Consider the following 72,089-nt stretch of genomic DNA (forward strand, 5'->3'; position numbering starts at 1 on the left):
AACACGAGTCCATCCTATGTATTTGCCACATTTTGTTTGTGTATCCACCCACCGGTGAATACTTGTATTGCTTCCACATTATGCCATTGGTGAAAAACGCTGCTATGTACATCCATCTGCAAATATCTCTTACGGTTACAGCTGAACACGGGGTGATTATATACACAAACAGGTTAGTACTGGACCATACAGTAAATATTTTTAATTTGAGGGAAACCGCCAAAGTATTTCTGTCGTGGCTGTTCCATTTTACATTCCCATCAATAGGACAAGAATGTTCCAAATTCTCTGGTTCCCAGGAAACACGTGAACTTTTTCATTTTAGAGCAACCATCATAAGAGTTGTGGAGTGTTATGTCATTGGTTTTGATCTTCATTTTGCTAATGTGCAATGTTTCGTGTGTGTGTGTGTGTACACAAATGTATATGCTTGGTGCAGCATAAAGAATTTTCAGGGCCGGACATTACATCTGAGTCACAGCTGCAACCCATGCCACAGCTGTGGCAGCACCAGATCAATTTGAATGTACTCTCTTTTGCCTGTTTTTCCCAGATGGGAGCTGTGCTTTTCCTTCTCTCTCTCTCTCTCTCTCTCTCTCTCTCTCTCTCTCTCTCTCTCTCTCTCTCTCTCTCTCTCTCATTTATTCTTCCATTTTCCCTTGAGTTTTCAAAACTTACAAAACAGAAAGAGACTCAAAGATTTTAAAACCAAACTTACGTTTACCCAGGGGGAAAGCTGGGGTGGGGCGGGCAAGGTTCGGGGTCGGTATTGATAGATGCACACTATTACAGTCTAGAATACAAAGGTTATGGGGACCTGCTGCACAGCACGGGAAAATTTCCTCAGTACTGTGTTGTAACTTCTGGGGAAAGAATGTGAGAAGGAGTGTATATATGAATAAGAATAACTGACTGACTTTGCTGTACACCTGAAATGAGCACAACTTGATACGTCGATTATACTCCAATAAAATGTTTAAAAAAGAAACAATAAGGAAGGATTAAAACTACAATTTGGTACTGAAATTGAAGGTGTTTATTCTAGACTTACCACATTGCCCTTGCCTCCACCTGCTGAGAGCCAGCACTTCACTAGCTGCCTCCATGGATGTCACTGCTTCAGATGCCTCTTGCAAGTAAAACGTACAGTACTTGCCATTTTGGGTCTGGTTACATCGCTCAGCACAACGTCCTCAAGGTTCACCCACGTCACACTCCATGACGGTAGTTCCGTCGTTTTAAAAGGTGAATACGATTCCATCCTATGTACTTGCCACATTTTGTCGACCGCTCCACCAACGGGGATTTGGATCGCTTCTACCGTATGCCATTGGTGAGTATCGCTGCCACGTATGCACATGGGCAAATGTCTCTTATTGTTTCAGCTCTGAATTCTGGAAGAATATACATCCAAGCATGTGACTGCTGGCTCATGTAGTGAAAATTTGAGAGGAACCTCCAAAGTATTTCTGCAGTGGCTGTGCCATTTCACCTTCCCATCAACAGGACGAGAATGCTCCAGTTTCCCTCCTTCCTAGGAAACATGTGAACCTTTCCATGTTAGAGTAGCCGTCCGAATAGTTGTGGAGTATTAGATCATTGGTTTTGATCTTCACTCCACTAATGCACAATTATGTACATATATGTATTTATATATCTCCAAATATGTCCAAATATATCCAGATATATATAGTTGCTGCAGCATAAGGAATTTTCCGGGCCAGAGATAAATCTGAGCCACAGCTGCACCCTATGCCACAGCTGGGGCAACACCAGGTCCTTAAGCCACTGCGCTGGGCCAGGGATCAAACCTGCACCTGAGTAGGGACCTGAGGCACGGCAGAGACCACACCAAGTCCTCCATCCTCTGCATTATGGTCGGAAATCTGCAATTCCCCGTATGTTTGCTAACATGTGGATCATGTTTGGAAGAAATAATGTATTTACGTTCTTTGAAAATTTTCCATGGAGTGTTTGGTTCTTTTTTTTTTTTTTTTTGGTAGAAGTGAGATAAGGTTTTACATTTTGGGTTTTTTTTATTTTTTTATGTTTTTATCATTTATTTATAGATATATTTTTTCTACTGTACAGCATGGTGACTCAGTTACACTTACATGTATACATTCTTTTTTCTCACATTCTGTCTAGTTACTTATGATGGAACATGTAATGTTTGGTTCTTAATTGTGGAAAATCTTGTTGCACTCTGGTATCACATATGAGATTTGGAAATATTTTCTCCTCTCATAGGTTGCTTTTCACTCTCCTTAAGTCTTATAATGAAACCGATTTTTAATGTGAATGTAGTCTCTTTTGTCTAATTTTACTCGTGACTTCCATGAATTGGGGGGTCATATTCAGGATACCAATCCAACAAGAAGATATAGCAATTATAAATATGCACACACTCAATACAGGAACAGCTAAAACAAAGCAACTATTAACAAACATAAGGGGGAAATTAACATCATACAGTAGTAATAGGGGATGTTAACCTCCAATTTCCATTAACGGAAAGATCATCCAGACAGGAAATCAAAAAGGAAACACTGACCCAAATGATACCTTGAGACAGATGGAAGTCATTGATTGCTACAGAATATTTTATCCAAAAACAGAGAAGCACACATTTTTTTTCAAGAGCACATGGGACGTTCTGCAGGAGAGATCACATACTAGGCCACTGAGCAAGTCTGAACAACTTCAAGGTAATTAAACTCTAATGAAGAAGTTTTTCTTACCCCAACAGTGTGAAACAGGAAAGCAACTACAAGGAAAAAACCAACAAAAACCCTAGCAAATAGGCTCTACACATGTTTCTAAATGACTACTTGGTCACGGAAGGACCCAAAGAGGAAATCAAAAACTAACTTGAACGTGAAGGGGTATTGCAGACATTGCCAGGTGAGAGCAAACTTCCTGTGTCAGGCACAAGGGCTACCATAGCTAATTAACACGAAGTTGGTGACTCATAACAACAGCAGAGTATACTCTCAGAGATCTGGAGCATAGATGTCCCAAATCAAGTTGTCAGAAGCGCAGCTGCCCGTGAAAGCTCTAGACAAACGTTATTCCTTGTTTCCTCCTGGCTTCTGGAGGCTCCCGGCAATCTGAGCATTTCTTTTCCTGTTGCTGCATCACTCCAACCTCAGCCCAGGCTTTCCATGCCCTTCATTCTTGTGGCTTTATTTCTCCGCGCACTTTTCTCCTTTTGTAGGGAACACTAGTCCACTGAACCTGGTATGGACTCATGCTAACTAAGTCACTTAGGAAGACCCTATTTCCAAAGAAGGTCACCTTCTGAGTTTCTGGGTAGACATGTTTTGGAGGGAGACACTGTTCACCTTACTCCAGGGATGTTCCATGTGCTTGCTCAGAGGGGATTTATGTTCAGTGGTTGCTGAGTGACCACAGTATTTCACCTGTGCCAAGGGGGTCCGTGCAGTACACATTTTGATTCAATTCTAAGAGAAGACCACAATGTTCACTTTTTTACAATCAGTCACCAAGAGGAGCATGGTAAAATATCAACCATGATTTGGATGTTTGCACTTCATTTGCATTATTTCAATTTGTAAATTACGTATTTTAAACTTTTATTTTTGCATACACCTTTACATTTTTTACATCATCCAGTTGAAGTAAACATTTTCATTATGAAGTGTCCCTTTACAAGCAAATTTGTCTCCAGAAATCTATTTTCTCTGATGATTATTGAGCCACAAGAGCCTTGTTTGACTTGGGATGTTCATGATACAAATTTCTCAACCTGTTTAATCGTGTACCTCCTGTATTTTAATATTAAACATAAATCAACCCTATACTCCGATTCTGAATGTTTTCAAGGATTACATTTTTTGTATGAGCTCTATTTCCTAGTCTGCATTGAGGGAAGGGCCACATTAGGGCTGAGACAGGGCCGGGCTGCTTCCCCAAGCACAGACGCCTGCACATCACTCTGTCACTCAACCGCAGGGACAGATGAAGAAGAGGAGGAGGAGGGACTGGGGGGCCAATTGGTCACAGGTATGGGACTGCAAGGTTCTTTCCAGGGATGGGCACTGGGTCTCTCCACATGGTCTGTTTTCTATCCCGTTGAACCTCAAGGCTTGCAGAGGGATTTCAGGTTTCTGGCCTCCCTTGACTTGGGCTGACATGTATCAGAGGAAGATTGGTCACAGGACTTATCTTCTTGGATCCCAGGGAGTTGGGCATCCCAGTGCACTCAGAAGCACAGATCTCTCCTAATTGGTCATTTGAGGGTTTGAGTCCCAGCTGTGCCGGGTGGAGTGAATCTTCCCAGCAGAGTGAACCAAAGGTGCAGATCCCAGGAACTCCAGCCATAAGAGAGGACACACAATAGTGGGCACCCCCCTTACCCTCCTCTGCCTCCACCCCACTCCCCTTCGCTAGAAAGGAAGCCAGAGCTGAGCAAAGAGTGGGAGGTTGTGCTTGCTGTCTCCTCATTTTCATCAGCACTGAATGCTCAGGAGCCCTGTCCGCCCAGGAGCACAGGGTCTTGAGTCAGTCACAACCCTCCTGACATCACAGGAGCAGTACAGACATCGCTCAACAGAATACTGTTCCCTAGTCACTGACAGGTGAGTCCTGGGAGCCTGGAGCATGAACTACACTAACCCCACCTCCCCATGCCACTGGGCAGGGTCAGTGAGGGAAGCAGGTGGACTTTCATGAGAGTAGAATGAATGGAGGGGGGGAGGGGTCTCGTGTTATGGTGGGCCTAGAGTCAGTGGTCTGAAACTCTGCACTTCAGACAGTCACCAGGCAATGCTTGTGCTATAGCGCCTCAGACCACACCTGAGTAACAAGAGGATATGACGAAGGACTCAGACGCAGGCATTACAGGGAGAGGCTCACAGACAGCCTGCATGCTTCCACTTCACCTGGCAAGTGATTTCTCAGGCTCAACTCAAATGCAAGCTCCCTGAAGCTGCCACCAAATCCCATAGACAATCTCAGCAAGACAAGGGAATGTGTCAGGTTGCTTTTTCAAAAACCGAGCAAGAACCTAGCTTCACAGTGGAAAAGGCCAATCTCTCCTCCAGTGCTCCCCTAGGCTTCTTTGGGGTCACTGTTGTGATGACATGAGGCCCCCGAGGTGGATGACTTGTCCTGAGAAACCATCGCAAATATGAACCTGGGTAAACCAGGGGACTTTGAAGCCATGGGAGCCAAGCTGGGAGTGTTGGATGAAAAATGGTCACTAGGTTGTAGTGGCTCCAGGTGTGTATGAGCAGGAGGGTGGGGAGAGATGCCTGGCAAGGTTGTGGCCATCATGAATGTGAGTGTCTGTGCAGAGGATGGGGCTATGGGTACAGCGGTGGGGGCTACAGGTACAGGGGTGGGAGCCAAAGTGCACAGGATGGGGATGTGGGTAAGGCCTCCTCCATCTCCATCCTTAGCACCACCAACAACCCTGAATTCCAAGAAACTCTCCCTGGGCATCGGAGGTGAAGGTGTCTCCTTCTGCTCTCCTGTGAGTTGGCATCAAGTCCGCCAGGAGAGGAAATCTGGACAACCCACACCTTCTCAGACTTGCTCTTTGGTTGGAAGGTTGGAACTGCCACAGACCACCTTCTAAGGGAACTTCAAGCTGAGAGGGAACCGCAGGGCCACCACTCCCCCACAGACAACACTGACCCAACAGCCTCTGCCTGCACACCCCCACTCCTGCTCCACTCACTCCCTCAAAGACAACCAGCTCCCTGATGCTACAGAACTGACCTCCAGAAAATGTGGAATCTCAAACTCCACTGCCCGGGAGGCACACTGGCTCAGTGTCCAGCTTCCTTCCCCACTCCTCCCTCTTTAGGCTGGGTCTCCTATGCCCATTCCTCGGATCAGCACACAGCTGGTCACATGTCCCCTGTGAGTGTGTGGTCAGACATGTAGCAGACAAGTAAGCCTGGGCTGGGATAGGGACAGGTGCCGGCACCCAACAGGAAGACTGAGCCACTGAAATCGATGGGACAGTGTGTGTGGCTCCCTTTTCTGGAAGCCATCAACCCCACAGGTGTTCTGAGAAGCCAGGGACATAGAAGCAAGAACAGGGCAGGACAGCTCACATTCTGAATGTGTCTCAGAAACTGTCCTGCTACTTCTCAGACCATGGAGATGGACTTTCCACTCTCTATGAATTGTCCAATATCTGGACATTGTCAAAAAGAGCCCTGAGATTCTCAAGGATGAAGAGAGCTCTGCTGGTGGTTGCCACCACGGCCCAATACTAGAGACAACGAAGCAGAGATAGGTCTTACAGTCTTCAGGAGGGACAGAGAGAGCATCCACCTTAGCCTGCCAGGGGCTGGTGCCTGATCTGCACCTAGGCTTGAAGAGCCTACAAACACTGGGTTAAGTCGTGACGACATGAGGTGCTTCACGATTTCTGTACTTGAAGAATAGGAAAAATCATACCTGCAAAATGCAAGATTAAGTACTGTAGCAAGGAGCAGACATGGCACAGCTCAGAAATATCCCACAGGGAGGGAAAGCATTGTCCTTCGTGGATGATGAGATGTAAGATAACCTTACACTGTAGGCTCTCAGCTCTGCAGAACCTGGAACCAAGCCATAGCAGCAGCTCAGAGTCTCGCACAGAGGGAGTGCTCCAAGCATACCTAGGAATTCCTGAATCAGAGGAAAGGTATGCCATTTGAGGAGTGTCTGAGCTCATTTGGAATAAGACTGCACAGCTGATGGTCACTTGATCAGTGTGCAATGAGGGCCTGACAGTTTTCGTGCTCCAGGGAAGGATGACCTTGTGACTTTGACCTGCTCTCTCTTCCTGTCTCCCACCTGTTCTTAGCCCTGTCGCCCAAATCAGGGCCATGTCACCCCATGGAAGTGGAAACCTTTCGGTGGTGCCTCTGCAGGAGTTTGTGCTGGATGGATTTCAGGGTGGGCGGCAGACCCAGGCCCTGCTCTGTGCCCTCTTCCTGGCCCTGTACTTGGCGGCCGTCCTGGGGAACCTCACCATGATCGTGGTCATCACCCTGGATGCCCGTCTGCACTCCCCGATGTACTTCTTCCTCAAGAACCTCTCCTTCCTGGACCTGTGCTACACATCTGTCATCTACCCCAAGGCCCTGGCCAACTCCCTGTCCTCGTCCAAGGTCATCTCCTTTGGAGGCTGTGCCACCCAGTTCTTCTTCTTCTCCATGATGGGCACGACTGAGACTCTTCTCCTGGCCATGATGGCCTATGACCGCTTCCTGGCCATCTGCACCCCCCTACACTATCCCATCACCATGTGCCCCACAGCCTGTGCCCGCCTGGTCCTGGGCTGCTACGGTGGAGGCTGCCTCAACTCTGGGGTGCAGGCTATCCTGACTTTCCGCCTCCCCTTCTGCAGCTCCAACCACATCGACCACTTCTTCTGTGATGTGGTCCCCCTGCTGCAGCTCACTTGTACTGACACAGCCATCAACAAGCTGGTCATGTTTGGCCTCTGTGGCCTCATCGTCGTGGGCACCACACTCGGGGTCCTCATCTCCTATGCCTACATCACCGTGACCATCCTGAGGATGCGCTCAGGCGCAGGCAGACACAAGCTCTTCTCCACCTGTGGCTCCCACATGACGGCCGTGTCCCTCTTTTATGGGACCCTTTTTGTCATGTACGCCCAGCCGGGCGCGGTGGAGTCCATGGAGCAGGGCAAGGTGGTCTCTGTCTTCTACACCCTGGTCATCCCCGTGCTCAACCCCCTCATCTACAGCCTGCGGAACACGGAGGTGAAGGAGGCCCTGCGGAGACTGGGCCACAAGCTCACAGCCCCATGATGGACGGTGACCTGGGAGACAGAGCGTCCTCAGGGAAGGAATTTGTTCCTCTTTCTTCCAATTCATTCATTCATCCAACATTTCATTCAATTCTGCATTGAAGCACATCATGGACCATGCAGGCATGAGTGAGATGCCAAGACAATGAGGCAGACAATTAATGGTCCATGATGGATGGAGACCCTAAACGTGAAGTTTCTATGACGCAGTGGGAATAGGCATGAACACAGGGTCTCTGAACCAGGGGACAGGTCGCAATTCAACACCTTCAGTGAAGGTCTGTGGGCCAGACAAATGCTCTGGCCTTTTCCCTTCACTTCATGGCTGAATCTCAGGTAAACCTGTGCTCAGCAATCTCCCCTGGACCACCCAGAAGGGGGATTTAGGACGCTCAGCCCTGCCCTTCCTTGGGGATACCCTGGGGTCAGCGTAGCCTCTTAGGGGAGGGGGGAGGATGGTGCTTCCCCTCCGTTTGGCATCTGGATGTTCCCCTCCCCCTCCCCTTCTGTTCACGAATCCTACCACCTCCAACAGGAAGCAGAGTGACCTATGCTCCTGCTGCAGGGGCTCCTGGTCACCCTGCCCCTGGTTTCTCCCCTGAGATAGCAACTCAGAGTCCCGGGAAGCCAACATAAATGCCCAATGTCCAATGTTGCCCTAGCCCCGTCCACCCAGCCTGGCCAGTGACAACATCCTCACTACGTGTCACCTGACAAGTGATGCTTTGACAGGGCAGACATCTCTGAATGAGGATGAGTTCCTGGTGGCTGTAGCAGACAGCACGGATGGAAAGGCAGGTGCACTGTCTTGGCAGAGCGCACGGCTCCCTGGCCTCTGTCCCACACTCCCTGGAGCCTGGACCCCCTGTCCTGACCTGCCCACTCGGAGCTCCATCCTCATGCTCAGGGGACCCCACACAGAGCCTGGGCTCACAGCCCGCTGGCCTCCTTATCTTGACTCTCTGTAGTGGAGTCATTCACGCCCATGGTCACCAGAAGGTTGTGCTCGGGACATGGGGGTGATCTGCTTGCTCCTGGGCCCTAGGGACCTGACCTGCTTCTGTGATCCCAGCTCTCACGGAACCTCTCTCCCTGCTCAGGCAAACTCAAGATCTGCTGCTCCCAATTCCTCACCTAAAACATTCTCGAAGTCTCTCATGGAACTTTGTCACCACTGCCTCATCCTTGCACCTCCCAAATGACATCTCACCCTTCCACAGGTACTGCAGTCACCTGCTACCAAATTCCCGCTTGCAGAATCCCCCAGATTTTCTGCTACACAAACGACAGACCTGTCTCTCCCTCTTGCCTTTCTTTCCTGTCATTCCAAGGAGTTTTAGAGACATGTTCTCGTGTCATCTAATCGATCCAGATTTGGAGAGGGGAGAGTACATGTTCCCTCCGCGTGTGCATGTATCTTCCTTCTGATGCATTTTGCATTACCAACAGGAAGACACCCCTTAAGGGTCCACGGTAACAGAGCGTTTGTCCTGAATTAAGGGTAAGTAAGACTGGGCCTTAGATGCAAATGCTCAGCAGTCTGAAGAAGAAGGGAAAAAAAAGGAATAACAGTTACAGAGTGTTGTGACCTCTAAATTGCCCACACTTCAGACTGTTGTGACGACCACGGTACCGTGTTAAGTGTGATGGTTTCGCTATGTTGATCCCCTACGGGCTTTGCAGACGGCCCCTCAGGAGGTTCTCAGCCAAAATCTACCACGACTGTGATTGATTTCAATGTATTCTTTTTTGTTTTTGTTTCTTTGTTTGTTTGTCTGTTTAATTTTCCCACTGTACAGCAAGGGGATCAAGTTATCCTTACATGTGTACATCACAATGACATTTTTTCCCCACCCTTTGTTCTGTTGCAACATGAGTGTCTGGACATAGTTCTCAGTGCTATTCAGCAGGATCTGCTTGTAAATCTATTGTAAGTTGTGTCTGATAAGCCCAAGCTCCCGATCCCTCCCGCTTCCTCCCCCTCCCATCAGGCAGCCACAAGTCTTTTCTCCAAGTCTATGATTTTCTTTTCTGAGGAAATGTTCTCTGAGTTCATTGTTAACCAGTCATTCCTCCCCAAAATGTACCCGGCATACCACTATACTTAGATTAAAGACGTTATGTCAAGTTAAACGCCTTAAAATTCAAGGAATACATTTGATTCTAAGCCTATACACACTTTTTAAAAATTTTAAACTTTATCTTGGAGATATATATATATATACCAGTATAAATAATTTATTTTTCATTTACTTTAAGTTTTATTAAAGCAGAGTTGCTGTACACTGTTTCTTCAATTTCTGAATTTTCAGTGGAGGCATCAGCAGCGTCTGGCACACTCACATGGTTTTGAGTCACATCTTCACAGCTTTTTCCTCTTGCAAGCCTCGAAGTCCACGCCCCTTAAACAGAGGCTCCCCAGTTCCCCTTTCCCTCCAGCCTCTGTCAACCACCGTTCTACTTCCTCTCTCGAGGAACCTGACCACCTGGGAACCGCATCTTCGTGGAATCACACAGTGCTTGTCCTGCTGGGTCTGGCTTGTTTCACTAGCATCAGGGCCTTGATGATTGTCTGGGTTGCAGCGCGTGACAGGACTTCCACCCCTTTCCAGGCTGAATCCTCTGCCGTCATAAGTACACGCCTCATTTCCTTTGTCATTTCAGCACCATTGAACGCTAGGGTTGCTTCCACCTTGCGGCCATCGTGGAGAAGGCTGCTCTGTTCTTGGATGTGCAAGCATCCCTTGGAGATCCTGCTGTCAGTTATTGCGGAGACGTACTCAAACGAGAACCATAGAGGAATTCTTTTCTAGCTCTTGAGGAAACCCCGCATCGTTTCTCATAAGGGCTGCATTATTTCACTCTCCGCCCACCGTGCATAAGGCTTCCAATTCATCCACATCCTTTCCAACACTGGGTGTTTTCTGGAGCTTGTTCCTGTGTTTTTGTTTCGAATGGATGTCAGCGGGATCTCCGTGTGGTTTCAGCTTGTGTTTCCCCAGAGATCAGTGAGGTTGGGGATCTTCTCATGTGCTTGCGTCCGTTTGCAGATGATCTTTGGAGAAATAACTGCCCTGGTACTTGGCTCGTTTTCAGTGGGACTGTTTGTTTGTTTGGAAGCTGTAGGGATAGGCCATGTACTCTGGATATTGTCCCATATCAGACATCACATTAGGTCTTTCTACACAGAACTCCAAATCATGCACTTGGAGACTAGACTTGTGGTTGCCAAGGGGGAGGCGGAGGGAGCGGGATGGACGGGGAACTTGGGGATAGCAGATGCAGATTCTTGCCTTTGGGATGGAGCAGCCATGAGTCCTGCTGTGTAGCACTGGGAACTATATCGAGTCGCTTATGATGGAGCATGGTGATGGGAGAAAAAGAATCTACACATGTATGTGTAACTGGCTCACCATGCTGTGCAGGAGAAAATTCACAGAACCCTCTAAACCAGCTATGTTGAAACATAAAAGAAACTCCTCATGCACAGGAGTCCACTTGCAGAAACACACATTAGAGGGAAATGTTCATTGCAGAATACACATTACTGACAATTTAAAATAAAAAGGACGTTGAGCGTGGTTTCAAGGGCTTGTTGACCTTCTGTTTATCGTCCTTGGAGAAATGTCTATTCAGGTCTTTTGCCCATTTTTCAACTTGCATGTTGGCGTTTTTGCTCTTGACTTGTCTAAGTTGTTTGTCTATTTTAGAGATTAAGCCCTTGTCAGTTGCATCATTTGAAACTATTTGCTCCCATTCTCTAAGCTGCCTTTTTGGGTTCTCGTGGGTTTCCTTTGCTGTGCAAAAGCTTGTCAGTTTGATTAGGTCCCAGGGTTTATCTGTGCTTTTCTTTCTGTTGCCTTGGGAGACTGACCTGAGGAAACATTAGTAAGGCTGATGTCAGAGGATGTTTTGCCTCTGTTCTCTCCCAGGAGTTGGATGCTGTCTTGTCTTACATTTAAGTCTTTGGGCCATTTTGAGTTTATGTTGGTACATGGTGTGAGGGTGTGTTCTAGTTTCATTGACTGCATGTAGCTGTCCAGGTTTCCCAGCAATGCCTACTGAAAAGACTGTCTTTTTCCCACTTTATGTTCTTGCCTCCTCCGTCAAAGAGGAATTGACCATAGGTGTCGGGGTTTCTTTCTCGGTTCTCTATTCATTTCCATTGGTCTGTCTGTCTGTCTCCTTTGGTACCACTACCACACCGTCTTGATGACTGGGGCTTTGTAATATGGCCTGAAGTCTGGAAGAGTTATGTATCCTGCTTGGTTTTTGTTCTTCAGAATTGCTTTGGCCATTCTGGGTCTTTTGTGGTTCCACATAAATTTTTGGAGTATTTGTTCTAGTTCTGTGCAAAATGTCATGGGTAATTTGAAAGGGATTGCACTGAAGCTGTAGATTGCTTTGGGTAGTACGGCCATTTTGACCATATTAATTTTTCCAACCCAGGAGCATGGAATATCTTTCCATTTCTTTGCATCTTCCCTCCTGCACTGTTGGTTGGAATGGTGGCTGCTACAACCACTATGGAGAACAGTATGCAGGTACCTTAGAAAACTATACATAGAACTACCATAGGACCCAGCCATCCCACTCTTGGGCACATATCCAGACAAATCTCCCCTTAAATGTTCATTGCAGCTCCCTTCCCAATAGCCAAGACATGGAATCAACCCAAATGTCCATCGACAGACAATTGGATTAGGAAGCGGTCGTGTATATATACACAATGGAATACTACTCAGCCATAAAAAAGAACAAAGCAATGCCATTTGCAGCAACATGGGTGGAACTAGACTCTCATCCTGAGTGAAGTAAGTCAGCTAGAGAAAGACAAATACCATATGATACCACTTATCTCTGCAATTGAATATACGGCACAAAGGAAACTTTGCACAGAAAAGAAAATCTTGGACTTGGAGAGTAGACTTGTGGTTGCCAAGAGGGTAGGGGAGGGACTGGGAGGGACTGGGAGCTTGGGGGTAAATAGATGCAGAATGCTGCCTTTGGGGTGGATGAGCAATGGGATCCTGCCTTGTAGCCCTGGGAACTCTGTCTAGTCACTTAAGATAGAACTTTTAATGTGAGAAAAAAGAATGTATACATGTAAGTGTAACTGAGTCACCATACTGCACAGTAGAAAAAATATACACATAAATAAAAGATAAAAAATAATAAAATAAAATAAAATGAAAAGGAAGTAACATAAACGTCTCTCTAGAGAAGATTCCACAAGTAAACTGGGGCTTGTCTTCATGTTTAAAACTATTGAAATGAAATGAATGAACGAGACCATGGAAGGACCGGGAAGGGAGGTCAGCATCCTGCACAGCACATTGTGAATTAGGGCTGGAGAGCTGGCAACACCCCTGAGCCAGGAGAGTCTAAGCGCCCCACTGACCTTGCCAGGTGAAAGCGCACTGCCTCAGCACCCTCCAGCGTGAGTCACTAGGGCCGCCAGAACTAATTAACACAAGGCCGGGGACTCAGAGCAGCAGGAGTTTCCACTCTCACACGTCTCGAGTACAGACGTCCAAAACCCGGAGGTCAGCAGGGCCAGCTGCCCGTGACGGCTCTGGGAGGACCTTCTTCCCCGCCTCTTCCTGGCCTCTGGAGGCTCCTGCTGTCCTTGGCCTTCTGTTCCCTCTTGCTCCATCCCGGCAGTCTCTGCCCAGTCTCCCCAGGACCTTGCTCCTTGTGTCTTTGGGTGTCCGTGTCTCTGAGGCCTCTCCTCTTCTCATCAGGACACCAGCCATGGGACTTAGGGCCCACCCCGCCCAGCAAGATGGCATCCTGACCAGTTCACTTAGGAAGACCCTATTTCCAAAGAAGCTCACATCCTGAGCTTCTGGGTAGACATGTCTTGCAGGGACACACTGGTCACCTCAGTACCGTGATCTCCCATGTGCTCCAAGGGGACTGTGGTTCTGCGGCTGCCGAGAGCAGTGTTCCATCTGTGCCAAGGGGGTCCCCGTGGGGGATATTTTAAGTCTGTTCTCACATATGACTCTATCGTGCATCTGCGTGATTTATCAGCTGCAGAGAGACGTATGGAAATTACCAACCAGGATTTGGATGTATGCATTTGTGTTTAATTCTACCAGTTTTTACTTTACACATTTAAAGTTTCTATCAGTTGTATACAAATGTTAAAGTTGCCCATGATCCAGTTGAATGGAAAAGTTTCATTTTAAAATGTCCCATTATGAATAAAGGTTTTCTCCTGAACGTTACTTTGTCTTATTGAGTGATGCCTGCCTTCTTTCTCTTAGCGTGTTTGCAATACAGCCTTTACAATTTTTATTTACATACCCTCTATATTTTTGTATTAAACATATATAGGCTTTGTACTTTGCTCTTTGATTTCTAACTCAGATTAAGTAGTTTTAAATAGACGCATTTACTCTATCTGGATTGAGTGCAGGACTCCTTGAAGCACAGAAACATTTGCTGGTGCCCCAGAGAAATATTCCCTGCATATCAGCCCTCCTTACGCCATCCTGCACACGTGGGGAGGAGGGGCAAGGCCTGTGGACCGGGAGGTCACACCTGCTGCCTGGGGAGACCTTTCCAGGAAGCGGCTCTGGGTCCCTCTACGTTGTCTGTGTTTGTCTCCTCTTGGTTCCCCCAGGTTCCCTGATGGCCTTTAGGCTTCATGGCTCCCTGTCTTGGGTTGGGAGGTGGGTCAGGGGAAGACTGGCCACAGCATAGCAGCTTCCTGGGACCCAGAGAGTTGGGAGTCCCACTGCACTAGGAAGCCCAAGTGCCCTAATTGGCCATTTGTGACCTTGGCTCCCAGCTGTGCCAGGTGAAAAGCACCTTCCCCAGCAGAGTGGCCCCGTGGTGCAGGCACCTGAGCTGCCTCACAGATAATGGGACAGGACTTGGAGGGCAGCTGAGCTGAGCTCATCCCCTCCATTGCTTGCCCCACGGCCCAGGAGATCCCTGCCACAAACACCTGGCCAGACTCTCACTGGAATCCCTGGTGCCCTCTTTCTCCCCATTCTCACTCTCACCTCATGCACAGGGGGCCAGATGGGAAAGAGGCAGGGGTCCTTGGTGCCCACCGATTTTCAGGAGCTTAGGAGGCTCTGGGAGACCAGGTCCTGGCTGTGTGACCCAGATGAGGGATGACCCTCACCTGAAAAAGGTAAGGTCAAGGTAGCCACCCATCAGGGCTGCCAGGAGTTGAAGGAGACCGGTATGTGAGGGAGGCAGCGGGGTTCTGTCTGCAGGGAGCACTCAGTGCTTGTGCCCAGCACCCGGAATTACGTCCACTGTCTTGCCTTGGGAACCCTGACCTCAGCTTCAAGGTGGTTGAAAGCAGTGCCTCTTCAAATTAACCGGTAGACGAGTCCTCTGGGCAACTTGTTCAAGAGCAAGTTTGTTTTTTGGGTTTGTTTCTTTTGAGGGCTGCACCTGTGGCATATGGAATTTCTGAGGCTAGGGGCTGAATTGGAGCCACAGCAGCAGCCACATCAGCGTGCGATCTGAGCCATGTCTACGACCTGCACCACAACTCACGGTAATGCCAGATCCTTAACCCACTGAGCGAGGCCAGGGATCCAACTGGCATCTTCATGGATACAAGTCGGGTTGACCACCGGCTAAACCATAACTGGAACTTCCAATAGCACATTATGAGAGAGAAGGTGGGGTGGGGTTAGAGCTTCTGCATTTCTAACCAGCCACATTCTGACCACTAGTGAAGCTCCTGGTTCCTGGACCTCACTGTCAGTAAGGAGGATTAGCAATGAGTGTTAGAACAGGGGAAGCTCCACTGCAGAGGGTCACAACTGCCCAGCTGGCATCCATCCCCTTGAGCCCATTCCTTAGGATTGGATCAAAGGTCTGTGCATGTCATCGACGACCGGGGATGCCTGGTAATCTCAGCAGGCTGGAGATCCCTGCTTGTTGGTTGTTGAAAAAAGAAACAAAGAAGGTGGCTTCAGGGATGGAAATATCTATTTATGCTCCGCTTTTTTCACAAGGAGAACCTATGCAGGTGCTCCTTTATCAAGTTAAGGGATTTCCAGGAGAGATGGTTAGGTAATACAAACTCAAAACCTCAGTTCACCACAGAAAAATCTTCCTAGGCTGTGGGGGTGAACAGCTGGGCCACGCTGCCCCCACTGCGGGTGAATGAGCCCCGGGGCAGCCAGAATCCACTGGGGTACTACTAGGGGGATACAGAGCAGACCCCGTTCACCGCTCCACCCATGCTCCAGTCAGCACAGCCCCTTCAAAATCATCCTGGTTTATAACCGACTTCTATCTGAGGCAGAGCCATGCTCTGACCTTCTGAATGGTCTCTGCTGTGACAAACGCAGGGAGCAGAAAAGGCTAAGAGAATTCCAGAAGGAACAAGACCGAATCCCAGATCTCTCTACTTTCAAGTGGAAAAGGAGCATCCTGCCCAAAGGATGCAGCCCTGGAGGGAGGTGCAGTGTTTGGGGGGCAGGTCGCCAGTGACAACAATGGAGAGGACACTCCCGTCTCCTGAACGTGTCACAGCCCCCGTCCTACTTCTTCTCAGACTGCGGAGCTGGGCTCTCCCTTCCCATAATTTGGCAAAAGAGGCTGATCATTGGCAGGAAGCTCCTGAGAACCTCCAAGCTGCAGAGATCTCTGCTGACAGAAAGCCACCGTGGCCCAAGTGCAGGGGCAGTGATGCTGAGAGAGGGCTCGGGGTCTGCAGGGGACACAGGTAGCAAAGACCCACGTGTGCTCGTGAGGGCTTCCCTTTGCTCTCCTTCCAGACCGGGCTGGGGATGGAGGCATCATCAGGTCAAGACCTTGGGAGCAGGAGGTGCTCGACTACCATTTCTGAGATTGATGAATGAGTTCATAAGGCAGAGAGAGGGCAGGGTTAGATACCTAGGCAAAGAGTGGGCACAGCACAATTCAGCAGCACCCTCGAGGGGCAGGAGATCCCTTCTCTCAAAGGACACAGGTGGCTTCAACACCATTCAACACCGGAGGCTCTCAGCTCCGCAACCCTCCTCCACCCTGAGAGTGTGGGGTTTTCCCATTTGAAAAATCTGAGCTAAGCGCAGAGTCTCCCACTGAGTGCTGTGTGCATATTTATGAAGTAGGGAATCCAGGCAATGTTCTCCATTTCAGGCCAGTCTGAGCTCATCTGGAAGGAGGACTCGGCAGCTGGTGGTGTCTTGGTCAGGGTGCAATGGACACTGAGGCTCCCACTTCCCCAAGGGAAGGACAACCTGTGAGCTTGACCTGCTCCCTCGCACTGCCTCCCTCCTGCTCTCTGCACCTGTCGCCAGCTCAGGGCCATGACACCCCACCCAAATGGAACCCCCTCGGGGATGCCTCTGCAGGAGTTTGTGCTGGAGGGGTTTCAGGGTGGGCGGCAGACCCAGGCCCTGCTCTGTGCCCTCTTCCTGGCCCTGCACTTGGCGGGCGTCCTGGGGAACCTCACCATGATCATGGTCATCACCCTGGATGCCCGTCTGCACTCCCCGATGTACTTCTTCCTCAAGAACCTCTCCTTCCTGGACCCGTGCTACTCATCTGTCATCTACCCCAAGGCCCTGGCCAACTTCCTGTCCTCGTCCAAGGTCATCTCCTTTGGGGGCTGTGCCACCCAATTCTTCTTCTTCTCTGCGATGGGCACAACTGAGACTTTCCTCTTGGCCGTGATGGCCTATGACCGCTTCCTGGCCATCTGCAGCCCCCTGCAGTACCCTATCACCATGTGCCCATCTGCCTGTGTCTGCCTGGTGCTGGGCTGTACTGTGGAGGCTGCCTCAACTCTGGAATGCAGGCAGTCCTGACTTTCCTTCTGCCCTTCTGCAGCTCCAACCACATCGACCACTTCTTCTGCGATGTGCCCCCGCTGCTCCTGCTCGCCTGTGCTGACACAGCCATCAATGAGCTGGTCTTGTTTGGCATCTGTGGCCTCATCATCGTGGGCACCACACTCGGGGTCCTCATCTCCTGTGCCTACATCACCGTGACCATCCTGAGGATGCGCTCAGGCGCAGGCAGACACAAGCTCTTCTCCACCTGTGGCTCCCACATGACGGCCGTGTCCCTCTTTTATGGGACCGTCTTTGTCATGTACGCCCAGCCGGGCGCGGTGGAGTCCATGGAGCAGGGCAAGGTGGTCTCTGTCTTCTACACCCTGGTCATCCCCGTGCTCAACCCCCTCATCTACAGCCTGCGGAACAAGGAGGTGAAGGAGGCCCTGTGGATGCTGGGCCACAAGCTCACAGCCAAGTGATGGGGGCTCCTCCCCAAGTAGCAGGGCTTCTCCTCCTCTCAGGCTCTTATCTTCTTCTATCTCAAACCTTCTCTCCCCTTGTCCTCCTCCCTGTCCTTGTGCCCTTCCTCTTCCCCCTCCTCTTCCTTCTTTGTCTTCTGTCTCTCTCATTTACTCTTCCGTTATCCCATGAGTCTCCATAAGTATATTTTTGGACTTATACCATCCTAATCCAAATTTGAATGGAAAAAACACAGTCATTTTTTCTTGCACCTCTCGAAAATTATTACCATTATGAAAATTTTCATTGTACACTCAGGAATTGGTAGTACCTAGCAGAAGAGCCTTAACTCTCACCTGGATTTAATCAGAAAAACATGGCAGGTATGATATGGAATAGATATTCTGCAATACTATGAAAAAATGACTTTTCAAAACTCCACAGATTATAACATGTCTATGTTCCTTATATATCAGATTTGGGTGAAGGCGACTGGGCAATGATAGAACTGGTCTCTTGGTCCCATACACGCTTTGCATGCTGCTGCCACATAGAAGGTTCTCAGTACACATGTACTGTTGATTGTAATTTGAGGTCACTGGTAACCACTTATTCAATTCCACTATAGCCCTGGCATTGCTTTAGGTATGTTCATTATTTAGTGTAGAACAAACACCTTAAATGTGAAGACCATATTGTAGTTTGAATTCTGATGACTTGTTGAATTTCCCAAATGTGTAAAAATTTTAAATTGTTTTCTAAAATACTGCTTTTGTCGGAACTACTTTAAAGGTATATTTCAGCCGTGCAGTGTACATTCACCTTGTTGTGTAATAGATCTCCAGACCTGAAGTTTCACCGTTTTCTAAAATTGAACTGCACACCCTTCAACAACCCCCTCTTTCCCCTCAGTTCCACCTCCTGAGAACCAACACCTTACTAGCTGCCTCCATGAAAGTCCCTACTTCAGATACCTCCGATACGTAAAACATATAGGATTTGTCTTTTTGTGTCTGGTTATAGCGCTTGGCATAGTGTCCTCAGGATTCATCCATGTTACCCTCAAATGACGGTAGTTTCATCTTTTTACAAGTTGAGCACAATTCCATCCTATGTATTTTCCACAGTTTGTCTATTCATCCATCGATGACTATTTGGATGGCTCCTACCTTTTGCCATTGGTGAGTAATGCTGCTATGTATGTGCATATGCAATTATCTCTTATAGTTGCAGCTCCAAATTTTGGGTGATTATACACACAAACCTGTGACAACTGGATAGTGTAGTAAACACTTTTTAAGTTGAAGGGAACCTCCAAAGCACTTCCATAGTGTCTGTACCTAAATTGTGCATTCCCATCAACAGGGCAAGAATGCTCCAACTTCTCCAACTCCTAGTAAACATAGGAACTTTTTTTTTTTTAAAAAAGGATCCATCCTAATAATTGTGGAGGATTATGTCATTGGTTTTGAGTTTCATTTCGCAAATGAGAAATTATTCTTATGTATATATCCAAATACATATATTTGGTGCAGCATAAGGAAGTTTCAGGCCCAGGGATCAAATCTGAGCCTATGCAACCGCTGTGGCAGCACTAGATCCTTAACCCACGGACTGGGCCTCAGTCAAATCTGTACATCAGTAGCCACCCGAGGCTCTGCAGGGACAACGGCAAGTCCTTATCCCTCTGCATCATGGTCAGAACTCTGCATTTCCCCATGTATTCGTTGGCCACATGGAGATCATATTTAGAAAAATATGTGTGTATGTTCTTGGCAAAATTTCCATTGCATTATTGGTTTTTGATTGTAGGAGATCTTTTTATACTCTGATGTCAGGTATGAGATTTGGAAATATTTTCTCCAATCTCAGAGGTTGCTTTTTCACTCTTCTGAGGTCCCATAATGCCACGGACTTTTAATTGTAATGAGGTCACGGTTGAATATTTTTCATTTGACTTCTGTGCATCTGGGGTCATATTCAGGACATCGATCCAACAAGAACACATAACATTTCCAAAGATGCACACAGTCCATATAGAAGCAGCGAAACCAAAGCAAATATTAACAAATATGAAGGGATAAATGAACAACAATACAATAATAATAGGGGACATTAACCTCCACCTTTCATTAAGGGAAAGATCATCCAGATAGAAAATCAGTAAGGAAACCCTGCACTAAAGGATATACTGGGACAGATGGAATTCATTGATTTTTCACAGAATATTTTATCCAAAAACAGAAAAACGCACTATTTTGTCAGGTGCATAAGGAACATGCTCCAGGAGAGATCACATACTAGGCCACTAAACAATTCTCAATATCTTCAACAGAATCAAACTTTCATTAAGACGTTTTTCCTTGGAGTTCCCGTCGTGGTGCAGCAGAAATGAATCTGACTGGGAAACATGAGGTTGTGGGTTAGATCCCTGGCCTCAGTCAGTGGGTTAAGCACCTGGCATTGCTGTGGCTGTGATGTAGGCTGGGAGCTGTAGCTCCGATTTCACTCCTAGCCTGGGAACCTCCATATGCCATCAGCATGGCCCTAAAAAGCAAAAGAAAAGAAAATAGTGTGGAACTAGGACTCAAAAAAAGAAAAAAATCACCAAAAACACTAACAAAGAGACTCTACACCAGTTTCTCAACAGCTAATTGGTCCCCGAAGGAATCAAAGCGGCAATCAAAAAATACCTTGAAAGTGAAGGTGGATTGCTGACATCACCAGGGGAAAGCAAGCTGCCTCACCACCTTCCTGTGTCAGGCACAAGGGCTACCATAGCTAATTAACACAAAGTTGGGGACTCATAACAACAGGAAATGACACTCTCAGAGGTCTGGAGCATCGACATCCAAAATCAAGTTGTCAGCAGGTCTGCTGCCCATGAAAGCTCTAGGGAAAAAAAAAGGTGTATTCCTTGCTTCTTCCTGGCTTTTGGAGCCTCCTGGCAATCTGAGATTTTTTTTTTTTTGCTTTTCTTTTTTCTTTTTAGGGCCACACCTGTGGCATGTGGAAGTTCCCAGGCTAGGGGACAAATGAGCGCTGCAGCTGCCAGCCTACACCACAGCTCACAGCAATGCCAGATCCTTAACCCACTGGGCGAGGCCAGGGATTGAACCTGCATCCTCATGGATCCTAGTCAGGTGCATTAACTGCTGAGCCATGAAGGCAACTCCCCGAGCATTTCTTTCCTGTTGCTGCATCACTCCAACCTCAGCCCAGGCTTTCCATGCCCTTCCTTCTTGTGGCTTTATCTCTCTGTGCACAGCCCACTGGCCTCTTTAGCTTGACTGTCTGTAGTGGAGTCATTCACGCCCATGGTCACCAGCAGATGGTTGTGTTCTGGACATGGTTGTTGATCTGCTCCCTGTGGGGCCAGTAGGGACCTGACCTGCCTCTCTGATCCCAGCTCTCAAGGTCCCTCTCTCCCTGCTCAGGTGAACTTGGGGAGGGGCTAACAGTCAAGTCCTGGGGCTGCTGCTCTACCTTTGGTCCCTTAGAAATGCTCCCAGTCTCTCTAGATTTTTGTACCCCCTTTCTCATCTTTGGGCTCTCCAAATATTTCTAGCTTTGCCATACCTTACTGTATTCATCTCATACAATTTCTACTTTCAGGAGTCCCCAGGCTTCCACTCCAAAATGACATGCCTTCTCATCATTTCCAGCCATAACGCTGTCATCTCCCATTCTCATTTTCACCTCTCTTATTTGCCACCCTCCCTCTTCGTCCTCATTTCCTCTTCTTCCTTCCTCCCTCCCTCCTTCCTCCCCTCTCCCTCTCTCTTTTTATTTTCCCTCAGTACCAGGGTTTTCAGAAGAATTACCTTGTGTCTTCTACTGTCTTCATTTACATTTCTAAAGGAATTGGAAAAACACAATCTGTATCTATACAAGGGTAAATACATGATCATTTGGTGAAATTGCTTGGTGTAAAGAGTGAGGAGTCAGTGGCTCTTTGTAGAAGAGCATTAGTTCTGACTTTGAATAAGTCAGATAAACTCCTCCAAGAGTAGGTGGGTAATTGCTCCAACAATCTTAAAGAAAATGATTTTTAATGCTCTCTAGGTTACCTTTGTGTCTGTGCTACGTACATTCCAGGTTGTAGTGAGGACCACTGCTCAGGGCTACAAGTGCTTTATTTGCTCTGTTCATCTCGTATGATGCTTTGCATGCTACAGCCACCCAGTAGGGTCTCAGGTCACATGGCCTGGCTGGATATGGAAATCTTAGTTACACATGTCGTACCTCTAGTTTATTGTGTTTAAGTGGAGAATAAACACCTTGACTTTCAAGACCATATTGCAATTTTGATGCTGATTCTGGTCTAATGTTTAAAACTTTCGACATTTTTCCTGTGTGAAAAAATTGCTTTTTCTGTTCTGACTAATTTCGAGTGTACACTTCAGTAGCTTGTAGAGCATTCACGTTGTTGTGTCTCAGATCTCCAGAACTTTCTCATCTTGCAAAACTGGAACTCCATGTGTCTTAAACAGCAGCTTCCTAGTTCCCTGTTACATCCACCACCGGCAACCACTGTTCAGCTTTCTGTCCCGATGAATGTGACTGCGTTAGAACCCCAGAGAAGTCACACAGACCGTACGTGTCTTTTTGCTTCTGGTCGTTTCACTCAGCACTATGCCTCCAAAGCTCATCCATGTTGCAGGATGTGACAGGAGTCCCATCCTTTTTCATGGCTGGATAATATTCCATCATGTCTATGTGCAGGTTTTGTTTACCTTACGCCCACCAGTGAACACTTGCGTTGCCTCCACCTTTTGACTGTATTGAAAAATTCTGCTAAGAACATGGGAGTTCACTTACCTCTTGCTTCCTATTTCATTTTTCCTTGTTTTTTTTTTGGGGGGGGTACACAGTCAAACATGTGATTACTGGACTACACACTAATTCTTTTCCATTTTGAGGGGTATGCTATATCATGTTCCAGAATGGCTGACCATTTTATATACCTCCCAATGGTGCAATACCATTCCACTTTCTCCAAGTCGATCAACATATGTTCCTTTCCTTTTGATGGTGGCCATCATAATGATTGTGAAGTAGTATCTCTTTCTTGGTTTCTCGTCCCTAACGATTAGTGACTTTGAGCATCTTCTGATGTGTTTGCTGGCAATTTGTAGAGCATCTTTAGAGCATCTTTAGAGACACAACTTCAAGAAATCTGGGAGTTCCCGTCGTGGCACAGTGGTTAACGAATCCGACTAGGAACCATGAGGTTGCGGGTTCGGTCCCTGGCCTTGCTCAGTGGGTTAACGATCCGGCGTTGCCGTGAGCTCTGGTGTAGGTTGCAGATGCGGCTCGGATCCCGCATTGCTGTGGCTCTGGCGTAGGCTGGCAGCTACAGCTCCGATTCGACCCCTAGCCTGGGAACCTCCCTATGCTGCAGGAGCAGCCCAAGAAATAGCAACAACAACAACAACAACAACAAAAAAGACAAAAAAAAAAGAAATCTGAAGATCGTTAATTGTATTATTGGTCTATTTAATCGTAGAGATTCTTTATATATCCTGAATTTCATTGCCCTCCTATCAGATGTAAGATATGCAAACACTCCTTCCACCTCAGAAGTTGCTTTCTCACACTGTTATTTAAGTCCTTTTCTGCACTGATTTCTCACTGCTGATGGCACTTCCTGTTAGTGGTTTCCTCAGAGCATTCCACACCGGTTTTTAATCGTTTCTGGGAATACACTATCTATTACGGATATGACCCCCATCAGACATAGCAGTTACAGATGTGTTCTCCCATGCCACAGGCTGGCTTTCCACGTGGCTATTTACATCTCGAATGCACAGAGTTTTAAGTCTGTTAGAGTCCCATGCGTCTCTTTCCACTTTTGTGTCCCATGCTTTTGGAGTCACAGCCAAGCAATCACTGCCAAATCCAAGGTCATGGAGTTTTTCTCCTGTTTTCTTCTAGGAGTTGGAGAGATTTAGGTCATGCATTGATGTTTCAAATCCGCTTTGAGTTCACTTGTTCACAATGCATGGTAAGGGACCAACATTATACTTCTGCATATGAGCAGCCACTTTCCCAGTGCCATTTGTCGAGGGCTGCCTATTCCCAGTGAGGTGTCTTGGCACGCATGTTGAAGCTCATTTGACTATATCTATGAAGGTTCCTTTCCGAGCTCTCTACTGGCTCCACTGCTTTATAAGTATGTCTTTGTCCCACTACCACCCTGTCTGGATTAGTGGAGCTTTGTAATATTTTGAAACCATAAAGTGGAATTCTCTGTGGCACTTCTGGGTTAAGGACTGGAATTGACCCTGCAGGGGCTCTGGTCCCTGCTGTGGTGCAGGGTCAGTCCCTGGCCCAGAAATGTCCACATTTTGCAGGCACAGCCACAAACAAAGGAAAGGGAAAGAAAAACAGAAGAAAGAAATCAAGAAGTCTGAGGCCTGCACTTTGGCTCTTCATTTTCTTTTCTTTGTTTTCTTTTTCCTTCTTTTTTCTTTTTTCCTTTTCTTTTCTTTTCTTTTCTTGGTCTTTATGTGGCTGCATCCATGTCATATGGAATTTTCCAGGCTAGATGCCGAATTAGAGCTACAGCTGCCGGCGGCACCACAGCTACCACAACTCGGGATCTGAGCGGGGTTGGCAACCTAAACCACAGCTGGCCAGCAATGCCTAATCCTCACCAAGTGAGCGAGGTCAGGGACTGAATCTGAGTCTTCACGGATGCTACTTGGCTTGTTACTGCTGAACCACAACAGGGACTCCTGTTCTTCTTTTTCCACGTTGTTTTAGCTCTTTGTGATCCCCGGAGGCTCCATACGAATTTGAAAATGAACTTTTCATTTTCTGCAGAAAAATGAGACTGTGGGTTGTGATGAGGCTTACACTGCATCTTCGGTCACATTGGGAAGTGCCGGCATCTTCCCAATCAGGCACGAGGGATGGTTTTCCTTCATGAAGGTTCCCTGTAATTTCGCTCAGCTGTGTTTTTACTTTTACATCTATTGAGCTTTTTTCACCCTTGGTTAAGTTGGGTTTTTTGGTTTTTTTTTTGTCATTTTTCCATTTCTTGGGCCACTTCGGTGTCATATGGAGGTTCCTAGGCTAGGGGTCGAATCGGAGCTGTAGCTGCCAGCCTACGCCAGAGCCACAGCAACGCAGGATCCAAGCCACATCTGCAACCTACACCACAGTTCACGGCAATGCCGGATCATCAACCCACTGAGCAAGGGCAGGGATCGAACCTGCAACCTCATGGTTCCTAGTTGGATTCCTTAACCACTGTGCCACGTTGTATTGTATTCTTTTTGATGTCTTTGTAAATGGAGCTGCTGTATTAATTTCCTTTTGATATTATTCATTGATAGTACATAGCAATGGTCTCAGTTTTGATGTATTGATTTTGTATATGACACTTTGCTAATTTTATGATTTCTTAGACTTTTCACAAGCCTTAAGGTTTTCTGTGTAGCAAGTCATCTGTAAACACGATATTTTTACTTCTTTTAGACTTTGGACCTCCCTTTTTTAGAGCATGCATAGTTACTCTTGCCAGGACCCCAGTATTATGCTGAGAAGAGTAGAGAGCAGGTATTCTTACGTTGTCCTGAGAACTAAAGGAAGATCTTTCTCTTACTAGTGAACATGATCTTAGCTGAGGGCTTTCATGTATGGACTCCATTAAGGGGACGGACTTTCTTCCATTTGCACTGTGCCCTTGGTATATTTTGTAATGACAGAGTGCTGAAGTTTTCTGAATTTGATCTGCATTCGTTGAGATGATCATGGCTTTCCCCCATTATTCCCTTAATGTGCTGGATGCTGAATTGACTGATTTCCGAAACATCACCTGTTCTAATGGTAATTACTCCATACTAGGCAGTAATGCTAGTTAGTCTCTCTCCTCCACTTATGTATGTATAGGAGGCATATAATGATTGACTGTCTTCAAAAATGTCTTGAGCTGTAGGAGAGAAAATAAATGGCTTTCTCTATCACCTTGACTCAAATGTCACAGAAAGAAATCCCTCACACTTTCACATACTCTTAACCTTCGCTCCTGGCTCCACCCACATGTGGGCTCCTGTCAAACCCCAACTCCCCACCCTCCACCCCCCAGCCCCCATCCCCCATCCCCCACCTCCAGGCGGTGAGATACATTGATGGACAGGGCCCCGCTTCCACTTTGCCTCTTGTCAGCCCACCTTCAACACAATCACCAAGACATTTGTTTAAAATAAGCATTAAAATCCGTGGTCAGACACTCCCCTAGTGACTCTGACGTCAGCAGGAATGCCCTTGGCTCAAGCAGCTCAGGCCAGACAAGCAGTGCCTCTCAGACAGGAGCCAGGTCCGTGGTCTGAGGCCAATGCGGTGGTTCCACCTGGCACCGATGTTCCTGGGGGCCCTGCTCCATCACACCAGAGGCAGGGATGATGTTGTCACTGCGACAGGACACAGACCCCCAGCCCCAGCCACCACCTTTCTCCCCTCGCAGTGGAAGACAGGAAGTATGAACGTTTACACTAATCCTACGCATTCATAGATACAGGACAAGACACTAAAATAAAACCAGCTCCTGGAACTCACCGCCACCCAGACCACGAGAAAGAAACTGACTCAATCCCAATTCCCGCCTTCCAAAAGGAAACATTACCATCACTCTAAAATCAACACGATTAATTCTTCATAGGATTTCTATACAGTGGAACAAACAGACTCTAGCATTGGAAGCACCGTCTCAACGAATATGCAGAGGAACTCTGAAATAGAAGAAAGAGCAAAGGAGATATCTCCTGACAAAAACTCAAGATTCCTTTTAGGCTACACAATTGAAACTGTACATTGGTCAAATAGCTAATAGAATAATAAGCAACAAGGCTCACAAGGCAGAAAATGCTTTGAAAAGTTAATAGAAGTCGCTGGCAACTCGGAAATGCAAATAAGAATTAGACAGCTTAGAGGGCAAACAGGCACATGACAAAATGCTCAACATCGCTAATTATTAGAGAAATGCAAATCAAAACTACTCGGAGGTACCACCTCACACCTGTTCAAACGGCCATCAGTAGCAAGTCAACAAATAACAAATGCTGGAGAGGGTGTGGAGAAAGGGGGTACCCTCCTACACCGTTGGTGGGAATGTAAATGGTACTGCCACTATGGAAAACAGTATCCAGGTACCTCAGAAAACTCTATATGGAACTACCATATGACCCAGAAATCCTACTCTTGGGCTTATAGCTGGTGAAAACGTCCCTTGAAAAAGATGCATGCACCTGTATGTTCATTGCAGCACTAGTCACAAGAGCCAAGACATAGGAACAAGCTAAATGTCCATCGACAGATGAATGGGTTAAGAAGATGTGCTACATATACACAATGGAACACTACGCAGCCATAAAAAAGAACAAAATGATGCCACTTGCAGCAACGTGGATGGAACTAGAGACTCTCAAACTAAGTGAACTAAGTCAGCAAGAGAAAGACAAATACCATATGCTATCGCTTATATCTGGAATGTAACACATGGCACAAAAGAAATTTTCTACAGAAGAGAAACTCAAGGACTTGGAGAACATGACTTGTGGTTGCCAAGAGGGAGGGGAAGGGAGTGGGATGGACCAGGAGCCTGGGGTTAATAAATACAAATCATTCCACTTGAAGTGGATAAGTGGTGAGATCCTGCTCTATAGCACAGGGAACTATATCTAGACACTTTTGATTGAGCATGACAAAGGATAATATGAGAAAAAGAATGTGTATATGGCAATATGTAGGTATGACTGGGTCACTTTGCTGAATACTAGAAAATAGATCACTGTAAACAACCTCTAATGGGAAAAATAAAAATCATTTAAGAAACAGGAAAAAAAATTAGAAAAGTACGAATTTAACCTACCTATAAAAATGGGAAAGAGGGAAATAAGGGGGAAAACAAAGACTCCTACACGGCTGGTGGTATTTCATCGGCACAATCATTTTGAGAGAAAATTGCCCAGAGAAGTGCACACATGAGGAAGAATTTTCCATGATGAAGTTGCTCAGCAAAACCAGCGAAATGCCTGAAGGACTTAGAGCAAGAAGAAATCAGCCAGCTGTGGCTCTGGAAGTTACAGGTGTAGACACCCCTGTAGTAGCTTCTAGAGCCATGGGAAGGGAATGGAGGGATTGCCATGGGACCGTCTGTGCCCACCATGGTCACTGGAGCAGCTTAGAGTTGCTGCAGGACCTCATAGCCACGACTTTTGAAAGGAGAAGGATTTGCATTTACACTTGAGCAGAGTAATCGAATGGCAAGAATGAAGAAAGATGGAATGTGAAAGGAGACTCCACGACATCAGATTTATATGAAAATTAATGAAGTTGAGGGAAAATTAGTGGATTCCTCAGGAATCCACTTCTAGATGCACACTTTAGAGAGGAGAAATTTTCCATTACATAATATTCATTATTCAAAAAAATAATAATAAACCTGAATTAACCGAAATGTCTCCCTCAAGAAGATTCCACCAGTAAGTGGGTATGTTTTCATGTTGAAAACCAGTGAAATGAAATGAATGCACTGGACAGCGGAAGGACAGGGAAAGGCGGTCAGGATCCTGCACAGTATATTTTGACCTAATGCCACAGAGGTGATCCAGCCCTGAGACAGGAGAGGGAAGGTGCGCTGCTGACCCTGCCAGGTGAAAGCACACTGCCTCACCGCCCTGCAGTGTGAGTCACTATGGCCGCCACCGTCAAGTCACACAAAGTGGATGATTCATGGCAAAAGGAATTCACATTCTCACAAGGCTGGAAGGTCGACGTCCAAATTCAGGTGGCCAGCAGGGCCAGCTGCCCATGACAGCTCTAGGAAAACCTTCTTCCTTGCCTCTTTCTGGCCTCTGGAGGCTCCTGGTGTCCTTGGCCTTCATTTTCCTGTTGCAAAATCACTGCTAACCCCACCCAGTCTCTCCATGCCCTTCTTCCTTGTGTCTTTGAGTCTCTGTGTCTCAGTGACCTTTCCTCTTCTGATCAGGACACAAGCCATTGGAGTTATGGTTCAGCTAATTCAGCAAGCCTAATGCTCACCAATTGGTTGGGAAAGACACTATTTCTAAAGAAGGTCACATTCTGAGTTTCTTGGTAGACAGGTTTTGGAGGGAGACCCTGGTCTCCTTACTACCATGAGGTTCCATGTGCTCCAAGGGGATTTATGTTCCGTGGCTGCTGCGTGTAGCATTCCATCTGTGCCAAGGAGGTCTGTGCAGTTCATATTTTGAACCAACTCTAACAGAAGACCACAATATTTCCATTTGTTTTTTCAATTACAGAGAGAAGTATATTGTAAAATATCAACCATGATTTGGATGTTTGCACTTCATTTGCATTCTTTCCGTTTTTAATTTACAAATTTTAAATCTTTGTTATTGTGTACACCTCTACTTTTTTAACTTTTATTTCTTTTTCTGCTCTACAGCATGGTGACCCAGCTACACATACATGTATACATTCCTTTTTCTCACATTACATATTCCATCATAAGTAACTAGACATACTTCCCAGTGCTACACAGCAGGATCCCATTGCTAATCCACTCCAAAGGCAATAGTCTGCACCTATTAACCCCAAGTTCCCAGTCCATCCCACTCCCTCCCCTACCCTCTTGGCAACCACAAGTCTATTCTCCAAGTCCATGAGTTTCTTTTCGGTACATAGGTTCCTTTGTGCCACAAATTAGATTCCAGATATAAGTGGTATCATATGGTAATTGTCTTTCTCTTGCTGACTTACTTCATTCAGGATGAGAGTCTCATCATTCATTTTGCCATAAATGCCATCATTTTATTCTTTTTTATGGCTGAGTAATATTCCATTGTGTATATATACCACATCTTCCTTATCCAATCAACTGTTGATGGACCTTTGCGTTGTTCCCATGTCTTGGCTCTTGTGAATAGTGCTGCAATGAACATACACGTGCATGTGCCTTCTTAAAGGAAATCTTCATCCAGCTATATGCCCAAGAGTGGGATGGCTGGGTCATATGCTAGTTCTATGTACAGATTTCTAAGAGGTACCTGCATATCGTTTTCCATAGTGGTTTTACCAGCTACATTCCCACCAACAGTGCAGGAGGGTTCCCTTTTCTCCACACCCTCTGCAGCAATTGTTATTTGTGGACTTATTAATGAACTAGAAAATATAAGGAGGGGCCAAGAAAAACTAGAAAATTCATTTGCAGTGATACAAACTGAGCCAAAGGCAACAAAGACCAGAATGTATAATGCTGAGCAATGAATTAGTGACATGGAAGATAGAATAGTGGAAATCACCCACTCAGGACTGCTGACAGAAAAGCAAATAAAAAACCATGAAAGCAATATCTGAAACCCATGGGATAATATAAAGTGGGCCAAACTACGTATAATAGTTATTCCAGTAGGTGAAGAAAATGCAAAGGGGATTGAAAATATATTTGAAGAATTTATGGCTGAAAACTTTCCACATCTAAAGGATGCTGATATCAAGATACAGGAAGCACAGAGGGCCCCAAACAAGTTGAACCCAAATAGAACCACACCAAGATATATCATACCAAAAATGGCAACAGTTAAAGATAAAGAGAGGATTCTAAAGGCAGCAAGAGAAAAGCAAACTGTTAATTACAAGGGAACCCCAATAAGCCTATCAGCTCATTTCTCTACAGAAACCCTACAGGCCAGGAGGGAGAGGAAAGGTATATTTAAAGTACTGAAAGGACAAAATCTGCAACCTACAATACCCTATCCAGCAAGAATATCGTTTAAAATTGAAGGGGAAATAAAGAAATTCTCCAACAAACAAAAGCTAAAAGAGTACAGCAATCTGAAACCCACTCCAAAAGAAATACTGAAAGGGCTTCTCTAACTTTAAAAATAAAAAAGGAAGAACTAGGATGGAGGAAACCACACTTGGAAAGCAGTCACTTAATGAAGCCAGCATACAGATCTAAACACAAAGATGTTAAAAAAAAAAACAGACATCAAAATCATACAATGTGGACAAGGGAAGACAGAAAGAATAGATTCTTTTTTATTTTAATGATGTGCTTGAGCCTATATGAGTATCAGGCTAAAGCAAGCAGATACAGGAAGGGGTTAACCTACTTTAAAAACAGGACAACCACAAATCAAAACCAAACATTACATTCACAAAAACTGAAAAGAAAAGTCCTCAAGCGTAAAATAAATGGAAACCATCCAAACAAAAAAAGAAAAGAGGAAAAGAGAAACACAGAATCAACTGGAAAACAAGGTTGAAAGTGGCAATAAATACATATCTATCAGTAATCACCTTAGATGGTCAATGGACTGAATGCTCCAATCAAAAGACACAGACTGGCAGATTGGATAACAAAGCAAAAACCGTCAATCTGCTGCCTACAAGAAACTCACCTTAGGGCAAAGGACACATATACATTGAAAGTGAGGGGAGGGGAAAAGATGTTTCAGGCCAAAGGACAAGACAGGAAAGCTGGAGTTGCAATACTCATCTCAGACAATATAGACTTAAAACGAAGGCCATAAAGAAAGACAAAGGATGGACACTATTTAATGGCTAAAGGATCCATTCAAGAAGAGATATTACAATCATCAATATATATGCCCCCAATATAGGAACACCCAGATACCTGCAACAAACACCAGCAGGCATAAAAGGAGAAATTGATGGGAATACAATCATAGCAGGAGACTTTAACACCACACTCACATCAGTGGACAGATCCTCTAGACAGAAAATCAATAAAGCCACAGAGACCCTAAATGCCATGACAGAAAAGTTAGACTTAATCGACATTTTCAGGACATTACATCCAAAAAATCAGAATACACATTCGTCTCAAGTGCACATGGAACATTCTAAGAACGGATCACGTACTGGGGCACAAAGCTAACCTCAACAAATTTAAGAGTATAGACATTATTTCAGCTATCTTCTCTGACCACAATGGCATGAAACTAGAAGTCAACCACAGGAAAAGAATGAGAAAAAACCTACGACATGGAGACTAAACAACAGGCTACTGAAATAACCACTGGGTCAATGAGGAAATCAAGAAGGAAATTAAAAAATACCTCGAGACAAGTGATAAGGAAGACACAACCACTCAAAATCTATGGGATGCTGCAAAAGCAGTGCTCAGAGGGACGTGCATAGCAATACAGGCCTTCCTCAAAAAAGAAGAAGACTCTCAAATCAACAACTTAACTCACCACCTAAATGAAGCAGAAAAAGGACAACAAAAAAACCCCTAAAGTCAGCAGAAAGATGGAAACCATAGAGATCAAAGAGGAAATCAATGAAATAGAGATTCAAAAAACAATAGACAAACTCAATCAATCAAGAGCTGGTTCTTGGAAAAGGTAAATGAAAATGGCAAACCTCTGGCTACACTCACCAAGAAGACGAGAGCAAAAAACCCAAATAACCAAAATAAGAAATGAAAAAGGAGAAGTCACAATGGACACTACAGAAATACAAAGAACCATGAGAGAATACTATCAACAATTATATGCCAACAAATTGGACAACCTAGAAGAAATGGACAGCTTGCTAGAGACTTACACCTGCCAAAACTGAATCAAGAAGAAATAGATCCACGGAACAGACCGATCACTAGAAATGAAATTGAATGTGTCATAAAAACATTCCTTTCAAAGAAAAGCCCAGGACCAGATGGCTTCACAGGCAAATTCTACCAAACATACAAAGAGGAACTTATACCCATCCTTAAACTTTTTCAAAAGGTTGAAGAAGAAGGAACACTCCCAAAGACATTCTATGATGCCACCATCACCCTAACTCCAAAACCAGACAAAGATGCCACCAAAAAAGAAAACCATAGGCCAATATCTTTGATGAATATGGACATGAAAATTCTCAACAAAATTTTAGCCAACCGAATCCAACAACATATCAAAAAGATCATGCACCACGACCAGGTGGGATTCATCCCAGGTACACAAGGATGGTTCAACATATGCAAATCAATCAACACCATACACCACATTAGCAAAAGAAAAGTCAGAAACCACAAGATCATCTCAATACATGCCAAAAAAGCATTTGACAAAGCCCGACATCCATTCATGATAAACACTCTCACCAAAGTGGCTATAGAGGAAACTTTCCTTAACATAAAGCCATTTATGACAAACCCACAGCAAATGTGATACTCAAAGGAGAAAAGCTGAAAGCCTTCCCACTGAAATCTGGAACAAGACAAGGACGCCCACTCTCACCACTCTTGCTCAACATAGTACTGGCAGTCCCAGCCACAGCAATCAGACAAACAAACAAACAAACAAAAAGGCATCCAAATAGGAAGAGAAGAGGTAAAACTGTCACTGTATGCAGATGATGTGATACTAGATATAGAAAAGCCTAAGGACTCAACCCCAAATTGACTTGAACGGATCAACAAATTCAGCAAAGTAGCAGGATAGAAGATTAACATTCAGAAGTCAGCCGCATTTCTCTATACTAACAATGACATATTAGAAAAGGAATACAAAAATACACTACCTTTTAAAACTGCATCCCAAAATGTCAAATACCTGGGCATACACCTGACCAAGGAGGTGAAAGACGCATATGCCGAGAACTATAAAACATTAATCAAAGAAGTTAAAGAAGATGTAAAGAAATGGAAAGATGTTCCATGCTCCTGGGTTGGAAAAATTAATATGGTCAAAATGGCCATACTACCCAAAGCAATCTACAGAGTCAATGCAATCCCTGTCAAACGACCCGTGACATTTCTCACAGAACTACAACAAGCAATCCAAAAATTTATATGGAACCACCAAAGACCCAGAATTGCCAAAGCACTTCTGAGGAACAAGTTCCAAGCCAGAGGCATAACTCTCCCAGACTTTAGACAATATTACAAAGCCAGTCATCAAGACAGTGTGGTACTGGTCCCAAAACAGACATGCAGACCAATGGAACAGAATAGGGGACCCAGAAATAAACCCTGACACCTATGGTCAATTCCTCTTTGACAAAGGAGGCAAGAACATAAAATGGGGAAAAGACAGTCTTTTCTGCAAGCCTTGCTGGGAAACCTGGACAGCAGCATGCAAGTCAGTGAAACTAGAACACACCCTCACACCATGCACCAAAATAAACTCAAAATGGCTCAAAGACTTAAACATAAGACAAGACAAACTCCTGGAAGAGAACATGGGCAAAACATTCTCTACACCTATATTTTTATCATCACTCCATTGGTTTACACATTGTCATGACGAAATGTCCCTTTATAAGCAAACGTTTTCTCCTGAAATCTATTTTGCCTAATGATTGTTGAGCTACAACAGCCTTGTTTTGCTTATGATGTCTGTGATACAAGTATCTCTAGCTGTTTCCTTACCTACTTCCCACATTTTAATATTAAACTTAATAAATCCACTTTATATTTTGATTTTGGATTTCTGTCCAGGATTAGAACTTTTTCTTTATGAGGTATATTTACTCTGTCTGCACTGAGGGAAGGGCCACATTAGGGCTGAGTAAGGGCTGTGCTGCTTCCCCAGGCACAGACTCTTGCATGTCACTCTTTCTCACAACCACAGGGACAGACGACGCAGAGGAGCAGGAACTGGGGCCAATTTTGCTCACAGCTGCTGCACAGGGAGTGCCTTTGCCAGGATGGGCCCTGGGTCCCTCGGAGTGGTCTTGCTTCCCTCCTGTTGGACCTCCGTGCTTGCCGCGGGATTTCAGGCTCCCTGCCTTCCTTGTCTCAGCCTGAGAGGTGTGAGAGTACGTTTGGTCACAGGACCTCAACTTCCTGGCACCCAGGGATTTGGGAGTCCCAGCACACTCAGAAGCCACCGTCTCAACTAATTGGCCATTTGAGGATTTGAGTCCCAGCTGTGACAATTGGAGAGAATATTCAAAGTGGGGTGAACCAACGGTGCAGGTCCCAGGAACACTAGCCAGCCCGGAGGACATGACATAGAGGGGCAGGTGAGTTGAGCAAAATCCATCCCCTGCTGTACCAGCCTCTGGTAGCAAGGCCTTGGGGCACACGAACCAATTCCCACTGGCCCCTCAGGTAACCCCCTCTCCCCATCCCCACTCTTGCTCCCCTACAATGGAAGCCAGAGCTAGGCAGGGTGAGTGTGGGGTTCCTTGGGCCAGTGAGGAGACAGGGCTGGGTGGACAATATGGGCAGCCAAGGGTGGGCAAGGCAGACCAATAATCCACCCTTAGCACCAGCTCCACACACACGTGCCAGGGGACCTTGGGCATCTGAGGTCAGACTGTCCCCTTCTCTCCTCTGGGGGGTGGAGTCAAGTCACACAGCAGAGGTACACTTTAACCTACACTCTGCCCCCCCTCCTTGGCTTGGGAAGTACGACACTCAAGGCCAAGCATGATGGTGGTGGTGATTTCTACCCCAAAGGTGCCCCTACCATCCAGCCTCTGCCGGCACACCCCCACCCCCAGCCACCCTCTCGCTCAAAGACAGCCAGCTCCCTCATGCTGCAGGTCTCACCCCCGGAAAATGGAGAATCTGCTCTGGAGTCGGTGACTCCCCCTCCCCTCCCTGGGAGGCAGGCAGGCGCAGGGTCCCCCTTCCTTCCACACGCCTCCCTCTGTAGGCTGCGTCTCCTCCAACCATTTCCTGAGCAGGACAAAACCAGTTCCATTTTCCACATGAGGGTGTGGCCAGCCCTGCTCAGGCCAGAGAAGTGGGTCTGGACTGGGTCAGGGACAGGAGGCAGCACCCACCAGGAAGACTCAGAGTCTGAAACAGATAAGACTGTGTGCGTTGCTCCCATGGCTGGAAGCCTTCAACCCCACAGGTGTGTGCAGCATCCAGGGGCATGGACGCAAGAACAGCTAAGAACACACGTAAGTTCTACATATATCCCAGCCCCTGCCCTGATGCTTCTGAGAACATGGAGAGGGACTATGCCCTTCCTATGATGTGTCCAACGTCTTGCTATTTCAGGAAAGGGCTCAGGGATTGTCAAGGTTGCAGAGAGCTCTGCTGATGGTTGCCGCCATGGTCCAATCTTAGAGGCAAAGAAGCAGAGATAGGTCTCAGGGTCGACAGCAGTCATAGACACAACACCCACATGAGCCTCGGGAATCAGCTCCCAGCCTAGCCTGGAGCTCTGGCAGTCACTGGGTTAAGTCCTGATGACCTGAGGTGCTTCCTGATTTCCGTAATTAAAGAGCAGGTAAAATCATGCTTGCAAAGTGCATGATTAGGTACTCCGACAAACTGTACAAGGGGCACAGCTCAGAAAGCATCCCATGCGGAGGGAAAGCATGTCCTTCATGAACGCCAGGAGACGTCAGGCATCCTCACACTGGAGGCTCCCAGCTCTGCAGAAGCTGGAACCACCCATAGCAGCTGCTCAGAGACTCCCACAGTGGGAGTGCTCCAAGCATACCTAGGAATTGGTGAATCAGAGGGAACGTTTCCCATTTCAGGTCTGCCTGAGCTCTTTGGGAGTAAGATTGGGCAGCTGGTGGTCTCTTGGTTGGTGTGCAATGGACACTGAGGCTCCCATTGCTCCAAAGGAATGATGACCTTGTGACCTTGACCTGCTCCCTCTCGCTGTGTCCTCACTTGCTCTCTGCACCTGTCCCCAGCTCAGGGCCATGACACCCCATGGAAATTGGAATTTGTCAGTGGTTCCTGTGCAGGAGTTTTTGCTGGAGGGGTTTCAGGGTGGGCTGCAGACCCAGGCCCTGCTCTGTGCCCTCTTCCTGGCCCTGTACTTGGCGTCCGTCCTGGGGAACCTCACCATGATCGTGGTCATCACCCTGGATGCCCGTCTGCACTCCCCGATGTACTTCTTCCTCAAGAACCTCTCCTTCCTGGACCTGTGCTACTCATCTCTCATCTACCCCAAGGCCCTGGCCAACTTCCTGTCCTCAGACAAGGCCATTTCTTTTGAAGGCTGTGCCACCCAGTTCTTCTTCTTCTCTGCGATAGGCACGACTGAGGGATTCCTCTTGGCCGTGATGGCCTATGACCACTTCCTGGCCATCTGCAGCCCCCTACACTATCCCATCACCATGTGCCCCACGGCCTGTGCCCGCCTGGTGCGGGGCTGCTATGGTGGAGGCTGCCTCAATGCCATCCTGCAGACCAGCTTCACATTCAGCCTCCCCTTCTGCAGCTCCAGCCACATCGACCACTTCTTCTGCGATGTGCCCCCGCTGCTCCTGCTCGCCTGTGCTGACACAGCCATCAATGAGCTGGTCTTGTTTGGCCTCTGCGGGCTCATCGTCGTGGGCACCACACTTGGGGTCCTCATCTCCTGTGCCTACATCACCGTGACCATCCTGAGGATGTGCTCAGGCGCAGGCAGACACAAGCTCTTCTCCACCTGTGGCTCCCACATGACGGCCGTGTCCCTCTTTTATGGGACCCTTTTTGTCATGTACGCCCAGCCGGGCGCGGTGGAGTCCATGGAGCAGGGCAAGGTGGTCTCTGTCTTCTACACCCTGGTCATCCCCGTGCTCAACCCCCTCATCTACAGCCTGCGGAACAAGGAGGTGAAGGAGGCCCTGTGGATGCTGGGCCACAAGCTCACAGCCAAGTGATGGGGGCTCCTCCCCAAGTAGCAGGGCTTCTCCTCCTCTCAGGCTCTTATCTTCTTCTATCTCAAACCTTCTCTCCCCTTGTCCTCCTCCCTGTCCTTGTGCCCTTCCTCTCCCCCCCTCCTCTTCCTGCTCTTCTTTCTCTCTCACTCTCTCTCTGATTTATCCTTCTGTTATCCCATGACTTTTCAAAAGAATATTCTTGGTCTTTTACTACATTCATCCACATTTGGAATGGAAAAAATATACAATATTTTTTCCTACACATCTGTACTATTATCAGCCTTCTGTGAAATTAAATTTGCAGTCAGCAATTAGTACTTCTTAGCAGAAGAGCCTTAATTCTGACCTTTGAATAAACCAGGACAGCTCGTCAGGTGTGAAATGGAATAGTAATTCTTCAATACTCTTAAGAAATGATTTGTGAAACTCTACAAATTATAGTATGTCTGTGTTACTTATGTGTCGGATTTTGGTGAAGATCCCTGGGCAATGGTAGGTTTGGTTTATTTGTTTTGTCCATCCCTTAAATGCTTTGCATGCTCCTGCCGCAGAGCAGGTTCTCAGTACGAACCACTTCTTGATTTTAATGTGAGTTCAGTGTTATTTAAGTACTCGTTGAACTCCAAAATATGTCTGGCATAGGTTTAGTTAATGTGATAAGTGTAGAATAAGCACTTTAAATCTGAAGACCATATTGTAGTTTTAATTCTGGTTCCTTGTGAAATATAACAAAAGTTTAAAATTTTAAATTGTATTTTAACAGATTTTGTTGGAACTACTTTAATGTACATTCGAGTCGTGCAATGCATATTCACCTTCTTGTGGAATAGATCTCCAGAACTTTTTCAACGTGTGGTAAACCTTGAACAACCCCCGTTTCCCCTTGGCCCCACCTACTAAGGGCCAGCATTTTCCTAGCTGCCTCCACGATAGTGGCTACTTTAGATATCTCTGGTAAGTAAAACATACAGGGTTTGTCTTTTTGTGTCTGGTTATATCACTTAGGACAACGTCCTCAAGATTCATCCACGTTACACTCATAGACCGTGTTTTCATCTTTTTAAACGTTGAACACGAGTCCGTCCTATGTATTTGCCACATTTTGTTTGTGTATCCACCCACCGGTGAATACTTGTATTGCTTCCACATTATGCCTTTGGTGAAAAACGCTGCTATGTACATCCATCTGCAAATATCTCTTACGGTTACAGCTCAACACGGGGTGATTATATACACAAACAGGTTAGTACTGGACCATACAGTAAATATTTTTAATTTGAGGGAAACCGCCAAAGTATTTCTGTCGTGGCTGTTCCATTTTACATTCCCATCAATAGGACAAGAATGTTCCAAATTCTCTGGTTCCCAGGAAACACGTGAACTTTTTCATTTTAGAGCAACCATCATAAGAGTTGTGGAGTGTTATGTCATTGGTTTTGATCTTCATTTTGCTAATGTGCAATGTTTCGTGTGTGTGTGTGTGTGTGTGTGTGTGTGTGTGTACACAAATGTATATGCTTGGTGCAGCATAAAGAATTTTCAGGGCCGGACATTACATCTGAGTCACAGCTGCAACCCATGCCACAGCTGTGGCAGCACCAGATCAATTTGAATGTACTCTCTTTTGCCTGTTTTTCCCAGATGGGAGCTGTGCTTTTCCTTCTCTCTCTCTCTCTCTCTCTCTCTCTCTCTCTCTCTCTCTCTCTCTCATTTATTCTTCCATTATCCCTTGAGTTTTCAAAACTTACAAAACAGAAAGAGACTCAAAGATTTTAAAACCAAACTTACGTTTACCCAGGGGGAAAGCTAGGGTGGGGGCGGGCAAGGTTCGGGGTCGGTATTGATAGATGCACACTATTACAGTCTAGAATACAAAGGTTATGGGGACCTGCTGCACAGCACGGGAAAATTTCCTCAGTACTGTGTTGTAACTTCTGGGGAAAGAATGTGAGAAGGAGTGTATATATGAATAAGAATAACTGACTGACTTTGCTGTACACCTGAAATGAGCACAACTTGATACGTCGATTATACTCCAATAAAATGTTTAAAAAAGAAACAATAAGGAAGGATTAAAACTACAATTTGGTACTGAAATTGAAGGTGTTTATTCTAGACTTACCACATTGCCCTTGCCTCCACCTGCTGAGAGCCAGCACTTCACTAGCTGCCTCCATGGATGTCACTGCTTCAGATGCCTCTTGCAAGTAAAACGTACAGTACTTGCCATTTTGGGTCTGGTTACATCGCTCAGCACAACGTCCTCAAGGTTCACCCACGTCACACTCCATGACGGTAGTTCCGTCGTTTTAAAAGGTGAATACGATTCCATCCTATGTACTTGCCACATTTTGTCGACCGCTCCACCAACGGGGATTTGGATCGCTTCTACCGTATGCCATTGGTGAGTATCGCTGCCACGTATGCACATGGGCAAATGTCTCTTATTGTTTCAGCTCTGAATTCTGGATGAATATACATCCAAGCATGTGACTGCTGGCTCATGTAGTAAAAATTTGAGAGGAACCTCCAAAGTATTTCTGCAGTGGCTGTGCCATTTCACCTTCCCATCAACAGGACGAGAATGCTCCAGTTTCCCTCCTTCCTAGGAAACATGTGAACCTTTCCATGTTAGAGTAGCCGTCCGAATAGTTGTGGAGTATTAGATCATTGGTTTTGATCTTCACTCCACTAATGCACAATTATGTACATATATGTATTTATATATCTCCAAATATGTCCAAATATATCCAGATATATATAGTTGCTGCAGCATAAGGAATTTTCCGGGCCAGAGATAAATCTGAGCCACAGCTGCACCCTATGCCACAGCTGGGGCAACACCAGGTCCTTAAGCCACTGCGCTGGGCCAGGGATCAAACCTGCACCTGAGTAGGGACCTGAGGCACGGCAGAGACCACACCAAGTCCTCCATCCTCTGCATTAGGGTCGGAAATCTGCAATTCCCCGTATGTTTGCTAACATGTGGATCATGTTTGGAAGAAATAATGCATTTACGTTCTTTGAAAATTTTCCATGGAGTGTTTGGTTCTTTTTTTTTTTTTTTTTTTGGTAGAAGTGAGATAAGGTTATACATTTTGGGTTTTTTTTTATTATTCTATGTTTTTATCATTTATTTATAGATATATTTTTTCCTACTGTACAGCATGGTGACTCAGTTACACTTACATGTATACATTCTTTTTTCTCACATTCTGTCTAGTTACTTATGATGGAACATGTAATGTTTGGTTCTTAATTGTGGAAAATCTTGTTATACTCTGGTATCACATATGAGATTTGGAAATATTTTCTCCTCTCATAGGTTGCTTTTCACTCTCCTTAAGTCTTATAATGAAACCGATTTTTAATCTGAATGTAGTCCCTCTTGTCTAATTTTACTTGTGACTTCCATGAATTGGGGGGTCATATTCAGGATACCAATCCAACAAGAAGATATAGCAATTATAAATATGCACACACTCAATACAGGAACAGCTAAAACAAAGCAAACATAAGGGGGAAATTAACAATCATACAGTAGTAATAGGGGGTGTTAACCTCCAATTTCCATTAACAGAAAGATCATCCAGACAGGAAATCAAAAAGGAAACACTGACCCAAATGATACCTTGAGACAGATGGAAGTCATTGATTGCTACAGAATATTTTATCCAAAAACAGAGAAGCACACATTTTTTTTCAAGAGCACATGGGACGTTCTGCAGGAGAGATCACATACTAGGCCACTGAGCAAGTCTGAACAACTTCAAGGTAATTAAACTCTAATGAAGAAGTTTTTCTTACCCCAACAGTGTGAAACAGGAAAGCAACTACAAGGAAAAAACCAACAAAAACCCTAGCAAATAGGCTCTACACATGTTTCTAAATGACTAATTGGTCACGGAAGGACTCAAAGAGGAAATCAAAAACTAACTTGAACGTGAAGGGGTATTGCAGACATTGCCAGGTGAGAGCAAACTTCCTGTGTCAGGCACAAGGGCTACCATAGCTAATTAACACGAAGTTGGTGACTCATAACAACAGCAGAGTATACTCTCAGAGATCTGGAGCATAGACGTCCCAAATCAAGTTGTCAGCAGGGCAGCTGCCCATGAAAGCTCTAGACAAACGTTATTCCTTGTTTCCTCCTGGCTTCTGGAGGCTCCCGGCAATCTGAGCATTTCTTTTCCTGTTGCTGCATCACTCCAACCTCAGCCCAGGCTTTCCATGCCCTTCATTCTTGTGGCTTTATTTCTCCGCGCACTTTTCTCCTTTTGTAGGGAACACTAGTCCACTGAACCTGGTATGGACTCATGCTAACTAAGTCACTTAGGAAGACCCTATTTCCAAAGAAGGTCACCTTCTGAGTTTCTGGGTAGACATGTTTTGGAGGGAGACACTGTTCACCTTACTCCAGGGATGTTCCATGTGCTTGCTCAGAGGGGATTTATGTTCAGTGGTTGCTGAGTGACCACAGTATTTCATCTGTGCCAAGGGGGTCCGTGCAGTACACATTTTGATTCAATTCTAAGAGAAGACCACAATGTTCACTTTTTTACAATCAGTCACCAAGAGGAGCATGGTAAAATATCAACCATGATTTGGATGTTTGCACTTCATTTGCATTATTTCAATTTTTAAATTACATATTTTAAACTTTTATTTTTGCATACACCTTTACATTTTTTACATCATCCAGTTGAAGTAAACATTTTCATTATGAAGTGTCCCTTTACAAGCAAATTTGTCTCCAGAAATCTATTTTCTCTGATGATTATTGAGCCACAAGAGCCTTGTTTGACTTGGGATGTTCATGATACAAATTTCTCAACCTGTTTAATCGTGTACCTCCTGTATTTTAATATTAAACATAAATCAACCCTATACTCTGATTCTGAATGTTTTCAAGGATTACATTTTTTGTATGAGCTCTATTTCCTAGTCTGCATTGAGGGAAGGGCCACATTAGGGCTGAGACAGGGCCGGGCTGCTTCCCCAAGCACAGACGCCTGCACATCACTCTGTCACTCAACCGCAGGGACAGATGAAGAAGAGGAGGAGGAGGGACTGGGGGGCCAATTGGTCACAGGTATGGGACTGCAAGGTTCTTTCCAGGGATGGGCACTGGGTCTCTCCACGTGGTCTGTTTTCTATCCCGTTGAACCTCAAGGCTTGCAGAGGGATTTCAGGTTTCTGGCCTCCCTTGACTTGGGCTGACATGTATCAGAGGAAGATTGGTCACAGGACTTATCTTCTTGGATCCCAGGGAGTTGGGCATCCCAGTGCACTCAGAAGCACAGATCTCTCCTAATTGGTCATTTGAGGGTTTGAGTCCCAGCTGTGCCGGGTGGAGTGAATCTTCCCAGCAGAGTGAACCAAAGGTGCAGATCCCAGGAACTCCAGCCATAAGAGAGGACACACAATAGTGGGCACCCCCCTTACCCTCCTCTGCCTCCACCCCACTCCCCTTCGCTAGAAAGGAAGCCAGAGCTGAGCAAAGAGTGGGAGGTTGTGCTTGCTGTCTCCTCATTTTCATCAGCACTGAATGCTCAGGAGCCCTGTCCGCCCAGGAGCACAGGATCTTGAGTCAGTCACAACCCTCCTGACATCACAGGGGCAGTACAGACATTGCTCAACAGAATACTGTTCCCTAGTCACTGACAGGTGAGTCCTGGGAGCCTGGAGCATGAACTACACTAACCCCACCTCCCCATGCCACTGGGCAGGGTCAGTGAGGGAAGCAGGTGGACTTTCATGAGAGTAGAATGAATGGAGGGGGGGGAGGGGTCTCGTGTTATGGTGGGCCTAAAGTCAGTGGTCTGAAACTCTGCACTTCAGACAGTCTCCAGGCAATGCTGGTGCTATAGCGCCTCAGACCACACCTGAGTAACAAGAGGATATGACGAAGGACTCAGACGCAGGCATTACAGGGAGAGGCTCACAGACAGCCTGCATGCTTCCACTTCACCTGGCAAGTGATTTCTCAGGCTCAACTCAAATGCAAGCTCCCTGAAGCTGCCACCAAATCCCACAGACAATCTCAGCAAGACGAGGGAATGTGTCAGGTTGCTTTTTCAAAAACCGAGCAAGAACCTAGCTTCACAGAGGAAAAGGCCAATCTTTCCTCCAGTGCTCCCCTAGGCTTCTTTGGGGTCACTGTTGTGATGACACGAGGCCCCCGAGGTGGATGACTTGTCCTGAGAAACCATCGCAAATATGAACCTGGGTAAACCAGGGGACTTTGAAGCCATGGGAGCCAAGCTGGGAGTGTTGGATGAAAAATGGTCACTAGGTTGTAGTGGCTCCAGGTGTGTATGAGCAGGAGGGTGGGGAGAGATGCCTGGCAAGGTTGTGGCCATCATGAATGTGAGTGTCTGTGCAGAGGATGGGGCTATGGGTACAGCGGTGGGGGCTACAGGTACAGGGGTGGGAGCCAAAGTGCACAGGATGGGGATGTGGGTAAGGCCTCCTCCATCTCCATCCTTAGCACCACCAACAACCCTGAATTCCAAGAAACTCTCCCTGGGCATCGGAGGTGAAGGTGTCTCCTTCTGCTCTCCTGTGAGTTGGCATCAAGTCCGCCAGGAGAGGAAATCTGGACAACCCACACCTTCTCAGACTTGCTCTTTGGTTGGAAGGTTGGAACTGTCACAGACCACCTTCTAAGGGAACTTCAAGCTGAGAGGGAACCGCAGGGCCACCACTCCCCCACAGACAACACTGACCCAACAGCCTCTGCCTGCACACCCCCACTCCTGCTCCACTCACTCCCTCAAAGACAACCAGCTCCCTGATGCTACAGAACTGACCTCCAGAAAATGTGGAATCTCAAACTCCACTGCCCGGGAGGCACACTGACCTCCAGAAAATGTGGAATCTCAAAATCCACTGCCCGGGAGGCACACTGGCTCAGTGTCCAGCTTCCTTCCCCACTCCTCCCTCTTTAGGCTGGGTCTCCTATGCCCATTCCTCGGATCAGCACACAGCTGGTCACATGTCCCCTGTGAGTGTGTGGTCAGACATGTAGCAGACAAGTAAGCCTGGGCTGGGATAGGGACAGGTGCCGGCACCCAACAGGAAGACTGAGCCACTGAAATCGATGGGACAGTGTGTGTGGCTCCCTTTTCTGGAAGCCATCAACCCCACAGGTGTTCTGAGAAGCCAGGGACATAGAAGCAAGAACAGGGCAGGACAGCTCACATTCTGAATGTGTCTCAGAAACTGTCCTGCTACTTCTCAGACCATGGAGATGGACTTTCCACTCTCTATGAATTGTCCAATATCTGGACATTGTCAAAAAGAGCCCTGAGATTCTCAAGGATGAAGAGAGCTCTGCTGGTGGTTGCCACCACGGCCCAATACTAGAGACAACAAAGCAGAGATAGGTCTTACAGTCTTCAGGAGGGACAGAGAGAGCATCCACCTTAGCCTGCCAGGGGCTGGTGCCTGATCTGCACCTAGGCTTGAAGAGCCTACAAACACTGGGTTAAGTCGTGACGACATGAGGTGCTTCACGATTTCTGTACTTGAAGAATAGGAAAAATCATACCTGCAAAATGCAAGATTAAGTACTGTAGCAAGGAGCAGACATGGCACAGCTCAGAAATATCCCACAGGGAGGGAAAGCATTGTCCTTCGTGGATGATGAGATGTAAGATAACCTTACACTGTAGGCTCTCAGCTCTGCAGAACCTGGAACCAAGCCATAGCAGCAGCTCAGAGTCTCGCACAGAGGGAGTGCTCCAAGCATACCTAGGAATTCCTGAATCAGAGGAAAGGTATGCCATTTGAGGAGTGTCTGAGCTCATTTGGAATAAGACTGCACAGCTGATGGTCACTTGATCAGTGTGCAATGAGGGCCTGACAGTTTTCGTGCTCCAGGGAAGGATGACCTTGTGACCTTGACCTGCTCTCTCTTCCTGTCTCCCACCTGTTCTTAGCCCTGTCGCCCAAATCAGGGCCATGTCACCCCATGGAAGTGGAAACCTTTCGGTGGTGCCTCTGCAGGAGTTTGTGCTGGATGGATTTCAGGGTGGGCGGCAGACCCAGGCCCTGCTCTGTGCCCTCTTCCTGGCCCTGTACTTGGCGGCCGTCCTGGGGAACCTCACCATGATCGTGGTCATCACCCTGGATGCCCGTCTGCACTCCCCGATGTACTTCTTCCTCAAGAACCTCTCCTTCCTGGACCTGTGCTACACATCTGTCATCTACCCCAAGGCCCTGGCCAACTTCCTGTCCTCGTCCAAGGTCATCTCCTTTGGGGGCTGTGCCACCCAGTTCTTCTTCTTCTCCATGATGGGCACGACTGAGACTCTTCTCCTGGCCATGATGGCCTATGACCGCTTCCTGGCCATCTGCACCCCCCTACACTATCCCATCACCATGTGCCCCACAGCCTGTGCCCGCCTGGTCCTGGGCTGCTACGGTGGAGGCTGCCTCAACTCTGGGGTGCAGGCTATCCTGACTTTCCGCCTCCCCTTCTGCAGCTCCAACCACATCGACCACTTCTTCTGTGATGTGGTCCCCCTGCTGCAGCTCACTTGTACTGACACAGCCATCAACAAGCTGGTCATGTTTGGCATCTGCGGGCTCATCATCGTGGGCACCACACTTGGGGTCCTCATCTCCTATGCCTACATCACCGTGACCATCCTGAGGATGCGCTCAGGCGCAGGCAGACACAAGCTCTTCTCCACCTGTGGCTCCCACATGACGGCCGTGTCCCTCTTTTATGGGACCGTCTTTGTCATGTACGCCCAGCCGGGCGCGGTGGAGTCCATGGAGCAGGGCAAGGTGGTCTCTGTCTTCTACACCCTGGTCATCCCCGTGCTCAACCCCCTCATCTACAGCCTGCGGAACACGGAGGTGAAGGAGGCCCTGCGGAGACTGGGCCACAAGCTCACAGCCCCATGATGGACGGTGACCTGGGAGACAGAGCGTCCTCAGGGAAGGAATTTGTTCCTCTTTCTTCCAATTCATTCATTCATCCAACATTTCATTCAATTCTGCATTGAAGCACATCATGGACCATGCAGGCATGAGTGAGATGCCAAGACAATGAGGCAGACAATTAATGGTCCATGATGGATGGAGACCCTAAACGTGAAGTTTCTATGACGCAGTGGGAATAGGCATGAACACAGGGTCTCTGAACCAGGGGACAGGTCGCAATTCAACACCTTCAGTGAAGGTCTGTGGGCCAGACAAATGCTCTGGCCTTTTCCCTTCACTTCATGGCTGAATCTCAGGTAAACCTGTGCTCAGCAATCTCCCCTGGACCACCCAGAAGGGGGATTTAGGACGCTCAGCCCTGCCCTTCCTTGGGGATACCCTGGGGTCAGCGTAGCCTCTTAGGGGAGGGGGGAGGATGGTGCTTCCCCTCCGTTTGGCATCTGGATGTTCCCCTCCCCCTCCCCTTCTGTTCACGAATCCTACCACCTCCAACAGGAAGCAGAGTGACCTGTGCTCCTGCTGCAGGGGCTCCTGGTCACCCTGCCCCTGGTTTCTCCCCTGAGATAGCAACTCAGAGTCCCAGGAAGCCAACATAAATGCCCAATGTCCAATGTTGCCCTAGCCCCGTCCACCCAGCCTGGCCAGTGACAACATCCTCACTACGTGTCACCTGACAAGTGATGCTTTGACAGGGCAGACATCTCTGAATGAGGATGAGTTCCTGGTGGCTGCAGCAGACAGCACGGGTGGAAAGGCAGGTGCACTGTCTTGGCAGAGCGCACGGCTCCCTGGCCTCTGTCCCACACTCCCTGGAGCCTGGACCCCCTGTCCTGACCTGCCCACTCGGAGCTCCATCCTCATGCTCAGGGGACCCCACACAGAGCCTGGGCTCACAGCCCGCTGGCCTCCTCATCTTGACTCTCTGTAGTGGAGTCATTCACGCCCATGGTCACCAGAAGGTTGTGCTCGGGACATGGGGGTGATCTGCTTGCTCCTGGGCCCTAGGGACCTGACCTGCTTCTGTGATCCCAGCTCTCACGGAACCTCTCTCCCTGCTCAGGCAAACTCAAGATCTGCTGCTCCCAATTCCTCACCTAAAACATTCTCGAAGTCTCTCATGGAACTTTGTCACCACTGCCTCATCCTTGCACCTCCCAAATGACATCTCACCCTTCCACAGGTACTGCAGTCACCTGCTACCAAATTCCCGCTTGCAGAATCCCCCAGATTTTCTGCTACACAAACGACAGACCTGTCTCTCCCTCTTGCCTTTCTTTCCTGTCATTCCAAGGAGTTTTAGAGACATGTTCTCGTGTCATCTAATCGATCCAGATTTGGAGAGGGGAGAGTACATGTTCCCTCCGCGTGTGCATGTATCTTCCTTCTGATGCATTTTGCATTACCAACAGGAAGACACCCCTTAAGGGTCCACGGTAACAGAGCGTTTGTCCTGAATTAAGGGTAAGTAAGACTGGGCCTTAGATGCAAATGCTCAGCAGTCTGAAGAAGAAGGGAAAAAAAGGAATAAAAGTTACAGAGTGTTGTGACCTCTAAATTACCCACACTTCAGACTGTTGTGACGACCACGGTACCGTGTTAAGTGTGATGGTTTCGCTATGTTGATCCCCTACGGGCTTTGCAGACGGCCCCTTAGGAGGTTCTCAGCCAAAATCTACCACGACTGTGATTGATTTCAATGTATTCTTTTTTGTTTTTGTTTCTTTGTTTGTTTGTCTGTTTAATTTTCCCACTGTACAGCAAGGGGATCAAGTTATCCTTACATGTGTACATCACAATGACATTTTTTCCCCACCCTTTGTTCTGTTGCAACATGAGTGTCTGGACATAGTTCCCAATGCTATTCAGCAGGATCTGCTTGTAAATCTATTGTAAGTTGTGTCTGATAAGCCCAAGCTCCCGATCCCTCCCGCTTCCTCCCCCTCCCATCAGGCAGCCACAAGTCTTTTCTCCAAGTCTATGATTTTCTTTTCTGAGGAAATGTTCTCTGAGTTCATTGTTAACCAGTCATTCCTCCCCAAAATGTACCCGGCATACCACTATACTTAGATTAAAGATGTTATGTCAAGTTAAACGCCTTAAAATTCAAGGAATACATTTGATTCTAAGCCTATACACACTTTTTAAAATTTTTAAACTTTATCTTGGAGATATATATATATATCAGTATAAATAATTTATTTTTCATTTACTTTAAGTTTTATTAAAACTTGCTGTACACTGTTTCTTCAATTTCTGAATTTTCAGTGGAGGCATCAGCAGCGTCTGGCACACTCACATGGTTTTGAGTCACATCTTCACAGCTTTTTCCTCTTGCAAGCCTCGAAGTCCACGCCCCTTAAACAGAGGCTCCCCAGTTCCCCTTTCCCTCCAGCCTCTGTCAACCACCGTTCTACTTCCTCTCTCGAGGAACCTGACCACCTGGGAACCGCATCTTCGTGGAATCACACAGTGCTTGTCCTGCTGGGTCTGGCTTGTTTCACTAGCATCAGGGCCTTGATGATTGTCTGGGTTGCAGCGCGTGACAGGACTTCCACCCCTTTCCAGGCTGAATCCTCTGCCGTCATAAGTACACGCCTCATTTCCTTTGTCATTTCAGCACCATTGAACGCTAGGGTTGCTTCCACCTTGCGGCCATCGTGGAGAAGGCTGCTCTGTTCTTGGATGTGCAAGCATCCCTTGGAGATCCTGCTGTCAGTTATTGCGGAGACGTACTCAAACGAGAACCATAGAGGAATTCTTTTCTAGCTCTTGAGGAAACCCCGCATCGTTTCTCATAAGGGCTGCATTATTTCACTCTCCGCCCACCGTGCATAAGGCTTCCAATTCATCCACATCCTTTCCAACACTGGGTGTTTTCTGGAGCTTGTTCCTGTGTTTTTGTTTCGAATGGATGTCAGCGGGATCTCCGTGTGGTTTCAGCTTGTGTTTCCCCAGAGATCAGTGAGGTTGGGGATCTTCTCATGTGCTTGCGTCCGTTTGCAGATGATCTTTGGAGAAATAACTGCCCAGGTCCTTGGACCATTTTTCAGTGGGACTGTTTGTTTGTTTGGAAGCTGTAGGGATAGGCCATGTACTCTGGATATTGTCCCATATCAGACATCACATTAGGTCTTTCTACACAGAACTCCAAATCATGCACTTGGAGACTAGACTTGTGGTTGCCAAGGGGGAGGCGGAGGGAGCGGGATGGACGGGGAACTTGGGGATAGCAGATGCAGATTCTTGCCTTTGGGATGGAGCAGCCATGAGTCCTGCTGTGTGGCACTGGGAACTATATCGAGTCGCTTATGATGGAGCATGGTGATGGGAGAAAAAGAATCTACACATGTATGTGTAACTGGCTCACCATGCTGTGCAGGAGAAAATTCACAGAACCCTCTAAACCAGCTATGTTGAAACATAAAAGAAACTCCTCATGCACAGGAGTCCACTTGCAGAAACACACATTAGAGCGAAATGTTCATTGCAGAATACACATTACTGACAATTTAAAATAAAAAGGACGTTGAGCGTGGTTTCAAGGGCTTGTTGACCTTCTGTTTATCTTCCTTGGAGAAATGTCTATTCAGGTCTTTTGCCCATTTCTCAATTGGGTTGTTGGCGTTTTTGCTCTTGACTTGTCTAAGTTGTTTGTCTATTTTAGAGATTAAGCCCTTGTCAGTTGCATCATTTGAAACTATTTGCTCCCATTCTCTAAGCTGCCTTTTTGGGTTCTCGTGGGTTTCCTTTGCTGTGCAAAAGCTTGTCAGTTTGATTAGGTCCCAGGGTTTATCTGTGCTTTTCTTTCTGTTGCCTTGGGAGACTGACCTGAGGAAACATTAGTAAGGCTGATGTCAGAGGATGTTTTGCCTCTGTTCTCTCCCAGGAGTTGGATGCTGTCTTGTCTTACATTTAAGTCTTTGGGCCATTTTGAGTTTATGTTGGTACATGGTGTGAGGGTGTGTTCTAGTTTCATTGACTGCATGTAGCTGTCCAGGTTTCCCAGCAATGCCTGCTGAAAAGACTGTCTTTTTCCCACTTTATGTTCTTGCCTCCTCTGTCAAAGATGAATTGACCATAGGTGTCGGGGTTTCTTTCTCGGTTCTCTATTCATTTCCATTGGTCTGTCTGTCTGTCTCCTTTGGTACCAGTACCACACCGTCTTGATGACTGGGGCTTTGTAATATGGCCTGAGGTCTGGAAGAGTTATGTATCCTGCTTGGTTTTTGTTCTTCAGAATTGCTTTGGCAATTCTGGGTCATTGGGGTTCCACATAAATTTTTGGAGTATTTGTTCTAGTTCTGTGCAAAATGTCATGGGTAATTTGAAAGGGATTGCACTGAAGCTGTAGATTGCTTTGGGTAGTACGGCCATTTTGACCATATTAATTTTTCCAACCCAGGAGCATGGAATATCTTTCCATTTCTTTACAACTTCCCTCCTACAGTGTTGGTGGGAATGTTGGCTGGTACAACCACTATGGAGAATAGTATGCAGGTATCTTAGAAAACTACACATAGAACTACCATAGGACCCAGCCATCCCACTCTTGGGCACATATCCAGACAAAACTCCCCTTAGAAAAGACACATGCACCTGCATGTTCATGGCAGCTCTCTTCCCAATAGCCAAGACATGGAATCAACCCAAATGTCCATCGACAGACAATTGGATTAGGAAGCGGTCGTGTATATATACATAATGGAATACTACTCAGCCATAAAAAAGAACAAAGCAATGCCATTTGCAGCAACATGGATGTAACTAGAGACACTCATCCTGAGAGAAGTAAGTCAGCTAGAGAAAGACAAATACCATATGATATCACTTATCTCTGGAATCTAATATACAGCACAAAGGAAACTTTGCACAGAAAAGAAAATCTTGGACTTGGAGAGTAGACTTGTGGTTGCCAAGAGGGTAGGGGAGGGACTGGGAGGGACTGGGAGCTTGGGGGTAAATAGATGCAGAATGCTGCCTTTGGGGTGGATGAGCAATGGGATCCTGCCTTGTAGCCCTGGGAACTCTGTCTAGTCACTTAAGATAGAACTTGTAATGGGAGAAGAAAGAATGTATACATGTAAGTGTAACTGAGTCACCATACTGCACAGTAGAAAAAATATACACATAAATAAAAGATAAAAAATAATATAATAAAAAAATAAAATAAAAAGGAAGTAACATAAATGTCTCTCTAGAGAAGATTCCACAAGTAAACTGGGGCTTGTCTTCATGTTTAAAACTATTGAAATGAAATGAATGAACGAGACCATGGAAGGACTGGGAAGGGAGGTCAGCATCCTGCACAGCACATTGTGAATTAGGGCTGGAGAGCTGGCAACACCCCTGAGCCAGGAGAGTCTAAGCGCCCCACTGACCTTGCCAGGTGAAAGCGCACTGCCTCAGCACCCTCCAGCGTGAGTCACTAGGGCCGCCAGAACTAATTAACACAAGGCCGGGGACTCAGAGCAGCAGGAGTTTACACTCTCACACGTCTCGAGTACAGACGTCCAAAATCCGGAGGTCAGCCGGGCCAGCTGCCCGTGACGGCTCTGGGAGGACCTTCTTCCCCGCCTCTTCCTGGCCTCTGGAGGCTCCTGCTGTCCTTGGCCTTCTGTTCCCTCTTGCTCCATCCCGGCAGTCTCTGCCCAGTCTCCCCAGGACCTTCCTCCTTGTGTCTTTGGGTGTCCGTGTCTCTGAGGCCTCTCCTCTTCTCATCAGGACACCAGCCATGGGACTTAGGGTCCACCCCGCCCAGCAAGATGGCATCCTGACCAGTTCACTTAGGAAGACCCTATTTCCAAAGAAGCTCACATCCTGAGCTTCTGGGTAGACATGTCTTGCAGGGACACACTGGTCACCTCAGTACCGTGATCTCCCATGTGCTCCAAGGGGACTGTGGTTCTGTGGCTGCCGAGAGCAGTGTTCCATCTGTGCCAAGGGGGTCCCCGTGGGGGATATTTTAAGTCTGTTCTCACATATGACTCTATCGTGCATCTGCGTGATTTATCAGCTGCAGAGAGACGTATGGAAATTACCAACCAGGATTTGGATGTATGCATTTGTGATTAATTCTACCAGTTTTTACTTTACACATTTAAAGTTTCTATCAGTTGTATACAAATGTTAAAGTTGCCCATGATCCAGGTGAATGGAAAAGTTTCATTTTAAAATGTCCCATTATGAATAAAGGTTTTCTCCTGAACGTTACTTTGTCTTATTGAGTGATGCCTGCCTTCTTTCTCTTAGCGTGTTTGCAATACAGCCTTTACAATTTTTATTTACATACCCTCTATATTTTTGTATTAAACATATATAGGCTTTGTACTTTGCTCTTTGATTTCTAACTCAGATTAAGTAGTTTTAAATAGACGCATTTACTCTATCTGGATTGAGTGCAGGACTCCTTGAAGCACAGAAACATTTGCTGGTGCCCCAGAGAAATATTCCCTGCATATCAGCCCTCCTTACGCCATCCTGCACACGTGGGGAGGAGGGGCAAGGCCTGTGGACCGGGAGGTCACACCTGCTGCCTGGGGAGACCTTTCCAGGAAGCGGCTCTGGGTCCCTCTACGTTGTCTGTGTTTGTCTCCTCTTGGTTCCCCCAGGTTCCCTGATGGCCTTTAGGCTTCATGGCTCCCTGTCCTGGGTTGGGAGGCGGGTCAGGGGAAGACTGGCCACAGCATAGCAGCTTCCTGGGACCCAGAGAGTTGGGAGTCCCACTGCACTAGGAAGCCCAAGTGCCCTAATTGGCCATTTGTGACCTTGGCTCCCAGCTGTGCCAGGTGAAAAGCACCTTCCCCAGCAGAGTGGCCCCGTGGTGCAGGCACCTGAGCTGCCTCACAGATAATGGGACAGGACTTGGAGGGCAGCTGAGCTGAGCTCATCCCCTCCATTGCTTGCCCCACGGCCCAGGAGCTCCCTGCCACAAACACCTGGCCAGACTCTCACTGGAATCCCTGGTGCCCCCTTTCTCCCCATTCTCACTCTCACCTCATGCACAGGGGGCCAGATGGGAAAGAGGCAGGGGTCCTTGGTGCCCACCGATTTTCAGGAGCTTAGGAGGCTCTGGGAGACCAGGTCCTGGCTGTGTGACCCAGATGAGGGATGACCCTCACCTGAAAAAGGTAAGGTCAAGGTAGCCACCCATCAGGGCTGCCAGGAGTTGAAGGAGACCGGTATGTGAGGGAGGCAGCGGGGTTCTGTCTGCAGGGAGCACTCAGTGCTTGTGCCCAGCACCCAGAATTACGTCCACTGTCTTGCCTTGGGAACCCTGACCTCAGCTTCAAGGTGGTTGAAAGCAGTGCCTCTTCAAATTAACCGGTAGACGAGTCCTCTGGGCAACTTGTTCAAGAGCAAGTTTGTTTTTTGGGTTTGTTTCTTTTGAGGGCTGCACCTGTGGCATATGGAATTTCCGAGGCTAGGGGCTGAATTGGAGCCACAGCAGCAGCCACATCAGCGTGCGATCTGAGCCATGTCTACGACCTGAACCACAACTCACGGTAATGCCAGATCCTTTACCCACTGAGCGAGGCCAGGGATCCAACTGGCATCTTCATGGATCCTAGTCGGGTTGACCACCTGCTAAGCCACAGCTGGAACTTCCAATAGCACATTATGAGAGAGAAGGTGGGGTGGGGTTAGAGCTTCTGCATTTCTAACCAGCTGCATTGTAACCAAGTGGTGAAGCTCCTGGTTCCTGGACCTCACTGTCAGTAAGGAGGATTAGCAATGAGTGTTAGAACAGGGGAAGTTCCACTGCAGAGGGTCACAACTGCCCAGCTGGCATCCATCCCCTTGAGCCCATTCCTTAGGATTGGATCAAAGGCCTGTGCATGTCATCGATGGCCGGGGATGCCTGGTAATCTCAGCAGGCTGGAGATCCCTGCTTGTTGGTTGTTGAAAAAAGAAACAAAGAATGTGGCTTCGGGGATGGAAATATCTATTTATGCTCCGCTTTTATCATAAGGAGAACCTATGCAGGTGCTCCTTTATCAAGTTAAGGGATTTCCAGGAGAGATGGTTAGGTAATACAAACTCAAAACCTCAGTTCACCACAGAAAAATCTTCCTAGGCTGTGGGGGTGAACAGCTGGGCCACGCTGCCCCCACTGCGGGTGAATGAGCCCCGGGGCAGCCAGGATCCACTGGGGTACTACTAGGGGGATACAGAGCAGACCCCGTTCACCGCTCCACCCATGCTCCAGTCAGCACAGCCCCTTCAAAATCATCCTGGTTTATAACCGACTTCTATCCGAGGCAGAGCCGTGCTCTGACCTTCTGAATGGTCTCTGCTGTGACAAAGGCAGGGAGCAGAAAAGGCTAAGAGAATTCCAGATGGAACAAGACCGAACCCCAGATCTCTCTACTTTCAAGTGGAAAAGGAGCATCCTGCCCAAAGGATGCAGCCCTGGAGGGAGGTGCAGTGTTTGGGGGGCAGGTCGCCAGTGACAACAATGGAGAGGACTCTCCCGTCTCCTGAAAGTGTCACAGCCCCTATCGTAGTGCTCCTCAGAACGTGGAGTTGGGCCACTCCCTTTTGATGATTTGGCAGAAGAGCTGATCATTGGCAGGAAGCTCCTGAGAACCTCCAAGCTGCAGAGATCTCTGCTGACAGAAAGCCACTGTGGCCCAAGTGCAGGGGCAGTGATGCTGAGAGAGGGCTCGGGGTCTGCAGGGGACACAGGTAGCAAAGACCCACGTGTGCTCGTGAGGGCTTCCCTTTGCTCTCCTTCCAGACCGGGCTGGGGATGGAGGCATCATCAGGTCGAGTCCTGGGGAGCAGGAGGTGCTCGACTACCATTTCTGAGATTGATGAATGAGTTCATAAGGCAGAGAGAGGGCAGGGTTAGATACCTAGGCAAAGAGTGGACACAGCACAATTCAGCAGCACCCTCGAGGGGCAGGAGATCCCTTCTCTCAAAGGACACAGGTGGCTTCAACACCATTCAACACCGGAGGCTCTCAGCTCCGCAACCCTCCTCCACCCTGTGAGTGTGGGGTTTTCCCATTTGAAAACTCTGAGCTAAGCGCAGAGTCTCCCACTGAGTGCTGTGTGCATATTTATGAAGTAGGGAATCCAGGCAATGTTCTCCATTTCAGGCCAGTCTGAGCTCATCTGGAAGGAGGACTCGGCAGCTGGTGGTCTCTTGGTCAGGGTGCAATGGACACTGAGGCTCCCACTTCCCCAAGGGAAGGACAACCTGTGAGCTTGACCTGCTCCCTCGCACTGCCTCCCTCCTGCTTTCTGCACCTGTCGCCAGCTCAGGGCCATGACACCCCACCCAAATGGAACCCTCTCGGTGGTGCCTCTGCAGGAGTTTTTGCTGGAGGGGTTTCAGGGTGGGCGGCAGACCCAGGCCCTGCTCTGTGCCCTCTTCCTGGCCCTGTACTTGGCGGCCGTCCTGGGGAACCTCACCATGATCGTGGTCATCACCCTGGATGCCCGTCTGCACTCCCCGATGTACTTCTTCCTCAAGAACCTCTCCTTCCTGGACCTGTGCTACTCAACTGTCATCTACCCCAAGGCCCTGGCCAACTTCCTTTCCTCATGCAAGGCCATTTCTTTTGAAGGCTGTGCCAACCAGTTCTTCTTCCTCTCCCTGATGGCTACTACGGAGACTTTCCTCTTGGCTGTGATGGCCTATGACCGCTTCCTGGCCATCTGCACCCCCCTACACTATCCCATCACCATGTGCCCCACGGCCTGTGCCCGCCTGGTGCTGGGCTGCTACGGTGGAGGCTGCCTCAATGCCATCCTGCAGACCAGCTTCACATTCAGCCTCCCCTTCTGCAGCTCCAACCACATCGACCACTTCTTCTGCGATGTGCCCCCGCTGCTCCTGCTCGCCTGTGCTGACACAGCCATCAATGAGCTGGTCTTGTTTGGCATCTGCGGGCTCATCGTCGTGGGCACCACACTCGGGGTCCTCATCTCCTGTGCCTACATCACCGTGACCATCCTGAGGATGCGCTCAGGCGCAGGCAGACACAAGCTCTTCTCCACCTGTGGCTCCCACATGACGGCCGTGTCCCTCTTTTGTGGGACCGTCTTTGTCATGTACGCCCAGCCGGGCGCGGTGGAGTCCATGGAGCAGGGCAAGGTGGTCTCTGTCTTCTACACCCTGGTCATCCCCGTGCTCAACCCCCTCATCTACAGCCTGCGGAACACGGAGGTGAAGGAGGCCCTGTGGATGCTGGGCCACAAGCTCACAGCCCCCTGAGGGACGGTGACCTGGCAGAGACAGCATCCTCTTGGGCAGGGCAGAGGGCTCAGCGAGACAGAGGACCATGTGGCCCCAAACCTCTTCCACTGCCAAGTGGAACAGTGTGTGTTGGGGACTTACTCATCTATTCATCCAGTGCTGCCTGAAGGTGTTTGTCAACCAGACACTCACTGAGTGTGAGAAGCAGAGGTGGAGAAGGTTGTTGTGCACCCAGGACTCTGTGTTCACAGAGGAGCAGTGGTTCGTAGCACGTGAAGCCTGACTAAACAGAGCAGAAGGCAGGGGCGGCTCTTGCAATGTGTCAGGGCTCTGTGGCCCACCCTGTGGGTTTTAGTAGGCAAGACGGCAGATACAGGCGTATGGATCAAATGCAGAAGGAAAACACGCTTTCATGGACTTTACCTCCATCCCCGACCCCCACCCACGTGCAGGGCTTTACCTTCTCCTGCTGTCCAGACACAGGCGTCCACTGACAGGGCCCCTCCTTCTGCTCTGCCTCTTCTCAGTCTGTCTTCAGCACCATCAGCAAAGAGATGTGCATTAAACGACAATGGCCAAGGTGCTCTCCACAGTGAGTCTGGGCCAGTGGGAAAAGGCTCGGCTCACGTGGCTCCAGTCTGACAAACAGGGCCTTTCACGGAGCAGCCAGGTCAGGGGTCTGAGGTCAAAGCAGTGGTTCCCCTCGGGGGCAGGAGTGCCCTTGGGCTCTGGCTCCACCACCTCAAGGGCATGGTGGGCGTTTTCCATGAGAGAGGACGGCCCAGACCTCGGCCACAGCATCCACCGTCCTAGTCCCAGGATGGAAGACACGAAGAACACGCATGGAGAGACGGTTCTCTGTATCTGCAGAAAAAACTCAAGTCACGTCCTTCCGGAGAGGTCGCCACCACCCAGAGCAAGCCTGAGAAATTCGCCCGACTCCCACCACCCTCTTCCCTCGCTCTGGGCTCTGCCTTCCAGAGTCAACCCGTGTCCAGCCTCCAACATTCAGGTTGGCTTTGCCCCTATGAGGTTCCGGTAACCAGAACCATGTAGTTTGTCTTCTTTTGTGACTTTTTTTTTTTTTGGCTAACATTATGGTTGTGAGTTAATCCATGTGATTTTCTCTACTCTATAAGAATCCACTATATGCAGGTACCACAACCAATCCACCACACCACTGATGGACGTTGGGTTTGTCTCCAGTTACTGGTTTCTAACATAATGCCTCTCTGAATTTCCTCCACATATCTTGCTGTGGGCATTCTTATGAGTTGAATGTTGACCTTTTTGGTTAATTCTAAACAGTTTCACCGAAATGGAACAGCAGTGTTTGTCCCCGAGAACAGTGCGTGAGAGCTCCTGCTGCTATGCACCACCATGGACCAGCCATTCTGTCAGCTGGATCGATTTTAGCCATTCTGCTGGGTATGTAGTCATACATCACTCCAACTTTCATTTTTATTTCTTTTTGCATAGATATTTTAGGCATTTGTATATTAAGCATATTGCATAGTTACTTATACATAAAAAAGAAAAAAATTTCCACAATTTTTTCACAAAATTCAAAGTATAATAATAAATAATACAGTTTTTTGGTAGGTAATGAGACCAGTTACAATCCTTGTTTAAGGAATAACATTTCATTTAATTGAGACTCAAAGTTATTTTCCCCCTCCCTTATGGCTAATGAGCTTGACTATATTTTCATATATTTAGCAGAATTTTGAATGTACCTTTTGAAGTAAGGTACGAAGGTAAGATACGTATGTTTTGACCAGCGTTTTCTCTTTCACAATGACCACAGAAACTCTTGACATATTTTAATGAACCCTTTGTCAGTTATATGATTTGCAAATATTTTCTCTCACTTTGTGGCTTCCGTATTTACACTTGTGCAGAACTTTAATTTTTCATTCATTAACAGACGTTCTTAAACTTAATAAGGTCAGTTATCAGTCACTTCCTTCACAGCTACTTCATTCTGTGGCATGCTCAAAGATACACTGCCTATGCTGGATACAAAAATATCCCTTTGATGTTATCTTACAAAAGTGTTTTTTGAGTTTTTTGTTTTGGTTTGGTTTGGTTTTTTGCTTAGTCTTCTATGTTAGAATCTATAATTCACATAAAATTAATTTTTTGGCTCTTTTGATGTATGGATTCATTTTTCCATATGATTATTCTACTAACCGTTTTTAAAATATTTTCCCTAGTTTCACCTTTATCATAAATCAACTGTCTCTGTATATGCACGTCTGTTTCTACAGTCTTATTCTGGAGTTCCTGCCGTGGCGCAGTGGTTAACAAATCCGACTAGGAACCATGAGGTTGAGGGTTCAATCCCTGGCCTTGCTCAGCAGGTTAATGATCCAACATTGCCGGGAGCTATGGTGTAGGTCACAGACGTGGCTCAGACCCAGCGTTGCTGTGGCTCTGGCGTAGACTGGCAGCTACAGCTCTGATTAGACCCCTAGCTTGGGAACCTCCATATGCCGTGGGAGCAGCCCAAGAAATGGCAAAAAAAAAAAAAAAAAGACAAATAAATAAATAAAGTCTTATTCTGCCCCATTGGGCTAGTTACTTGTTCCTTCTTGTGCTATTTTAGAATGTTTTGTTGAATGTTTAAAAGGTAAAATATCATAAACTTTTCAGTAAATATGAATAAATATAACAAATGATATACATTTTTTTTTTTTGATGGTTGCACCACCCATGGCATGTGCAAGTTCTCAGATCAGGGATTGAATCTGAGCCATGGCTATGGCAATACCAGATCCTTTAACCCACTGCACCAGGCCAGGGATGGAATCCATGCCTCCACAGCAACCCAAGCCACTGCAGGTGAATTCTTAACCCACTGTGCCACAGCAGGAGCTCCAATGATGTACAATATCTTTATAAAAAAAAGTTTAATGTTGCTGAAAAACATGAAAGGTGAACTGAATAAACAGAGATACACCATGTTCATGGATGGGAGGCTTTATTTATTTTATTAATATGACATGAATAAAGATGACATAGAGTGTTCTGCTGATTTCTGCTGTACAGGACAGGACCCAGTCATAACGTGCACACTTTTCCTCATACTGTTGTCCATCATGTTGTCCCAAGAGATAGGATAGAGTTCCCTTGCTATCGAACAGGATCTCATGGCTCGTCCACTCCAAATGCAATAGTTCACATCTACTAACCCCAAACTCCCCGTCCATCCCACCTCCTCTCCCTTCCCCTCCCTGTCAACCACAAGCCTGTTCTCCATGTCTGTGAGTCTGTTTCTGTCTGTAGACAGGTTCATTTGTGCCATACTTTAGATTCCACATTTAAGTTATATCATGTGGTACTTGCCTTTCTCTTTTTGACTTACTTGACTTAGTATGAGAATCCCTAGTTCTAACCATGTTGCTGCAAAAGGCATTATTTTGCTCCTTTTTATGGTTGAGTGGTACTCCCTTGTATACATGTACCACATCTTCTTAATGCAGTCATCTGTTTATGGGCATTAAAATTTTTTCCATGTCTTGGCTATTGCAAATGGTGCTGCAAGGAACATAGGGATGCATGTATGTTTTTGAATGAAAGTTTTGTCCAGATATGTGCCCAGGAGTGAGATTGCTGGGTCATACAGTAGCTCTATATTTAGTTTTCTGAGGAACCCCCATACTGTTTTCCACAGTGATTGTACCAATTTACATTCCCACCCACACCGAAAGAGGGTTCCCTTTTCTCCACACTCTCCCCAGGGGTCTTTTGTCTTTCCACACAAATTTCAAAATATTTTGTTCCAGTTCTGTGAAGAATGTCATTGGCAATCTGATAAGGATTGAACTGAATCTGTAGATTGCCTTGGGTAGTACAGTCATTTTGACAATATTGATTCTTCTGATCCAAGAGAATGATATATCTTTCCATCCGTTTGTGTCCTCTTTGGTTTCTTTCATCAGTGTCTTATAGCTTTTCAGAGTGCAGGTCTTTTGTCTCTTCAGGTAGGTTTATTACTAGGTACTTTATTGATTTTGATGTGATTCCTAGGTATTTTATTGATTTTGATGTGATTCCAAGGTATTTTACTCTTTTGGATGTGATACCTAGGTATTTTATTCTTTTGAATGTGATTCCTAGGTATTTTATTCATTTAGATACAATGGTAAATAGGATGGTTTCCCTAATTTCTTCCTGATTTTTCACTTTATACATAGAAATGCCATAGACTTCTATGTATTAATTTTGTATCCTGCGAATTTATCAAACTCATTGATGAGTCCTAACAGTTTTCTGACAGCGTCTTTAGGATTTTTCTACACCCTAGATCAGGTAGACTTAACTGATATTTATAGAACATTCCACCCCAAAGCAGCAGAATATATATACTTCTCAAGTGCACATGGAATATTCTCCAGGATAGATCACATCTTGGGCCACAGATCAAGCCTCAGTAAATTAAGAAAAACTGAAATTATTTCAAGTACTTTCTCTGATCATTTGGGGCTATTATAACTCAAGATGTTATGAGCAACTTTTGTGTATCTTTTGACAGTTGTAAGCTCTAATCTACATTACAAATATACCAAGTAAACTAAGATTGCTGGCTCACATGTTTAACTTTAGTAGGTGATATCAGATAAGAAGACTTCATGATTGTTTATACAGAAAACTTCAAAGAATCTATAAGATTCTCATAGAACCATAAATAATTTTAGCAAGGTTGCAGGATACAATGTAGGCATGCAGAATCAATAATATTTATATGTTCTAACAATAAGCAATTGGAGTTGTACAGTAACACCAAATGAAATGCTTCAGTATAAACCTAACAAAATTAGCACAAGTAGAAAGACATTTGAAGCAAAAAATATTGCAGTATTAGGGACGAAATGAGTTGTTTCTAGGGCTATCTGAAGAGTTGAGATTAGTTTTTAGACTTGCACTAATCTACCAGGGCCCAATGGAGCCAAGATGGCTAGAGATCTGAATATGAACAAGAACTTAATGGGATGTAGGGAAGCAGGGGAGAAAACCCTCTTGTGTAAAACTGAAGTGATTAAGCACCCAAAATGTAGATTTGAAGCAGTAGAAGGGTTACCATCAACAAAAATAAGAAGTAGGAAATGATGGAGTAGATTAGATTTAATAAAACTTACTATATTGAAAAAATAGATGTTGTGTTTCCAGGTGTTATTCATACTGATCCACGTAAATCTGTTATTAATTTTAATGTCTAAGATGATACTCCATGTCCTACTGAGAAGATTCAAACTTTTCCTCAATTACATAGAAGGCAGCAATTGACATTCTAGGATATGTCATTTTGTGCACAAATGCAAGAGTGTTTCTCAAGGGTAGCTGTCTAGAAGGAGAACTCACGGGGTTTGCGCATTTTCATTTTTTGTTAAGATGTTGTCAAATTAATATGCAAGATATTCACCACTTGGTATACTTTTGTAATTCATGCTGTCTAGTATCGTACATGAATAGGCCCTGTTTCTCCACAACCTCCCAATTTTTGGTGTTATTAGCCTCTGTAAATTTTATCAGGTTGCCTATGATTCTTTTATTATGCATTCCCCTGAGCATTGTTTCATTTGCTTATCTTCTGCTGGGTTCTTCCTCTATGAATTGCCTATTCATATCCTTTATCATTTTTTAAAAGTGTGGTGTTTGTCTTTTTCTTACTTATTAACAGGAGTTATTACAGAGAACGTATCATAGAAGATGCCAGTTCTTTGCGGATTACATGCACTGCAAGTATCTGCTCTAGTTTGAAGCATGTGTATTTAGTATAATTTGTCAGAGAGAATTTTCTTTACATTAATGTATCCAAATAAACATTTTTATGAATTTTACTTATGTATCTTAATAAATTCTTCCCTAGTCTCAAAAAGATAGAGAGAGAGAAATCCGTTCACCTAAATTTGATCTATAGATTCAATCAATGCAAACCCAAAATCCGCATAGCATTTTGGTGGTACATATTTATGAGTTAATTCTAAAATTTACATAGGAAGGCAAAGGAACTAGAATAGCTCTATTAGTTATCTCTTATGGATTAATAAATTACCCCCAAATTAGAGGCTAAACAAAACAAACAAAATGACAAATTTATCGTCTTATAGTTTCTGTGGGTCAGGAATGTAGAAGCAGCTTATTAGGGTTCTTCTAGCTCAAGGTCTTTCATGAGGCAGAATTAAAAATGTCATTTTGGTATCTAAAATACCAAAGGCTAACCAGGGGGATATCCACTCACAAGATCACTCATGTGTTGACAGACAGGGCTCAAAAGATGTACTTCCAGTGACCAATGGCATTGCAAAATAAGCAAGAAGAGAAAGAGACAGGGAGACACAGAGAGAGGCAGATGGTGAGAAGAAAAACCCAAGATGGAAGCTCGAGTTGTTTAATAATCTAATGTCAGAAATAACATCACATTGTGTTCTATTCGCCTAATTCATTCCTATCCCACAATAATAACACACTCCTCATTCTATCCCAGGGTTCTCCCAAGTCTCTTCCCATTACTGCTTCTGCTCAGTTTTGAATCTTACCATTTCTACTAGGCCCAGGTGTGGATGAGGCTCCTCAGGCGCCGGTTCCTTAACTATGGCTCATTGAGTACAGTTTTTCTCAATCTGTAGACGTGCATGTGCAAAACTATAGAGAATTTATTTGCATCCCCACACACCAAGCATGCAATGATGGAAAAGGCTAAAATAATGTGTCGAGACATCCCTGTTCAAAAAGTAAGTGAATGGTAAGTAGGAAGATGTCACTGGACCATAGCAATTTTGAAATCCAGCTGGGAAATTCTGAAAATTCCCTAATTATGTTTGGATGGCCTGGGAATAATTCTCTGTGGCTCTCTGCTCTGCTCTTTGGACCTTGGTTCTGTTATTTGAGCCATCTTTCCTTTCACATGAACAGTATAAAGGGTTTTTAGCTAAATAGCTCCCACTCTGATTTCTGCCAATATAATTCTGGGGGCCAGAAGGCCTCTCCTCATTCTTACTTCTCACTGTTCTTCTCATAGCTAGGGGGGATGCTTCTGCATATTTAATTATTTTTAAGAACCTGAAAGGTCCCCTGCGAATCTTGGGGTTCCTTGAGGCTCAGCAGAATACTCTGGCATTCTGCTGAGAAACAATGTCCTTATGCTACACAGAGGTGCTACTGTATGAGTAAAAGGATCTTTGAGACACACCCTATTCTCTTTTGAAGGAGTTTTTATGACTGAGGAACCGCTTTTGATTTTCTAAGGTCTTAACAAAAGATTTCACAGTCACACCCTTGCCTTGATTTCTGCTAGTTTTACCAATAGTGCCCTGGGTTTGAGATTTTCTTAGAGATCATCAATTAATTTTGGCATCATTTATCATTTCTCCAGAAGCTGAGAATTTTCAAAACCACAAATTCCTTGCTCCTTTGTGTTTAACAGTATTTAATTTAATTTATGTATATCCTCTTGTATTTTACTGTAAGTAGCAAAAAGACAACAGGTGGCACTGCCAACACCTTGCTTGGAAATCTTAGCTAGACTTCTCAATTCTTTAATCATAATTTCGACTTTCTTCATTAACATGGGAAGTAGCATTAGAAAACTTTCTGCCACTACAAAACTAGCATATCTGGGAATTCCCACTGTGGCTCAGTGGGTTGAGAATGAAGACTTGATCCCTGGCCTACCTCAGTGGGTTAAGGATGTGGCACTGACACAAGCTGTGGTGTTGGTCACAGATGCAGCTCAGATCCAGCATTGCTGTGGCTATGGCATAGGCTGGAGGCCACAGCTCTGATGTGACCCCTAGCTGAACTTCCATATGCCACAGGTACAGCCCTAAAAAGACAAAAAAACAAAACAACAACAACAAAAACTAGTATCTACATCTATCCGGTTTCCAATAAAATTAGCCTCCTTTTCCTGTAAGCTCTTATCAAAGACCATGAAATTTCTATAAATAGCTTCCTCAAGACACTCTAGACTTTCACAAATACCATCCTCAAAGTTCACCACCTGATTCCAAAGCTGCTCCCACATTTTAGCATTTTGTTATGGCAGCACTTCCAGGTACCAAAATTTGTTCTGGTTGTCCATTAATGCATGACAAACTATCCCCAGATTTAGCAAATCTATTATCTCACAAAGTTACTAAGGATCTGCAGTGTGGGAACAGTTTATCTGGGGGATACTTCTGAGGGTTACTTATGAGAATTCAGTCAAAGTACTGACTGCAGCTGCAGTCAATGGAAAGATCTATTTCTAAGCTCTCTCATGTGGCTGTGGACAGATGTCAGTTCCTCACTAGATAACTCACTTCCTTGCCAAGTGCCTCTCTCTATACGGTGCTGACCTTAAAATGTAAAAGCCGTTGTGCCTCATAGAAAATGGTGAGAGAAACAGAGAAGGGGGAGAGGGTAGACAGAGAGGGAGAGAGATCAAATGAGAAGCCAGTCTTTAGATCACTAACCTAAAAATGGGAGACTCATATCACCACTTCTGCCACATTCTACTCATTAGAAGGAAGTAACAAAGTCAAACCCACCCTCAAGGGAAGAGGACTAACAACAACATGATACCAGGAGGCAGAGATCTCTGAGGACCATCCTGGAAGTTCCAACCTACCAACCACACAGATCAGAGATGGGAAGAAAAACCAAAGAAACATTCTCTCTCAAGAGAGAATTAAGACGGCAGAATAGAAGGACTGGGGCTCAACTTCTCTCTGAAAAACAACAAAATTCACAGCTAAAAGCTGAGCAATCTCCACTCAAATGGACTAGAAACCTTAAAAAAGATACCCTACTCCAGAAGAAAAAGAGGAGGACACATCAAGAGGTAGGAGGGGCGATTTCACGAATATAAACAACCCCATACCTCCCAGGTGGAAAGCCCCACAGACTGGAAACTAACTGGGTCACAGAGACTCACCTACAGGAGTGAGAGTTCTGAGCCCCACATCAAACCCTCACGTGTGGGGATCCGGCACTGGGAGAAAGAGCCCCTGGAGCATCTGGCATTGAAGGCCAGTGGGGCTTATGCGCAGGAGATCCATGGGACTGGGGGAAACGGAGACCCCATTCTTAAAAGGCGCACACAGACTTTCATGTGCACTGGGTCCCAGGGCAGAGCGAGATCTCCATAGGAATCCGGGTCAAACCTGACTGCAGTTCTTGGAGGACATCCTGGGAAAACAGGGGTGAATGTGGCTTGGTGTGGGGGAAGGACATTGAAAGCAAAGCTCTCAGGAATATTCATCAGCATATGTTTCTCTGGAGGTGACCATTTTGGGAAAATCTGGCCCCACCCATCAGTCAGTCAGGGCTGAGAAGCCCCAGGGCAAACAACAATCCAGGTGGGATCACTGCCCCACCCCTCAATAAACAGGCTGCCTAAAGACCCCTCAGGCACACAGCTGCCTCTGATCCCATCCAGAGGGATTAGAATCAGCTCCACCTACCAGTGGGCAGTTATCAGCCCCTCTCATGAGGAAGCCTACAGCAGCCCCCCATACTGACTTCAGCCACAAGGGGGGCAGACACCAGAAGTAAGAGAGGCTACAACTTTATTATCTGTAAAAAGGTCACCACACCAAAAACCTATAAAAATGAAAAGACAGAGAACTATAACTCAGATGAGGGAGAAAGGAAAAACCCCAGAAAAACAGCTAGGCCATGAGGAGATTCTCAGCCTCTAGGAAATTTAGGCTGTCAATTCTGAAGCTGATGCAAGACTTTGGAAATAAACTGGAGGCAAAGATGGATAACTTACAGAAAACACTGACCAAAGAGATACAAGATATAAAACTTAAACAAGAAGAGGTGCAAAATACAATAACTGAAATAAAAAATTCACTAGAAGCAGCTAACAGCAGAATACAGGAGGCAGAAGAATGAATAAACAAGGTGGAGGACAGATTAGTGGAAATTACGGATGCAGAACAGAAAAGAGAAAAAAGATTGAAAACAAATGAAGAGAGTCTCAGAGAACTCTGGGACAATGTTAAACACACCAACATCCATATTATAGGGGTGCCAGAAGGAGAAGAGAGAGAGAAGGGGACAGAAAAAATATTCCAAGAGATAATAGCCGAAAACTTCCCTCACATGGGAAAGGAACCACTCACTCAAATCCAGGAAGCACAATGAGTACCATATAAAATAAACCCAAGGGGGAATACACTGAGACACATATTAATCAAACTAACCAAAGTTAAAGACAAAGAGAAAATCTTGAAAGCAGCTAGGGAAAAGAAACAAGTCACATACAAGGGAACCCCTGTAAGGTTATCAGCAGATTTTTCAGCAGAAACTCTGCAGGCCAGAAGGGAGTGAGTGGCATGATATACTCAATGTGATGAAAGGGAAAAAAACCTCCAACCAAGATTACTCTACCCAGCAAGACTCTCATTCAGATTTGAAGGATAAATCAAAACCTTCACAGATAAGCAAAAGTTGAGAGAATTCAGCAACACTAAACCAGCCTTACAACAAATACTAAAGGATCTTCTCTAGGGAGAAAAGAAAAGGCCAAAATCAGAAACAAAAATACCACAAATGACAAGGCTCACCAGTAAAGGTATATATACAGTAAAGATACAAAATAATCCATGCACGATTATACCACCAAAATCAGAAATCATGAGAAGAGGTGGGTACAAATTCCGGACACTGGAGATGAACTTGCAATTAAGAGAACAACAACTTAAAAACAATTTCATATACATATAGACTCATATCAAAACTTCAGAATAACTGCAAAGCAAAAATCTACCATTGATACACAAACAAGGAATCTCTGGAGAAGAAGTATATCTCATAGTAAATAACTTCATAATCCACCATGAAGGGGGTCATTTGACATCATTCTTGGAATGCTGAAGTCTTCTTACATCTGATTCTGATTTCCTCTCCATCAAAGAATTTATGATAATTATAATTAAACAATGCCAATGTACAATTAAATAATATAGTTCTACAATTGTATTAATAACCATTTCTATCCATGGTACAATGTAAGGCCTATAATGCCTTGTTTATCACATCACCTAGAATGGTGTAATGCCTTTATTGAAGAATCAGTAAGATGTAACAAATTGTGAGGACATATTTATAGAGTTACACTGTTTTTTAACCAATTTATGCATTTTATATTTTACTTATTTTCAGAGGGTGTATTATCTTTGTTATTCTTACCAGTTATTCTTTTTATTATGCTATATAAAATATTTAATGGTATGTAAGGCTTTCTTCTTTATAAATTTTAGTTGCATAATATAACAATTTTAATATAATGCTAATTATTAAAGAAAAATTGAAATGTAATACATAATACTAAATAGTAAAGATGAAAGCCATACAAAATGGGATAAAGTACAGAATAAATTTCCTATTTGTCTCAGCATATTTTCCATTCCACTTCTCCAGAGGGAGTCACTTAATGTTTCTTAAGATCCATGATGTGATAATCTGTGTGAATGTAACTGTGTTTAAATATATGTATTTTATTCTGTAAAAAAAATAAATAAAAATAAAAATTAAAAAAAGAAATGATTCTCTCTCGCTCACTCTGTGTGTGTGTACATATTTACTATATATACAGCTATACACACACTCACACATATAAACATGCTACCAGTCCTTATTTAAAATTACAAATATATATACACATAAAAATATGAAAAATATACGTAAATAGAGGAGTAGATTCTATAAGATTCTCTAAGTCTTTTAACACGTGTCACCTTCATGAGCTTGACTTATTCACCTGAAAACTGCACATGACTCACCCTCTGGAACATTCTGAGGACCTGAACAGATACAAATGCCGGGCTCAATGCTGGCTTTCAATGAAAGGCATCTTTTCAGACGATGGTCATCAGTAAGATGCTAAATCAAGAAAAAACACAGCTAACTGTTCCAAGGTTCTTATTCATGGCAGGTTTTGCGGTTTTCCTGTCTTGGGAAAAGTTCCTGCAGGTTCTTTCAACATTTACTTAACTGTACTGGGCACAGTTGGGGACAGACGCGGGCCTTCCAAGTGACAGGATAAATTAAGTCTCAGCAAAATAAAATTTAAAGATGAAAGAGTCAAAGGAAAAAATAAAAATAAAAACCAAACAAAACCAAACCAACAGCACTGTCCAAGGACTGCCAGCTGGAGCCACATCCTGGTCCCTACACAGGCTCCCTCCTACAGGAAGCCTCCAGGAACTGACCCCAAGTGACCTTCGATGGAACGGGGTCATCTCTGTGCTGCCAGCACGCAGGCCTACTCTCAGATGAGCAGGAAACACTGCCATCCAGGGCAGATCCCACCCGACAAGACAGCCCGTCTCTGACACCCCAGCACACCTGCCCCCAGGCCGACTCCAACCCTACCCAGGGGTCTCCCCAAACTCACGGATTCAGCCCTGAAATCAGTCTCTCCTTTAGACCTAAGTCCTGACCTCCAAGGCCAGAGCTTCCCTCCCTGCTTCAGCTGTGAACAGGGAAACAAAGAAAATGCACTGGGACCCCACTCAGGGCAGGCCCAGGAGGCAGAAGAAAGGCTGAGTGATGCCCTCCACCCCAGCACCCCTCACTGCTGCTGGGAAGCCCTTGCCACCCTGCTGGCCACCTACCCTCCCACCTCTGGGCCCTGCTCACACCTGGGCCCTCTCCCGACACTCCCTCTCCTACTCCATCTGGGCTCAGCTCAAGGACTTCCTCCAAAGTGGGGCCAGCACTGACTGCCCCCACACCCTTCATGCCAGTGCCCACAGCTGCCTCCTCACCTGTCCCCACATCTGACCCACATCTGCCTCCACACCTGCCTTCTCACCTGCCCCACACCTGCCCTCACACCTGCGCCCACACTTTTACACTGTATTTTCACAGGCTCTTCATTTATTGTCCTTCCCCTCAGGGCTGGGAGCTCGAAACATTCACACACAGACACACATGATCACATACACGCGTGTATCAGCACAGCCTGTGCGCTAGGTGGGTGTATAGAAGTTGTATGCACACACGCACATATTCGCCCACAAAAACATATCTTTACACACCAAACAAAAGGCATATTCTGTACATCAGACGAACACATATAAATGTGACATGTAACAGCCACCCCCGTTAGCTTCCCTGTTTGCAGGGCCTCATGGAATCCCCTCCAGGTCAAAGGCCACTCAGCCTGGGGGCGCAGGGCTCCTGGCAGTGTGCACACACCAACATGTCCTCAGGGGTTTTGGCCAAGAGGAAAAATGCTGGAACCAACCTCCTGTGCTGGTTCTGCTGGGTCTTGCTTTCCACATGGTCCCTGCATCTCTTTCAAAAAGACCCCCCTCCCCCAGCCCCCCCAGTCTCTCGTCCGTTGTAAAGCCTCTGCCTCCAGGAGCAAGGTGCTGTCTTGCTGCCCCAGTACAACTGACTTCTTATGGTTCTGAGCTTGAATCGGTTCTTCTGCAAAGCGTCTTTCCAGCACCCTGAGCCCTCAGCGTCCCGCCGGTCCCTTCATTCAGGCCTCTCTGTAAAAGTTCTCCACGTGAGCAAAACTTCAGGCCCTTGCCTGCGACCCAGGTTTGCTGTATTCCTTCCAAACCTGCTGCCTGTTTCCAGCTCCGTGTGTGGTCTCTGCAGAGAGAAAAAAGCAGCCTCGACCGGGGGGCCAGGCTGGCCCCCATGTGCCAAATTCCAAGGGACCAGGACAGACCACCTGCACGATGAGAAGACAGTGCTTCTACGGGGGCAGGAACTTAGGAAGAGGGGACGGCCGAGTGTGCAGCTCACGAGCCTGGGGCATCCCTGGGCCATAGCTAATACCCACAGGGCACCTGGACAGTGGGCAGGGCTGTTCCGGGAGGGACTCCAACTCACCCACCCCACTGCCCCACGGGAAGGTGTTCATGGCACCCCCACTGCACAGACTCGGAGACTTCAGGGGTTCCAAGACCACAGGTGGGGGCCATCTGGCTCCCTCACCCCTCCCTTCCCACCCCCAATCAGGGCCCTCGCTGCAGAGGGGACATCCGGGGGAAGGGCCTGTTTGGCCAAGTAACCCTGGCCTGTCCCACGTCGGGGTCTCTGCACCAAGGGGCCCACAGGGCAGCACCTCTCTCGCCAGGTGCGACTTGAGAAAACATCAATCAGCGCAGCGCCCAGCCTCCCCCCGTGCCCAGGTGGCTCCTGATGTCTGGCCCACCCCACCAGCCTGGCGCCCCTCTGGTCTGACTCCCTGCCCTGCCACCCCCCGCAGGACCGGGACTTGGCAATTTTCCAAGTCCTGGCACAGCAGATACACCAGCACCTGTTTGCATTTAACAGACACACACAGAGCCCCTCCCGTGAGGTGGACACCCTGCTGGGCTGCAGGGACAAAGGGGCCAGCTGCCTCTCTTGCTTAGTCACCCTATGGGTCAGCTGACTGTCCCTGATGTCAGCGGGCCACCCTGCTCCCGACCAACTCTCTGACTGCGGAGCACTCTGTGTCCAGTCACAATAAAAGCCATCAAAGTGACCTTCTGAGCAGTGTATTTCATTTTGCTCTGTTTTTTGGGTTTTTTTTATGGCCACACCCATGGCATATGGAGGTTCTCGGGCTAGGGGTTGAACTGGAGCTATAGCTGCTGGCCTGCACCACAGCCACAGCAACATGGGATCCGAACCATGTCTGCGACCTACACCACAGCTCACAGCAATGCCACACCCTTAATCCACTGAGTGAGGCCAGGGACCGAACCCCCATCCTTGAGCATACTCATCGGGTTCATTTCCTCTGAGCACAAGGGGTACTCCAAGCTGTGTATTTTGTGCTCACCAGGTAACAGTCCCACACGACACAGGCACCCAGGGCCCCTCAGCAAGGCTGTGACAATCCAGCACTGACCCGGGCTCCACAGACACGAGGCCTCGCGGTGCCCTGGAAGGGCCCGCCCCAGGTGCACCTGCGCAGAGCGCTTGATCCCTCGCCCTCCGCCAAGGCCCGCATCCTGTGGGATTCCTGAGGTTCCGGTGGCCAGAGGAAAGGCCCAGATCCCGAAGGCCCACCTTTAGCCCCTCGAGGGACAAATAGCTTTTTATTTTGGCTTCCTTTTCTCAGCACGTTCTCATCCTGGCTCCAAGCAGGAGTCACAGCAGTAAATGTTCTGAAGTCAGTACTGTTGTTATAAATGTTAACTTGTTTTGGAAGCGCCCCAACCCAGCTGCCCCGTGTTTGTTGAAGAACCCCGGGCCTGCGGCCTCTCCCAGGCGGCCCCGCAGCACTGAACAACTGTTCGTCCCTCCGGGGCCAAGCCCGTCAGGACGGGCACACCGAGGGCACACACCACTCGGCACTCAGAGAACGGGCAGAGGTGACATCTCCTTCTGC

General features: G+C 46.5%; 4 protein-coding genes and 1 pseudogene across 4 annotated transcripts; all 5 read left to right on the top strand.

The window, feature by feature from the left end:
• Nucleotides 1–6,848: 6,848 nt before the first annotated feature.
• On the top strand, nucleotides 6,849–7,799 carry LOC125122320 (olfactory receptor 12-like). The gene has a single exon (XM_047770520.1). The coding sequence runs from the start codon at nucleotides 6,849–6,851 to the stop codon at nucleotides 7,797–7,799; it is 951 nt and encodes a 316-aa protein (XP_047626476.1).
• Nucleotides 7,800–17,091: 9,292 nt separating this feature from the next.
• LOC125122321 (olfactory receptor 12-like) lies at nucleotides 17,092–18,041 on the top strand (annotated as a pseudogene).
• An 18,601-nt stretch (nucleotides 18,042–36,642) lies between these two features.
• LOC125122322 (olfactory receptor 12-like) lies at nucleotides 36,643–37,593 on the top strand. Its single transcript, XM_047770523.1, has one exon. It carries the CDS (start codon nucleotides 36,643–36,645, stop codon nucleotides 37,591–37,593), a length of 951 nt encoding a protein of 316 aa, XP_047626479.1.
• A 7,965-nt stretch (nucleotides 37,594–45,558) lies between these two features.
• LOC125122010 (olfactory receptor 12-like) lies at nucleotides 45,559–46,509 on the top strand. Its single transcript, XM_047770269.1, has one exon. It carries the CDS (start codon nucleotides 45,559–45,561, stop codon nucleotides 46,507–46,509), a length of 951 nt encoding a protein of 316 aa, XP_047626225.1.
• A 9,310-nt stretch (nucleotides 46,510–55,819) lies between these two features.
• Nucleotides 55,820–56,770, top strand: LOC125122011 (olfactory receptor 12-like). Its single transcript, XM_047770270.1, has one exon. It carries the CDS (start codon nucleotides 55,820–55,822, stop codon nucleotides 56,768–56,770), a length of 951 nt encoding a protein of 316 aa, XP_047626226.1.
• The last annotated feature ends 15,319 nt before the right edge of the window (nucleotides 56,771–72,089 follow it).

Source organism: Phacochoerus africanus, chromosome 3 (assembly GCF_016906955.1).
Source record: "Phacochoerus africanus isolate WHEZ1 chromosome 3, ROS_Pafr_v1, whole genome shotgun sequence".
Lineage (NCBI taxonomy): Eukaryota > Metazoa > Chordata > Mammalia > Artiodactyla > Suidae > Phacochoerus > Phacochoerus africanus.

What these genes read in the sequence shown, in the direction of transcription:
- LOC125122320 (XM_047770520.1), top strand. Translation starts at nt 6,849, where the DNA reads ATGTCACCCCATGGAAGTGGAAACCTTTCGGTGGTGCCTCTGCAGGAG.
- LOC125122010 (XM_047770269.1), top strand. Translation starts at nt 45,559, where the DNA reads ATGTCACCCCATGGAAGTGGAAACCTTTCGGTGGTGCCTCTGCAGGAG.
- LOC125122322 (XM_047770523.1), top strand. Translation starts at nt 36,643, where the DNA reads ATGACACCCCATGGAAATTGGAATTTGTCAGTGGTTCCTGTGCAGGAG.
- LOC125122011 (XM_047770270.1), top strand. Translation starts at nt 55,820, where the DNA reads ATGACACCCCACCCAAATGGAACCCTCTCGGTGGTGCCTCTGCAGGAG.